The following is a 72,089-nucleotide window of genomic DNA, read 5'->3' on the forward strand; positions in this document are numbered from 1 at the left end:
CCAAGCATAGGCCTACGCTCGTACAGGAGGCCTATGTGAGACGGTGTCGTAAGATGTATTGGTTCATAGTAGTATGTATAGCGAAGACAACCAGAAAGCTTAGTACAAACCCCACTTATGATGACGTAATCAGCTCACAATTTCTTTCAAATTACAGATTGCATGGCTTACCTTCATCAGATGCCTTACACTCTGTACTAGGGACTAAGTGAAGGTATGGAAACTGTAACAGAAAACGCCCTGGAGTGAACCAAGAAGGTGTCTTTTCATGCTCTCTAGGGTCACTTCATGAGTGACTGCTTACTCTAGGTGGAATACTCATTTGGGCCTAATTAACTTTTTTTAAGGACCCCAGTGTTCCAGTTACCATTCTAACTTCTGCCAGGCTAGCAGGAAAATGCCTCCAGAGGACCATCAGCTCTTCATACTGGGTAGTTCAGTCAAAGGGCAAAAGACAGAAGAATCCAATAAGTCTACTGTGATAGACTTAGAGTCAAGTGTAGGTTGAGACAATTTTTTTAGGATCCAGTACAAACTCCACTCATGGGGAAATTGTCAGATGGCTATTTCCTATAAAATTTGTTCTTTCTTGATTTTGTCTGAGTGACACAGGTTCATGGAAATGCGGTAAAAACTATTGAGAAAGTTTTATAAGACATGGCGCTAAACCAGGACTCACATTACAAAGCATCATTAGAGCCCACGATACATCAAGGTTTAGAAGGTTTTTAAACATATGTTTGTGCCACAAATCAAATACTATGGATGTAATTTAGTCCAAGTTGACTCTGACACTGACACATGGATAAGAATTTAAGCACAAAATGGAATTAAAAAAACAGGGCAGATGAGCATAATCATGATAATTAAAACTTTTTATTAGTGTATTTATGAAGTCTGCATATGCAACACGCCTGAAAAGCTTATCGCCTGAAGTTCACGTCCTACCAATACATCTTTCTAATGGTAAAACAAGCTCACCAACTGTTAAATGCTTTGCCAAAATTGAAAAAAAAAAAAAAGTAAAATAAAATTATATATATATTATATATATACACACATACCCACATATTGTATATATATGTGTGTGCGTGCATACATATATCTGGTCCACTTACAGATCTATTTGGTATCCTTTCCACACCCAGTCAGATGACAAGCAAAATGACCCCAGTGTCAATACGGCCACTGCACTAGATTTCATATCGGCCATTTCATCTTTGTTAATTCCACACTAGTTGCACTTAAAGTACAATCGCAAGTGTAATAAGATCAACAAAGGAAAAAAAAGACAAGGTGGGAGGAGGGGAATGGATATTTAAAAAGTCTTGCCACTGCCACAACAAGTAAAGAATGACAGACAGCTAGATCACAGTCATTAGTAAGTTGTACAACAAGCACACACACTAAAGTTGCACAATTCTCCCCTTATAAGCAATCTCTTTTTGCCTTCTGTCCAATTGCAAGCGAATAGAACACTGTTTCTGTAACATTTGACATAAGGTTGTTTTTTTCCCCATGGGTTAACCAAAGGCTTTGGAGAAAAGTCATTTGTGAAGCAAGGTGTCATTTGTTCTAAAGGAAGGTACAGGTTTACTTCAAAGGGTTTCTGGAAACATGGGACAAAACAACCAAAACAGGAAGTCAGAGGCATTATCAATTGATTGGTAATTCTGTATCAGGGCAACATGTCAACTGGGACAACAGCTTGGACTTGAAACACTGAAGAGGAGAATATAAATGTGTCTGCATTTGTGAAAGTTCTGCTAAATAATTTTTTGTATGATAGGACATTTAATTATGAAGCCATGTTCCTTTAAAAAGAGGGCATGATCTAAAAAAATATTCAATTCTAATAAAAAGGAAGAGAGCTTTAAAGATTTTAAATATATTTATATATAAAAATACATGAAAATACAAAAAGTAGCTAAAAGAAAAAAGATAAAAGAAATTTCGTAATTGTGTAGGATAACCTTGTTTATTAACACTTAAAGCTTAAATACTTGAATTTTGAAAGATTTGGACTGTGAGACCACTTTGAATCACCTTTAAGTTTTGTTCATCCTCAAAATAAACAAATTTATAGAAGACTCCCAAACCACTTCATAGTGAACTTTGTCTCATGAACAAAACATCTCCAAGATACAGAGAGAAAACCTCTCTTAAAAATGGGGATCAAAACATCACCATGTTAGAGAGACAGACCCTGCTTAAGAAATGCGGGTTCAAATCTAATAGGGGTCAGTGTCTTTTTTTTTTTTCTTTTTTTTTTTTGCTTGGTTTCCTTTTTGATTAACATTCCTGTCTGTTCATTTTAGATTAAAAAAGAAGCATGTCTTATAACAGCATACCTCAAATCAAAGGCAACATTCTCTTACAGTGAGGGGGGGGGGGCAGGGGGGACAGTAATTGTGAAGCTTAAATGAAAAAGGTGTCTTTTGGCATTCCTTGAAAATATTGAGGTTGGGAAAGTAACAAAGCCTGAAAACTTTGCTCCTGTCAATCTTACAGGGGTTCAGATGTGAGGAGTTCAATACTTTTTCCCCAGAAAAACTAGCCTTTTGTTGAGTGGGGGGAAAAAAGAAAAATTGAAGCACAAAGCCAGAAGTATTTACTATTACCATTAACTTCATCAAGGGGAAGAAGCTTTACCTCAACACTTGTGCCAAGTATCAACTGCCTTCTGGTAATTCCCCACAACATACACACCTTTTCTGGTCCTCTAAAAATCAACATACATTTTGATTCTACCACTAAAACATTTAATATTGAGGGTTTAGGAGAAAAAGAATTAAAGGTGCATGAAGCTGATGTGACAGCAAGTGCCATGTTCTGTTCCGAACAGTGAAAACATCAGTGTTGGGAGAAAGGGGGTCACAAGTACTATGAAAGAGGGGTTATAGCAAGTCTGTTGTTCTTCTAGTTGTCGTCGTTGTGATTGTAGACTCTGTCGTTTCAGGGGGGAACCATTGCCATAGCATTAGGACATACTGGAGCAGCGGACCGAAGGGGAACCCATTTGGGTCAGGACCTTGTCCAGCCACTGCAGTGGGCCGTTCAGGTGCAGCTCAATCCAACATGGAGTGCTCGTCACTGTCTGTCGTCTACAACACAAAATCAACAATTTAAAAAAAAAATCCAATCAGAAAATGACATTTTATTTTAAATCTGATTTGCAAAGCATTGTCCTGATAAGAAAGTTCCTTCTTTGTCTTAGTCCCTTTGCTGTGTGTGTGTGTGTGTGTGTGTGAGAGAGAGAGAGAGAGAGAGAAAAGAAATGGGGAGTGTGTGTGATGGGAAATGCCCCAATAATGTAACATTACAAAAAATAAAACAACTTATCTTTCAGGACTAGGATTTCACAATTTGTTTAACAGGTACAAAGTGTGCAACGCAATTAACTATTTCAAAGGCATTTTGTGCAGGCGAGTCTCAGTCAGGGTAACATCACAATGAGCCATTCACTGACAGGCCAATGTGATCTGCTCTGCCTTACATACCTGTACTCTGCCCCCCAGCCTTTCACAAAGCTCATGCGAATGGTACACATCCGAGTAAGCTGGTACACTGCCTCGAAGCCCTGGTTCACAGACTGGGCCAGTAGTGCAGCAAACTCCTGGTTGTTGAAGATCTTAAGGTTACATCCTAAGGAGAGTGGAGGAACAGCCGTTCAGAAATAATCCAAACTGTGGGCGTACTTTCACGCGCACTCGCAGATGAAATCTGCACACTTTGAGCCGGACTGCACGGTATATTTTGCCTGTACTGTTGACCAGACATTTGCACAAAACACCATCACTAAAAGAAAAAGAAATCTTCAGAATATAATGACCAGTTCCTGATTTTCATCTTTTTTTTTTTTTTCCTGAACAACCCATACACATTCAGGTTAGGTGGTCCACTGCTTCAAAGCTGTGTGTAATGACCTTTTAGTCATTTTCATTTTCTATGAATAACTCCATTTGTTTCTCTACATTCGTTTCGCTGCAGGATCAAAGCATATGGGCGTATTATATAGAGGCTGAAACTGATGAAATGGCAGTGGGACCACACATCCCCTCAGGTGAAACGGAGTGGATTCAGCTCTCTTACCTGGGGGGATCTTGCAGACTGTTGCTGGGTGCCACCCATACCTCTGGTTACAATTGGGGCTTTGAACAAAGATGGCACTGTCACTGAGACACTCAGCAAAGACCTCCCCACCAATGTAGTACAGTCTGACACCTCGGCCTGTTCATACAAACACATGGCACAGGGTTACGCTTGATACGACTTGGTCACTACAAATACTCTTAAAATGGAGTGCTTTAATCAGAACATTTTGTTTCAAACAGTACTTTATTGAAAACAGTTTATTTCAAAGCAATGAAAGCCCTGTACACCGAACGGCTTGGCTATTGACTTAATAGTCTACCTATATGTCTCCGGGTCATCTCCACAGTGGCGTTGCGGTTGACGTTGGACAACAGGCCCAGGCAAAAGCGCTCAGAGTTGGAGGGGTCTGTGAAGCCATCCACGGTCAGGGAAGGCTGTGAAGCGTGGAAGGTCTCGCCCACACGCTGGTTGAGTTCGTAATAGGCTATGGAGCACCAGAAGGCGGGCTCCGAATAAGTGACCGGCTGTAGGTCTAAACACAGACGCAACAGACAGGCAAGCATACATTATCACTGAGTATGTCTGAAGGGCTCCTCTTCAGACCAAAATGATTTTTTTGAAAAATGGCTTAATATTTCATGGGTAACAAGTATTTATGTCTGCACTTGAAGCAGCCTACTCCTTGTCAGACGATGGTCTTTAAACAATTAATAAAGGGAGTATTTGTCACTTCTGAGAACAGATCTACTGGCCATTGTGATTCAAGGGAACAGACACCGATCTACACGTACAATCTGCAGCAAATGTGAGAGAACATTTTTAATTGAAACATGAAGAGTGAGCTAATCTGGCATGTTGCCCTTACCCATGCCATGATTGACAGGTGAAAGTGTGCTTGGTGACAGTTCTGCTGGAGAGCCTAGCAAGGAAAAGGAAAGTTATTTTTAAACAGCAAGCACTCACAAAAATAAACCTAGTGTCATCCCACCGACAAATAATGGGACTAAAATAGATCTACTCCTCCTATAAGGAAATCAGTACCTGTGTTACCTTGTCATTTTAACAGAGTTTCATGTGAACAATGAGTTGCATTCTAGTTGTAGACAAAGTAGTTGAAATTCACTGCGTTCTACTGATGACTAGTGCATGGCAAGACCACCAAGAGTATAATGAGCGTAGGCAGCAAGCACACAAACAACTGTCTAATATCATTCCCAAGTAGTGACTGTCCCAATGGATCTGCACATTTGGGAATGTACCTGTATCCATACTTTGATTCATTTGCTGGTCACTAGTTTCCCCATCCTCACTGATGTATCCTGGTGGAGGAGTATCTGCAGTTGGAGAACACACACACGATTAGCAGATTATTCAATATAGAAATGCATTTCTACACTTGCTCAGCAATGAATGAGAAACACTTTTTTAAAAAAAAATGCTGCGCTGTGAAATTACAGGGCTAAGTCCTCACAGTTGTGGCGCTCTAAATTTGAGATTAGGTTGTGATAACTGTCAAGGATATGAAACACTTCGTTCTCAATGTCAACCATAGCAACAGATTATACACATAAGCAATACTGTTAAAAAGCAGCTTGAGACAGGCCATTGTAGAAACAAGCCATTGTGTGTGGTTTGTGTGAACTCGCCTGGTATGTAGTTATTGGGGGGCTCAATCCCAGCTGGGAAGTTGGTGTTTTCGGGTATGGAATGGGTATAGTCATCCAGAGGAGGCAGCTCGGTCAGGATCTCTGTGTGCCTTGGCACAAGGACAGGAGGAAGGACTACAGAAAGAAAGAAACACAAACACAACTTGCAGGTCAGCATACACAGACAATTAGCCAGGTCAAATCCATCAGTGCTGGAGGTACTGAACTAACAAATCAGTTTTACAAGGGACAGGGGGTTCAGAAAGGGATTGCACATATGCTACGACTCAATGCTGGGGAGTTGGAACGAGTGTGTTCTCCCCTCTCCCTCTTTTAGAGGTGGTCTGAAACATGACTGTTGATTGATACAACCTGGATGGTGGACTGTTTAAGAAGCCATTGGCAGTGGCTCAAAAGCTAAGATCACCATCTCGTCCCCCAGCATGCTGTTCTCCTTTGCACTGTTTCTTTATTCTCCTATCCATTTATAACTTAACTTATATTTTCTTTGACAAACTTGTGGCTTCAATCAGAAACAGTGAGGTGCTACTATTGATATGCTGCCTGAGGCCGACACTTTGGCTAAGCACTAGTGACCCAGTCACCTCCCATATCCAGAGTAATGGATCGGTTTATTTTCTGTTCACATTCCTTATGCAGGCTCATCAATTTACTTCCTTTTTCCCCTATTGTTTGAATAAGCTCTTTTTTGCTCAAGACTTTGAACACAGCTTGTACTGAAGGGAAATTACAGTTCTACAGTTGTGTTTTTCAGACAGTAGTTCTTTACCTAAATTCTCTATGTTTAAAACTGCAGTTAAGTTCAAGTCTAGTTTTAATCCATGTTTGGGACTCCAAAAATTAAGCATATTCAAATTAGTAGAATGCTAATCACAAGAGGAGGTGATATCTGGAGTATGTGATAAAGGTATAGTCAGACCTGGTGTCTCCACTCGCTGGTAGTGGTAAGGGTTGACGCACACCTCATCCTTTTTCAGATTGAAGGCGTACTCGCAGGTGTCGATGGCACGCAACTCATGGTGGCTGTGCAGGTCAGGCCATCGCCATAGGCGACAGTAGATGACGTGAGGGAGACCCTTACGGTGGGAAACCTGCAGACGGCCATCCAGAGATCTGACCCAGGCACACAGGGAAGGGCAGGGAGAGAGAGAGAGAGAGAAGAGAAAGAAAGACAGAGAGAGACACAGAGAGAGAGAGAGAGGTGGCGGTGTGGCACAGAGGACGTGGGGAGTGCCAAATGGTCAGAGAGAGAAGGGTACAGAAGGAAAGAGGGGGGACATCAGCTTTAGACTTAACATGGCAGGTTTTGAAAATGCAGGGTTGAGAAAGCGCATTAAACTCACTGAAATGTTATAAAAGGCCATTATACTTCAGAGACAAGATTTTATTATTTATTACTGGACCAACTAAGTCCTCCAGCACAGAGTAGTTTTTGCTCCTCAACCAATGAATGAATGTATGAATGAAAATATTCTGAACAATTAAGTAATATTCTAGCAAATCTAACTTTAAGTCATTTTTAAAAGTAATTAATGATCCCTAAAAGGATTTAAACCAATTCAGAATAATGCCCTGAGACAAGAAAAAACATGTAAAGTTAAAATATTAACTTCACAGCCCTGTGGTCTGATGAGTAGAATAAGAAGCCTTCCAATGTGCTCTCTGGACCCCCCACATAGAGTTCGTCCCCAATTTTGGCTTGCTGGGGTGAGTGAAGCACATAAAAGGAGAGGATATTCACCTGGTTTGGTCAGGGTAGCTGTATAGGGCTGAGGTATCCCACTGTTCTATCGTATTTGGTGTACTCAGTCCCCAAATTTCAGAGCAATTGCTGTGCACAGAAAGTAAAATAAAAAACAAAACACAAAGAAACAAAAAATGATAAACATGGGGCATGATTCATTCAAAAATACCAAGATGAAGTACCATGGGGGGGGGGGGGGGGGGGACGGCAATACTTCTTTTATTGGAGATGATTTGTGCTGATTCAAGGGTCTGCAATCACCCTCACTGCACAGCCCACCTCAAATAAAAGAAGCCACTGAATGGAAGAACCACACAGGACAAAGTGAGATGGAGAACTAAAGACAAACGGGCAATGCAGTAATCAATCTGCAGTCAGTATAATGCCCCGGCTTTGTCCCAGTAATTGTGGAGAAGAGTCATTACTGGTGCTCTAGGGAACGGATTGGATTCACATCAATTATCAACATTTAAAACATGCAGCACAGGACATAAGGTTTGGAGACAATACAATCCATTTCTTTAAACGATACTTTTTCCAAGTGTACCACATCCAAGTAGTTAAAAATAGCCAGTAAAATTGACACACGCAGACCCCACGAGCAATCTGAAAGAAACATGAAATGAAAAACACCACACGTGACGGAGCATGACTCATACAGACATTATGAGTGATGAATGAAGTTCTACCCTCCCCCCTCCCTCCCTGTGGTTTAAAGATCTCTGAAACAGGACTGAATGGATGGTGACCCATGAAATATGTGCCAGCCTCCTCTGGGAATTTAAAGAGGGCTCCTCATCAACTCTATATTACTTGTCTTCAATAAGGCAGTGAACAGAGGTATGGGTTGAATGGAGGTAAAAGCCAGTTGTGGTATTTTATCTACATATGTATGACATTGATATGTTGCCCTTGAATATGGGCAACAATCACTTCAGGAACAATCTGGAAAATCTTAACATTGTTCTGAGCATTTTTAGGAGCTTCATGCCTTGAAAAGTTATGATCTAATCACACAGGATCTCTTACGAGCTTTCACTACTGAATGCTCAGCAGGTAATTAAGTTCATTTTATTTCTTTTTCAGTCACCTTTATTCACATTTTGCCTTAATTCAAATAAATACATTTCAAATTCAAATACATTTTCTTTAACAACAAAAAAAGAAAATCCTTGATAAATGACTTGTTTAGATTCTGGTATGTTTGAAAATGAACGTTAGCCTGACAATGGTAATTCAGACAGTAGCTGACAAATAATGGAAGCAAGTACAGGAGAACAAAATGAGGCACTATTGCCATTTCCCTGAATGTATAATAATTACATATCTATATTTTCCACAGAAATATTTCTTTTTTTCAAAGTGCATACTAGCTACCATGAAAAATTCTGATCTTTTTTCCCCCCTTTTGAACCTACCATCTGAGAGTACACCATTTGATTTCAACACTTCTGCACCAAAAATGAGCCATTAAGTAAATAATATGAGTTATGAAATCTAAATGCAGGTTTATTCACAAGTGTGTGGCTTTCAAGTGCGTGTTAAACAGTTGGCTAGTTCTAAGAGTGACAGTTCTGTCTGATTTCAACGACCCACCTGTATTGAAGCTCAGGATATGAAGATTACAGGGATTACCTCCCCAACTGAAAAGAGTGAGTTTGCATTTGACTGTTCAGGTTCAAACTAAAAGGTGAATCAAAGATTAAAATTTTTGGACTGAACTGATATGCAACATACCAGTGGATCCTGATGGAACGTCCTGACTAAACAAAGAACTGCTAGCTCACAAACTTTCTGCCTACGACACAACGTTTACAGCACAACTACTACAGGGCTCTGTAGTCGTATGGCCTGTTACTGTTATCTCAGTTAAAACGTAACCAAACCTGGACCATGTCTTTGGTAGGAACAAGGTGTTTTTGTTAGATTCAAGTGGAGAGAGGGGGAAAAACACTAGAATAAGCACTTTTTACACATATTTGTGTCCCTGTGTTTAGCTTAACCAACTTTAACGATAAATGACCACGTACTTTCTCTGCTAATTTTATTTTGAAGACTAAAAAGTTAGTAATAAACAAAAAAACTTAAACTCTGCCTTTAAAACAAAGTAGGATTCAAGAACAATCTCCGTAATGGACACTGCATATTAAGAAGTCAATAAGCATTACCAACACAGGCCCTGCAAACTAGTGCATTCAAAGGTTAATGATCCCGACCATGACTGTAATGAGGCACCTCCGAGACTGAGCAAAGGATGTTTTGGGTATAATATGACCTTCTCTCTCAAGAAATTAACATTTTATAATGCTCTAGATAAAATGGGTCCCTCGTCCAATTATACACAGGTTTTATTACAGAAATGCATATAAAGACAGGATAAAGAGACCATATAAAGAGGAGCAATATACATAAAAAAAAACCTCATTTTGAAGATATCTATTTGGACATGAACAAGCGAACAAAGTCAAATCTAACACAAACTGTTCAGAGGAAGACTGAGAATGCCAAAGGGAAGCATGGCAGGAACGGTCAGAGAAAAAGACCACATAACAAATTAAAAATACATGCCAGTAAAGAAGTGAAACTAGAATTCACATTGACCAGTATGACCTTCATTTGGGGGGAGGGGATTTGATTACAACACTCAGGAAGAGGGAAGGTTGCCCAACACTGCTCAAATACAAACACAAAGACACATTCCGGGATGCACAGTCACACCTAAGCTTGGCCAGATGTCATGTCTTTAGTATGGACTGCAGTGAAATCCAGCATGATGCTCATTCTATACTGCCAGCCTACATTAATAAACTGTAGTAATCACAAACAATGGCCACTCTTCTCTCTCACTCAAACAACAGCTATTTCAAAGACAAACATACTAAACAACTCCACACACACAACCTGTGTACTTTATACACAGATATACTTCACTCTCTAATTTTTGCTCCAGTGTGCAATATACACATATTACGCTGATTCCAAAATAAAGTTTTCCCCTAGGAGCACTGCCTTGACATAACTCCCGTTAAGACAGTCATTTAGAGGATGCAGTATTGCCATATCCGTTCTTAAGGCCCAAACCCAGCTTCAAAGTCTGTGTCAGTGTAGAGCATCTGTGGTCCAGAGTTCAGACTGGTGACACACTTTTGGGGGGAATTAACCCCTCTTCCCTGGTGTGCCCCTGTCCCCTACTCAGCAGCTAAGCTTCCATCTGCTATCAGCCTATTGTCCCCAGAGGCAAAAGCTTGCCTAAAAAATCTTTCCCATCCACTTATCTGGCAGAGGATAGACCAGAGGCCGAAGCAGTGGCATATCATGCAGTTAATCTCTGTGTGCTCAAACATACAGTCCTTCTTTGCATGTTCAAAAATAAAGGCATGTGTTTAACACCTTCCACGTCGCCTTTACATGATTAAAGGTAAACATTCTGTAAATCCATGACAATAGTAGAAACTTGTACACAGAGCCCCAGATTAAAGAGCAGCTGACTGCTGCATCACAAAAACAACCATATGTGTCCAGTCAATAACACTGTACGTATAGTGGGGGTGATGGATTAAAGTGAATAGTACATCCAGTGAGGCCTTGTGTTCAGTTTGGTCTCTGTGAACCTTTGCCAGCTTTTTAATCCCAAGAGCAGTTGGACAACACCCATAGTTTTTGAGGGGGTTTCTATAGCACAAGGTTCTCTAAACCACATAATAAAAGGTTTAGGTACTCCATGAAAATACTGCCTCTGTGGCTTATTAACAGCTCAAGGAACACTGGACACAAAAATATATAAATGCCTTTCATTCAAAGGATATAACCTTCCCCAGTGATGCACTGAGTAACACGCTTTAAAAAAAGAGGGTATTTCCTTTTGTAAAAGTTTAGCTGAGGTAAAGATAAAATGTTCCAACTGGCTATCATAAGTGGAATAATAGATTATCACAACAAGACATGCCACAAAGACAGCCAGTGATTACTAAAGTGCAGAGCAGCCAGCTTTTGTGGAATAATGGTTATGGCTCATCTAATACCATGACAATTCACTAGGGAGTTTCATTTAGGCCCAAAAAGATTTACCATGAATGTACATACTGCAAGCTGAGTCAAACAAAAGCGAGCTGTTTAAAATGCCTTGCAAAGAATCCTGAGGCAGCTACTGCAAACCATCAACACATCAGTATGTCCTGGCTAGTCTCTGACTGATACTGTCCGATATCAGACAGATGTCAAAATGAGTATCCTGGATTTAGTCACCTTTACGAGACCTTCCTCTCCGTCTGATACTTTGTGCTATACTGACATCCTTACAGGATAATGGTGTATGTTCAATGACAAAGTCTGACAATTTCTAACAATGTAAATCAAAGGTTCTTCACAGCATTATTAGATCAGCAAAGTAAGTCCTAAAGCAGGTACAGAAGGTACTGCAAAACCTGGGGTTGGTTTCCCAGACAGACGTAAAGAGCAGTAGGGGGCTGAATTGCATTTTAAATGGATAATCTCCATTCACATCCCACCTTAGTCCAGGTTTGAGAAACAAGCCCAGGATGAACAATTCAATACATTTTCTTAAGTTTCATATTTAATGGTCAGAATTTTCAAAACTCGAAAATCTCTCTCTGCCTTCAGGAGTATGGTGGGATAAGCACCTAACAAATTAGCGGAAAATGGACCAAGCAGTGATCCTTCTTGCAAAAGTGTTAATGAACTATACCGTTCATCATGACCACATTTTGACTGCAGGTCCATAACAACATTTCAAGCATCCAAATATGATCTCCTCCTGCGTCTTCAAGTCTGCTCCACAACTTGGGTACAATATGGAGATGACAGTACATGACAATATTTGGAATAAGGGACAGCTGAGTTTAAACCAGTACAAAAATGATCAATACCACCTCTAAGGATGAGGAAACCACAGAATTATACTCAGTACCCTTTAAGAGCCAAAGCCAAAGGTCAGCCCCTTCTTGGCATTACTTCTTTAAAATCAATGAGCTTTAGAAACATCACCACTACCCTAGCTAGGTGGACTACTCGAGGAAACACCCTCTTCACATCCTTGCTCTTACTGGAAGAGTGCCACAAATAGATCACACACACAAAAGCCTCACTGGAGATGGTGGGGGGTAGTTTCCACAAACTAGAACCGGAAGTTACATCAATACATAAGTTATTTGTTTTGTGCAACGAAACAAAAAAAGATGCAAAAAATAAACGATGAAACACAGCATGGCATGCAAATGTAACCTAGAGTTCATTTAACTGAGGGATAGATGTGTTCGCAGAGGAGCCCTTTGACTCTCTCAATTTTAAACAGAAAGCATAGGAATCAACTAAATCTGTCATCAGATGTATAGATCAGGTTAGCCAAGTGTTCACACTGAATGAAGGAAAGACATAGATCAGATTCATATAATGCAAGCTGAATAACAGCCAGCATTAGAGTCCTTGCATCTTGAGGGGGGAAAAAGTAGATCTGGAGAGGGGAAAGCACAGGGCAAAGCTTTCACATTTGCCTATTAGCCCTGTAGCTCATTGATTCCCAGTCTCCATTCATGAGTATCCCGCTGTACTGACGAGCAATTAAAGCGAAGAACCCTGAACATGAAAAATGACCCTGCGACAATACTAATAAGCAAATGGCTTGCTGCAGTATTGAGCCTCTGTTCTGAAGATTCCCTCTACAGGTATGGGTGAGAGAGGATGGATACCACCAGGCCACAAAGTTGGAAGGCATTTGAGGTAGTTGTAACATATCATGAGAAATAGTTGAGAGAACAATTGATTCAACCATTCCCACCAGCTGCCAAGGTTAGCAGACTGATTAGGAGTAGAAAACACATGCTGGCAGCAAAGTTTCCCACCCTCTGGAATCTTCACCAACAGGCTCTCAGCACTGATAAGGGAAAGAGACGAGTTTATGGCACTGAATTAGTTATCTGTCAGAGAGCTAACAAAAAGGAGCGGCCCTTAAAAATTCATTTGTCAAAGAGGATTAAATCAGACATTACGCTGTACAATACTTTTGTGGACTTCAACAGACATACACATTTGCAGGTTACATATCTAGTAAGCCTTTCTAAATAAGCCAAGTTGTATCCATTTTGAAAATTCCCTTTTCTGTCATAGCTGTTTTAAGGGATAGAGATTACAAAATCCATTTCAGTTTATTAATCTGAAAATTTCATTCTAAAAAAAAATAGATATAGATAATAGATAAAAAAGTATAGACAAAACTTGGAATCAACAGATGTATTGTTTCATGGAGGGCAAACTCACACGTTTAGGTCGGAATTAAGCAAGAGATCATAAATGTTGGTGTTGAACCTCAAATTGAAGGCAATAAATGAACTACTGGGTGAACTGAACTTGGCTCCAAATTAGTCTCCCGTGGTAAACGCACTCTCATTGTCTTTCTTACTTATTGCCCTGCATTTACTATGAAAGAGTTCCTCAAGGAGTGTTTCAGTTCTGCAGCCGTTTCTGTCCTTATGACAAAGGTAACGGAAACAGGCTTAAGCTAAATATCCTCCCCATACTACAGAAAGGAGACTCCAACTTTTAGAGAATTCAGTTTCGGATAAAAAAAAAAAAAAAGTCCGATAGTTTGCTCACAATATGAGAAAAGCATACAAGTGACTGAGTGTTGCTTATGTCTGGGGATGGAACGAATTATGGCAAGCCAGGGTACATATTCTTTTTCCACTAAAGGCATTACACATATCAATTGCTGTACTAAGTCTATAAGGATACAGCACTACTATGAAAACGAGTAAGGATTTTACATCAGTATGTTGCCAGTATTTTAAACGCAACAGAACCTTTTGAAGTCCTAAGGGGAGAAGTAAACATTGCATGAACATCTGAAGCAATAAGCATGTGATGCACTCATGAGGTTTTTTTTTTATATTGTTTTTTGTTTTTTTAGGGTTTGCACTACTCAGTGACAGTGTATTGTGCAGTTTCTGCACTTGAAAGATAACGAGAGGACTATCGTCACTGGTGCTGTCATACCTAGGAATGGTGACACACTTGGTGTTGCAGTTCTGTGTGGTGATGGCCTTCTCCAGTTCATCCAGCTGGCCTGTCTTCTTCAGCTTTTTGACCAGGCTCTTCACAGCCTTCTCACACCATTTCTCTTCCTGTCCGTTCTGCTCTCCACCACCTGCCCCACCCGAGCCGCTGGCCGACTTCTTCCAGCCCAGCAGGCGCTTCACTACCGGTGGAGTGAAAGGCAAGATGGAGGACATTGTTGGGGTGTCGGGTGGGTTGCTGGCCCCCTCGTGAGGTTGGGCAGTTGGTGAAACAAACAGGGAAGTTCAGATACTGGCCGAGGGAGAGAGTTGCCTGTCAGTGGTCTTCAGTGAGGGGATATCAGGGAGTGCTTAAGAGGACAGAGGAAGGGTGGGAGTTACGTACAGGTGGCAAGAAGTGGAGGGGGCCAATAGATTACCTGAGAGAAGGGAGAAAAAACATATCAAGGTGTGATGATGGACCTTCCAAAAAAAACAAGCTCAAAGGATTAGAGCATGCCCTCTTCTACTCAGACAGCAGACTAACCCACAACTGGTATAGCTGAATTGGCCTCCATGGTGCAAGCCAAAAAATTGTTCAAAAAAACAAGATCAAAATATAAAATGTAAAAAAAGACATGGTGAACTAATTTGGAAACAAATAACAAAAGTAAAAGTTCAAGCCATAAATTACAACTATAAAATCAGGCCCACTCCAACTATACCAGCAGGAGTGCAATTTGTAAATTTGGGAATTCTACATCACTCATCAAAAAAAATAAGTCAATATATACAGTGTCAAGCAAAAGTGAAACCCCACCTCCCCCAAGCAGCAGGACAGTTTCACTGGTTACGCAAATTCTTATGGCCAAAAAACAAAAACAAACCTAACAAACAAAAAACTGCAGTCAGAGCTGAGTGGTGTCTTGGGCACAAGATTTCTAAACTGGCATATTGCCTACATTTTTTTTTTTTTTTTTTTTTACAAAAACAAGGACTTCTCCTCTCCCTCTTGATAGATATCTGTGTGTTCTGTTGCTTTGTTCTAGCTAAAACAATTCATTACACAAAGGCCACCGTTTGCGAGTCAATGCATGAACAGATCCGCACCCATGAAAATGCCATTAACGATGATAGCTGACTTTGTATTAATTGTAACAAAAGCTGAAAACGTCACGGTGTTGCCATTTCTCAAATCGGAAACGACAATGAAATACTTTTCTCTGTTGACCGGTTAGGTGAACTCATAGGATTCTGGAAAAGCTGAATAAAAATCATTACTAAGATGACACTCTACACCGACTTAAATAAATTTACAGCAAAACAGTGCACACATTACAGAGAATGTCAGTGAAATGTATAAGGCAAAGAAATGTTAAAGTCTGGACTAAACAATACTACAGAAAAAATGCTAAAAGGCTCTACTTAGCAATAATTATACAATCTTAAGTGTTACTTAAGTGAAAGATCTTACGATACCTATTCGGTCAAGACATCGTAACTTTCATAAAGACTTCTCATTACAAATGTTCACGATTGAGGACTATGGAGCTGCACTAGCGTCTAAGAGAGCTTGCTAATTAATCTCTTTATGCTGTTAATTCGGAGAGTGCAGTGTTTGAGAGGGTTGTTCTGTGTAGCTATTTAATTACTACAAGGGTTCACGTTTTTTCCTTAGCCTCTTATTAGCTTAAAAAGCCTGATATTTTAAGTATTATTACTTCCTATTCTCAGGCTGTAATATAGAATACACACATCCAAAGTCCGTGACCCACATTGAAAACGCATGTTCAAAGAAAACACAGATAAACCAAAAACCGAGTAACTTTATCTAGCCACATAGCTAGCCAACTGCTATACTGAGAATGTAGCCCTGCATACAAATAGGCCAGGCCGTTACTAAAAAGCAGTAAACTCGAAACAACATGCTACTATCAAAGCAGTGCTCGCAATTTACATGGCGTTCTGTAGCCATATAAAAACAGTACTAGTAACACTACTTACCTCGGACAAACAGAATGGAGGAATAGAGATATGTAGTTGATAGGGCTACTGTTTGCACGGGACGCCGTCCAACTGTATCCCACGATCCTGTAGCACAACGACTCTGCAGATACTTCTAACGCTAGTGGCTACAATGAAACAAACCCGGGATAAGGATGTATTAGCAAGCCAGCTACCGGTAATGATTGAACGTTTAAAAAGACTTTATGATCTACTGTGCAAGGACTTGCAGTGGCTACCTATCGATACAACTGCCGAAACCACGTTTACATACAAGCTCCTCTACCACATTGAACATTAACAATTGATTTCAGGCAAAAAAAAAACCGCTAGCAGGCTTGCTACTTTGTTTGACAGAAAAATAAACAGGTTTAAAACATGTTTGCAGCGAGCGCTTTTTTGTATTTTGTTTTACTCACCCCAACAATGTACTCCCGTGTCTATGTCAAGTACAAATTGTGTGGTCCACAGCAATGTCTGCTTTTTTTCACTGAAGATGTAAAAATCGATTTTAAAGACTATTTTCCTTTCCGTCGCCGAATAACACCAACAGACGACGGCCTCACATACAACACCCAACCTAACCTTATTGTAAGCAACGCGACACTTTCCCGCTCTTAGCCCCGCCTTATAAATTTCAATTGGATAGAAAGAATGATACAGTCCACGATCCTATTCCAATACTTTGCGTGAATTGGTTCATGGGGATGTCAATCGCTCTATTTCTTACGTCTGTTAAAGATCCGTGATATCTATTGGATGTTAGGATTTGTCTTTGATCAGTAGAGTTTAGATTCCAATGGAAAAATTGTGGTTTGCCAATAAGGCTGTCCATCTACTGACTTCACAATAGATCCAATCTTAACAGGGGTGGGGTTAGCTCCATCTCAAAACAACGGTACAACAAACGTGTGTCCCTCCGCCATACAAAAAAAGAGTGAAGAGTACTGCTACGTTTGTGTAATTATCTTTACTGTGTTTAATGCAAAGATGACGTTATTTCATTTTGGGCAAATTCCATTTTGTCCGAAATATGAGTATTGTGGTTAATAAGTAAAAAATGAAATGACCGTTAAGTGAAGAAGAAACCATTGCTATTTGCATTTGAACTGATCAGAACAGCAGAACAATCAGAAACAAATAATTGATATATAAAGGCTTTTAACATGAGGTCACGAGTATGCAACATCTCTTGGATTAAGGTTACAGCCTACTTAGAAATCCGTAAGCGATTTTGCACTTAATAGAAAATGTCCTCCAGTAGGGCTATCAGTCCTGTTCGGAGAGAATTAGTGACAATTCAGCGGGTAAAGTGTAATTTAAACGTGGGCGGCATCTAGTGGACATGGCTAGACCTGAGTTGTGGCGCTGCCCAGTGTAAAGACTCAAAGTTTTGTGTTGCGGCCGTCGAAAGTACCGTTTAGCTGCAGTCAAACCCCTGTTTTAAGTGATAACGTGCTGCTGTTCATCCCAATTGCTTTGAAACAAAAGCCTTAGTAGGTTGCCCGGTGTGCAATATGACGTTTTGCTCATGAAACACAAGGATAAAGTTTGCAGTGGCAATTCTGACACTGTCAATAAGTCTCACTCGCTCCAAAATCTGGTACCAATGCTCATTTTTATCGTATGCATTTAATGTGATCTGAGGTAGAGCAACAAACAAGCTTATATCTGCTAGTATAAACGCAACTGTAAAATACATTGGTTAAACAAATCAGTCGGAAACATTTATTTTTAGCTCTTTACAACAGAGAGTGGCAGAGTAATTTATCATCCCAAAACAACATTGACAGGTAGGCCAAGGGAGGAGATACTGAAGAGGCAAGCACAATATTTGCAAAACCTTGCTGTTGGTCTAGATTGAAAAATTCCAAAGATGTGAGGAGAACATGCCTGGGAAGAGCAATAATTTGAATGAAATTCATGTGGATTGTGAAGAATGATGCTAAAGACAAGAGAGCAACAGAGCAATCAAGGTTCTCAGTAAAAGACAGAAAAACACTATCATGCAGAACCGTACTGAGATTGTTCCTGTCATCTTTATTGCAAGTTTCACAATGCTAATTCTAATCATCTTGGCCCAGGGCAGTTAATATGATGATTAAGTTGATTGATAACATTGGGACTAAAGTTAAATGAGGCTTTTTGTTAACACCCACAAGTAACTTTCAGTCAATGGCACAAACTAATCTCAAGATGCAGGAGCCTCCAAAGCCAAGGACATATTTCAGCTGGAGAGAATTCTGTTTTTTTTTTTTTTTTTTCTTTGAAAGCGCAAGAGCAAAGGAACTCTGTTCGCCTTGAGCCTCTAGTACTGCAACTGTAATATATTTAAATGATTCTAGAACCAGTTAATATTCAAGAAAGAAATGAGAAAGTGAAACGCTCATGTGCCCGGTGCATGAAGATGAGATGTTTTCTACTTAGACCAAGTAATTCATTTTAGAAATCAGTGATTAATTTAGCAGGTAAATGCACTAATAATCACTCAATTACTGCAAGGGTTCTTAAGAATAATTTTTCATACAAGTATTGTAAATGGCCTCCTCAAATCAGCTGACGCCTAACTTTCATACCACATCATAATCATTTGGAGTAGGGACTATCCTAGTACTACGACAGACGCTAAATCAATGCATTTCAATGTTCTCCTGCCTTCCTATGTATGTTCCAATCAAATCTTTTGCCGCCAAAGAGTGGATATCAATGCTATTATCATGGTATGCCATCTGTAACCCTTCAGTCGAGTCCAGCGTGTGAGCCACTTTCCCATATACTATGCACCCATGATCAGGAGTAAATCTTAGCACAGACGTATCTCAAAAATTAATATTTTTTAAATTTCGAGTTAGTATGAGCCACATGAGTACCCCAGGGGCAAAAAACACAACATTGTCTCTCAACGTTCAAATTTCCAATTAAACAACTTTGGACAGTCGTTATAGGTAAATGAGTTTTGTTTTCCCTCTCTTCCAAATTGCGCCATCATTAACATACAACGAGTTACTTAAATCTCACAGTTAAAAAATATCGTTGAATATTGCATGAAATAATAGTAAAGTAACGGCGCTGCCTTGTGGCACTACATTTCCATACAAAAATCTGATAAATCAGATCCAACTTTAACCCTAAAGCAGTCTACCACCAGATCAGCGTACCATCAGATTAGAAGTCAAACGAAGTTTGCTGATTGACGAAATCACAGCTCTAGGGGGAAAAAAAAACAAACCAAAAAAAAAAACCCCAAAAAACAATTGGCCACGTGACGAGGGCACCCTCAAGAAACGATAAAAAGGCTCTTCTCGATTCGTTTATCGTTTGAGTCAAAGAGGCTGCATGGGAAGTCATGGAACTGTGGTACTTCCCATGTTTGACTGCAGTTTTCAGTCTGAGCTACTTTACAGGTAAAAAAAAATAATGCGACTAATTTCCCCAAAATATGCAATTAAGTTACATTTAAGTAAACTCTTGCATACAAGTAGAATTCAACATTTCTGTCAAGTTAGTTCCAAGTGGATGTTGTGGTCAAGGGCACCGTTTGAATCAAAGGCCTTTTTCGAGACTATCTCACACGTTTCGCAGGTTTCGTTCAAACATGTGAGACTGACAACTGGCAGTGCGATGACGACGCGTGCATTCCGCGTTTGTGGCGCTGTGATGGCGCTGGAGATTGTTTGGACGGCTCTGATGAGATGGGTTGTTGTATGTTATTTACCATGCCATGTCCTGCACAATAACTAACTAGTCTGGTTTTATCACTCTTTTTTTGGAGGGGGGAGTCCAAGAGTAGTTTCCACTCCCCCCCCCCCCCCCCCCCCTCTCTCTCTCTCTCTCTCTCTCTCTCTCTCTCTCTCTCTCTCTCTCTCTCTCTCTCTCTCTCTCTCTCTCTGTATATATACGTATGTATGACATGATATTAGTTATAAAATTGTTTAGTTTGCTTATTTCTGTTCATTTCTTTAGTATGTTCACCTGGAGAATTTGAGTGTGCAGATCTGTCCACATGTGTGATAAAGGCTGCTGTGTGTGATGGTCAGCCCCACTGTAAAGATGGTTCGGATGAGATGAATTGCACCCAGATTTCAGGGTGTCTCAAGAGAGACTGGATGTGTAAGAACCAAATATGTGTCCCACAAGAACTTTTTTGCAATGGAGCCAATGACTGTGCTGACAACTCTGATGAGGAGGGCTGTGGTGAGCTGAAATCAATACTCCATTATACATGATACTCCATCAATACTCAATGTGCTTTTACTGACCTGTATTCTAGATTCCAGCTTGATTCAATAGATTATATGGAAATAATCAAAGAAATGTGTTGGTTATGGCTCCTGTCTCAGGATTTTGTGCTGAAATGAATGTCCGTTGTCCAAATGGATTGTGTCTGAGCCAGAGAGAGATGTGTGATGGTCAGCGTCAGTGCTCAGATGGAAGGGATGAACCTGTCACTTGTGGTATGTCAAGGGCCAGTTTGGAAATCTGAACCGTCCTGAAGGTCCAATCAAAGCTTGTAGGGGAAGCTTTGTGTTTAAATATATTTCCTAAAGTAAAATCTAGCTTGGTACAATGCATTACAGACTTCTGGAATCCCAAAATACCGACTAGGCTCTGTGCCATATATTCAGAGAAACAGTATGTTGGAAAATAGTGTTTCTGTTTTATCTCTGCTTCTTCATAGGTAGGAGTTGTAACAAGGCAAATGGTGGTTGTAGTCACATTTGTACAGACCAGCTTTGGGGAGCCCAGTGCTCTTGTCCCAGTGGCCTGACACTGTCTGTAAATGGAGCAGATTGCATAGGTAGGGGGAACTGTGGAATTTATATAGCTAGAATATTTGTTGTTGACTTTGTCTTGTGACATTAACTAATTGTAAGCGAGATGCATTATTGATGCTAATCAGTTTGCGGCATGATATTGTGGTTGACTTTGTAAAAAATTAAGAGATGTGTGTGTGTGTGTGTGTGTGTGTGTGTGTGTGTGTATATAATTTTTTTTTTTTTTACCTGTTGTGCAGACATGGATGAATGCTCTCAGCCTTATGGTCCCTGCATGCACATTTGTGTCAATACACCAGGTTCATACCAGTGTCGATGTCGCAATGGTTTCCAAATTCAACGAAATGGGGCATGCCAAGCTCAAGGTAAACATAAGTGCAGTAATACCCATAAACAATTTTCCAAGATTATATCACAGTATTGTGTGTTGGATGAACTTTCCATTTTCAATTAGGCAATGTGACAAAAATTTTGACCACAAAGAAAGGTGTCATTGGATTGGTGAATTTGAAGAGCAACACATATGAGAGCCTTTATGTAAGTGACAGTGATCCTGTTGCAATGGCTTTTGACATCATGAGGAACTCTGTCTACTGGGCTGACGAACGAGGGAACATTTTTAGAGCAGAAGGCCAAAAGAGAAGCACCCTCTACACAGGTTCTGCTTTGCTGTAAAATCTATAAGAATTTTTCTCCATATTTTCTGATTAAGAGCCCAAGTTGACTTTGAACCTAATATTCTTAATCTGATCTCTCAGTTCCTCCTCTTATTGTCAGACCATACATGTGTGGCATCTGAGTGTGATGTATATTTGTTTCTTCCCTCCTGGTAGGCCATGTTGGAGTTAGGAGTCTAGCTGTTGATTGGATCAATGGACCTGTGTTCTGGACAAATGTGGTACAAAAAGCAATCTATGTTGGAACACCTGATGGTAGTGCAGTTGCCATGGTCATGGACAAAGATATTTATCCATTAGATTTAGTTCTCCTGCCCACTAACAGGTATGCTGTCTAGGTGTAGCTGTTGCACTTTTAAGTGAAAGTATAAAAAAATTAACTGCTGCTTCCTCTTGTATTTGTAGCACTCTGTTTTGGATAAACAATGGAACAGGTGGTCAAATGACCCTCGACCGAGCTGGAATGGATGGCTCAAGACGCACTACGCTGGTCGTAGTCACTGCACAGTCTCCAAGAAGCCTAACTATGGATGTTGCAGCTCAGCGGTTGTACTGGATCAGCGATGTCAAGCTGGTATGCATGGAAGCAATCATCTTGCATGTATTTAATTTTGTCCTGATCTCAAAGTACATCTGTCATGAATCCATCATCTATGATCAGATCCTGCAATTCATAGTAAGTTATCATATTGTGACTTCTCCCAGGGGAGTCGTAATGTAACATTCAATCTTATGATCCATATAAATAAGGTTTTCACTGATAACACATCTAGAGGCAGTTTAAACAAAGGGCTACGTACAGCTAAATTACTGTTCACCTAATGTCTATGCAGCAAAAATTGTGGAATGTCAGTGGAAATGGAACATGACCACAGACTTTAAACAATCATTTCAGTCTATTGAGACGGTGAAGATTGATGGGACAGGACGATATACATTTTGGGACTTCTTCAGAGGAAGCCCTGCTCAGAATCTGGCGGTGTTCAGTGGCTGGTTCTTTTGGACTGATTCAAAGCGTGTATGGCAAGCCCCTCAAGACCAGCCCAAACAAAAGGCATTTATTCTGAAAGCCTCATTACCCATACTCACAATTTATCATGAACTCCAGCAACCTAAAGGTATACCATCAGTCTGCCTGCCTTGCAAAACAGAATTTGTGCTTTTATCTGTTACTAGAATGGAATGGTATAGATATGTTATGCATACTTCTTTGTTAGCAGGTAACACCTCTCCATGTTCAAAGTCTCGTTGCCAGCTCTGCTTGCCTTCCCTTGAAAAGCCAGGTGGATTCACCTGTGTGTGCTCTAAAGAAAGTCTGCCGATGCCTCAAGGAACATGTGAATGTAAGTGATCTTGTAAGGGTAAGTCATTTTTTTTAAATGCTTTGTGTAACTTGGTCACAAAGTTATTTTCACTGTCTCTTAGATTTCAAACTTGTCTATGCTACATCAAAAACTCTGTACACCCTCGAGTTTAAACCAGACGGCCCTCAGAAAATGCTGCTCTTCACTGCGGATGAGGACATCGGGTCTTTTGACATGGACTGGAGAAGAGAATGGGTGGTGTGGGTGAATGGCACAGGCCATGTCAAGGCTAGAGGCGTTTCGCAGAAACAGACTGTGTATATTCCAACTGCTAAGCCTGGTAAGTCATTTTAGAATTGTTGTAAATGTAATTTTGTTTCTGTGAAAGGTTTTATATCTTAATTAAATTGGTTGTTTAAATATTTTTAAATACAGTAATGTGCAGAGGAGCAGAAAATGGCCAAAATATGGTTATTTCTTTTTCACATTGGACTAAAATGACTAATTTTTTTTCTTTTCCCTACTCTGTGTTCTTCATCTTTCCTGTTAGCATGTATTGTGAGAGTTGACCAGAAGACTGGGAACCTGTACTGGTTGGCCTGTGATGGAATGTCCATTGGCGTCACTTTTGTTGGCTTCCCAGATCAAAGTTTCTCCAAACTGCTTTACCAAGGTGGAGGTGAAGTCAGTGACATCTATGTGGATTGGCAGAGGGGTCAGCTTTACTGGGTTGATGGAGATCAGATCATCAGGATGAGACTAGGTCTAACTGGAGGCAATGCAAAAGCCATCCAAACCCTTGAAGAGAACACTGTTAGCCAAATCACTCTGGACAGGAAATCCAACAGTTTCCTCTGGAACTCTGAAAAGTCTGGTCAGTACTGCTCTCTTTGGATTATGCCTTATTACTGATGTCACAGTTTGGTGGGCTGATAATCTTAGACAGGCGTGTCAGTAAGTTAAAGGGGATATCAGTGTATATGGTCTAGTGAGTGAACCAATTTTTCTGATTTTTCAGGTTTGCAGGTTATGAGCCTGCTGAAGATGAGGAAGTACTCAGCTGGTCAGAGCTGGAATGTGCCAGGCTCTATAGTTGCTGCCTACGAGCCCTACATGGTGTCCATGCTTAATAATGTAATCACTCTGTGGAAACGCACCAATGGAGAACGGGTGAGGGGGGTGGCTGTGGAGGATGACGTTGTTGATATAGCTGTAGCCCTCAAAGAAGTTATGCAAGGTCAGTAATGTACTCATTTTTTTTTTCTCAAAACAGTTATCGAAACTTTGGCAGAGCACTTTTTAGTGTCTTACCTCTGTCTTTCAGATGAGGGTGTAGAGCATAGCGATGTGTCCACCACACAGGCCACTTGTAAGAGTCCGTCTGTGATGTGTGATGGGACGTCAGTGTGCATCTCCCGGAGTCAGGTGTGTGATGGAAAGAGAGACTGTCCTGATGGATCCGACGAAGCATCCTGTATAGATATGTGTGCAACACCAGGTAATATAGGAAGTTCAGAAGAGATCAATCCTTGTTTCACCCCTTTTCTGCTTTGTTTACTAATAGATGTGATGTTTGCTCAGGTGACTTCTTGTGTAAGGACAGAAGGGTATGCATTAAAGGGAGTCTGGTTTGCGATGGACGCAGTCATTGTCTTGATGGCTCGGATGAGGTGGGCTGTCCCACTTTAGCTTCAGAGACTTTAACCTCAGCACCCTTGAAGTGTTACATGGGCTCTAAAGCATGTAAGGATGGGAAAGAGTGTGTTCTGTACAGTCATGTGTGTGATGGAGAGACTGACTGTAAGGATGGCTCTGATGAAGAGGACTGTGAATTTCAGTGCAAAATAGGTTAGAGACTTTTTAAATCAAACAGCCTGTCAATATGCAAAAATATATGTAAAGAATGAAATGAAATATCTTCTCTCTGCAGGCCAGTTCCAGTGTGCTCATGGGAGAAAATGTATAGATGTGAAACAGCTGTGTGATGGAACCCCTCAGTGTCAGGACCGATCTGATGAACTGGACTGCTTTACTCGCACTAAGGGCTGCAGCCATCGCTGTGACAACAAAACCCGCTGTGTACCACAAACCTTTGTCTGTGATGGAGAGATGGACTGTGTGGATGGCACAGATGAAGCCAACTGTCGTGAGTGTCATAAACTGAGGTCACCATAGTGATGTTCTTTTCATTATTTATGATTGCACTAAAAGATGCAGCAGGAATTAAATACTGTTTACCGCAGAGGTGTTGAACTGTAACCATCCAAGTCGGATACAGTCCTGGTTTTTCTGATCACTGGTTCAGTCACAATCAGTGATGCAATGGACTTGTCACGGAGTCATTATACCTGACGTCCGGGTTTATTGTGAACACTATGCATCATTTGGCTTTATATGGCTGTGGGTTGAATATGTTTGGTTTATTCAAACATTTGATGACATTTTAAGAGTGCTGCACCAAATCCTGCAATAATCCTGTACCATTGGTCTTTTGATGAATTTAATCTGTGAGATATTTGTTTCAGCATCTCCATAAATTCACATTCTGGTTAACAAGGCAAGTTGTATGTATTTGTCCTTAAGGTAAAATGCTATAAATCACAAGTAATGCCTATTTTTGCAGTTTCAAACAACGGGAGAGTGATTAATTATGGAGCACGCAACAAAGTTCTGTCGACAGTGTTAACAGCTCAAAGTCTAAACTGCAAGAGTCCGTCTGTGATGTGTGATGGGACATCAGTGTGCATCTCCCCGACTCAGGTGTGTGATGGAAAGAGAGACTGTCCCGATGGGTCTGATGAGGCATCCTGTATAGATATGTGTGCGACACCAGGTAAGACTATTCAAGATTCTACAGGAAAAGTAAATTTTTGTGAAAGCATATAAATCTATAAATCTCACATTACTGTGATATCTCCTTCCTTTGTCTTCAAGGTGACTTCCTTTGTAAGGACAGGAGACTGTGTATAAAGAGAAACCTGGTTTGTGATGGTCGTTTTCACTGCACTGATGGCTCAGATGAAGTGGGTTGTCCTACTATATCTCCCAGGAGCTTAGAGACTTCTGGAACAGCACCTCTGAAGTGTCAGGTGGGCTTTAAAGCATGTAGGGATGGAAAAGCGTGTGTCCTGTACAGTCACATGTGTGATGGAGAGATTGACTGTAAAGATGGATCTGATGAAGAAGACTGTATTCCGCAATGCAAAACGGGTAAGTGCTCCCGAGTATCAATTCGTTTTATCTTAGTTTGGGCGACCTTGTTGTCTAGTTAACTTATACACTTTTTCTCATGATGACGTCTGACCCCATATTGCAGGTATATTGACCACCATTTCTCAGTATTGTGATAATCCTTTAGGGCAGTTTCAGTGTGCTACTGGAAGAAGATGCATTGATGTGAAGCAGGTGTGTGATGGAACACCTCAGTGTTTGGACCAGTCTGATGAGAGGGACTGCCAGAAACTTGCCAGAAGCTGTGTACTCCGCTGTGACAGAGACAAGCACTGTGTCCCAGCAGTTTCTATCTGCAATGGGATTAGGGACTGTTGGGATGGCTCAGATGAGGCCCATTGTGGTGAGGCAAACTTTGCCGATCAGGCTGAATTTACCTCACTTGTTCAAGGGAGTCTAATAACCAAGTTCATTGGTTATCATATCAAAATGAACTCTCTCTTAGTTAACCTTATTAGCTCCAAATTGTTAGAAAACATGGCTAATATAAATTGTGTTTCAAAACACCGCTCTCAGATTTTAAGGAGATCAGGAACTCTCCGGCACTTTAGTTTGCTGTATTGTGAAGATTTAGCCAGGGACTGTTTGACATTGGATGATCTGTCATTTTAGTTTTGATGAACTTAAATCTGTCATCCTGATGTACCTTGCTGTGTTTCTGCAGTCATCCTCACTCCACTGCCACAGTGTAACAGTCCCTCCATTTTGTGCCGTGGGAAGTCAGTTTGTATCTCTCAGGCTCAGGTCTGTGATGGAACAAAGGACTGTCCTGATGGGTCTGATGAGGCTTTTTGTGTTGACATTTGTGCAAAAAAAGGTACGAATATTGAGTATTGAAGTCTCCACAGGAGGGTAATTACTCAGTACTCTTTCTTGGCCATCCATTGTATAGTTTTTCCCTGATCTGTTTTGTTTATCTAGATGACTTCCTATGTAAGGACCGAAGGAAGTGTATTGAGGGAAGTCTTGTTTGTGATGGACGCTTTCACTGCAATGACGGTTCAGATGAATTGGGCTGTCCCACTGTGGCTCCAAAGGCCCCAAAACTGGCACCCCTGAAGTGCCGTATGGGTTCTAAAGCATGTAGGGATGGGAGTGAGTGTGTCTTATACACTCATGTGTGTGATGGAGAGAAGGACTGTAAAGATGGATCTGACGAAGAGGACTGTGGCCTTCAGTGCAGTCCAGGTGAGATGAGAAAATGGACAGTGGTGACATTACGAGGCAAGCTATTGCATACTCAAAAAGCTTCATACTCTTATGAATGAAATGAATATTGAAAAGATGTGAACCAAGAGCAGCTTTTAAAATGACTTTCTTCCATATGTGTTTTCACACACACATGCAGTTGCTTGTCTTCATCTTAAGATTCGGTACAATTTGGTAAACAGACTTGTATGTCACTCTGCTTTCAATTATCAGGCCAGTTCCAGTGTACTCGTGGGAAAAAATGCATTGACAAGAAGCAGGTGTGTGATGGAACGCCTCAGTGTTTGGACCAGTCTGATGAGAGGGACTGCTGGAAGCCTAGCAGGAGCTGCGCTCTGCGCTGCGACAGGGACAACCACTGTATCCCAGAAGTCTTCATCTGCAATGGGATGAGGGATTGCTTGGATGGGTCAGACGAGGCTGGATGTGGTGAGCTTAACAACATGCATCTCTGAAATCACGTTACCAATTCTGTAAGCCCCCCCCCAAACAATGGTATTAAACAATGTGTTGCAATCCCAACACTAGCACCAGGTTGCAAAAGTCCTTCTGTGGCGTGTCAGGGGACAGCGTTGTGTATCTCACAGGCTCACCTGTGTGATGGAAAGAAGGACTGCCCTGATGGATCGGATGAGAGACCGTGTCTTCGTAATTGTCCATATCGAAGTAAATACTCAAAGCAGTTTCACTGAAGCATATGTGTGAAAGTCCTATAGAGTCAAGGTACATGAGAGCTATATATATAATTTATTTATTTTTTTTTTTTACAGGTGACTTCCTCTGCAAGGACAGGAGGATTTGCATAAAGGGGAGTCTGGTTTGTGATGGATACGCTCATTGTATCGATGGTTCAGATGAAATGGGCTGTCCCACCATGGTTCCTCAGAGCTCTGGTGCAGCACCTCTGAAATGTCGCATGGGCTCTAAAGCCTGTAAGGATGGAAAGGAGTGTGTCCTGTATAATCATGTGTGTGATGGAGAGATTGACTGTAAGGATGGATCTGATGAGGAGGACTGTGATCTTCAGTGTAAAGCAGGTAGGACATTGGTAAAGAAGAATGGTCTGGCTTTTCACTGTGGTTTTGTGAGACACAAAATATGTCTCTTCAGGCCAGTTCCAGTGTGCTCACGGGAAGAAGTGTATTGATGTGAAACAAGTGTGTGATGGTAAACCTCAGTGTCAGGACCGCTCTGATGAACTGGACTGCTTTACTCGCACTAAGAGCTGCAGCCATCGCTGTGACAACAAAACCCGCTGTATCCCAGAAAACTTCCTCTGCGATGGAGAGAGAGACTGTGTGGATGGCACCGATGAGGCTGACTGTGGTAAGTCTCTGCAATGAGAAAGTAATTCCAAATACCAACCAAAAGCAGAAGAACTTTATCAATTGGCACCCATTTTGTTTTTCATCACTGCATTGCCTGTTAATTTTGTCCTCAATAGGTTACCCATCTCAGATAGTAAAGTGTAAAAGTCCCTCTGTGCTGTGTCGAAGTGGATCAGTGTGCATCTCCCAGACACAGCTGTGTGATGGAAAGAGAGACTGTCCTGATGGCATTGATGAAGAACACTGTCGAGATACATGTCCAAATCCAGGTGCTACAAGTGGTGCTATGCATGAAACATGTATTATTTTATAGGATGCCTTGATACAACATGGTTTTCATAAGTGATTGATTAAAAGCTTCAGTCATTGTAGTGTTTTTTTTTTATTTTCGCTTGCCTACTACATGCACCTTGAGTTGTGATGTAACCATTTGCTTCATCCCATTTAATGGTAATGTTGAGAGGCTCCTTGACTGAAGTCATTTAAAGAGTCTAAATGTATTTTTCATATGGCTGTGGGATCAGGTCAGCTGTGCTGTGGGCTACGGCCCATCAGAGTGCAGGTCCTACTCTTATTAGTTCCAGACCTTACAGCCACAAGACCGATTTAGCACGTGTTCACAAGGATGACATTTCATTATGTTCTCATATGAAGTGCACCTTTCACATAACTCTTGTCAAACATTTTGTCAGATGTTTGGCTTTTATTATGTTTTGTAATGCAGGTGACTTCCTGTGTAAGGACAGGAGAATATGTGTTAAAGGGGATCTGGTCTGTGATGGACGCTACCATTGTCTTGATGGTTCAGATGAAGTGGACTGTACCACTGCGGCTACTACAATACCAAAGACTTCTGGACCTCCACCTCTGAAGTGTCGCCTGGGCTCCAAAGCTTGCAGGGATGGGAGTATGTGTGTGTTGTACAGTCATTTGTGTGATGGAGAGACTGATTGTAAGGATGGATCTGATGAAGAAGACTGTGAATTTCAATGCAAAATAGGTTAGAGACTTTTTAAATTGAATGAGTAAATAAGCCTTTTAATATGCAAAAATGTATGTAAAGAATGAAGTAAGAGATTTTGTCTCTGTAGGGCAGTTCCAGTGTGCTGATGGGAAGAAATGTATTGATGTGAAAGAAGTGTGTGATGGTAAACCTCAGTGTCAGGACCGATCTGATGAACTGGACTGCTTTACTCGCACTAAGGGCTGCAGCCATCGCTGTGACAACAAAACTCGCTGTATCCCAGAAAACCTCCTCTGTGATGGAGAAAGAGACTGTGCCGATGGCACAGATGAAGCCAACTGTCGTGAGCGTTATTAATGAAACCGTTCAAATAATATGTCCAAAATAAGTGACTTGTCTCATCATAGAGAAACTCAATCTACTTTAACTTGTAGAGCTTTTCCCTGTAACCCATTTTGACTTTGCTGGTGTGTGTTGCAAAAGGATGAGAAAAAGCAGCGTACTCTGATGAAACGATCGTTTATTTCTCCCGTTTACCTCTTGGAACAGTTTTTTAAAACTCTTGTTAAAAGCTGTTTCACTGCATTCCACTAAATTCTACCCCATGTAAACCATTTTGACTCTTTCCTCCCTAGCGCTCAGAACTACTGCCAGCTTAGATGTTTCCACATCTCCGCCAAGCTGCTACAGTCCCTCTGTGATGTGTCAAGGAACGTCTATATGCATCACTCAGTCACAGCTATGTAACGGGCAGAAAGATTGTCCTGATGGGTCAGATGAGGCGTCCTGTATAGATGCCTGCTCAGATCCTGGTGATGGTTTACTCTCTGTTTACTAGCCTGTTCTGAACGTCTGATGACGCCCAAGTGCTGACTGTTTGTCTTGTTTAGGCCACTTCTTGTGTAAAGATCGGCGTAAGTGTATCGAACGTGCCCTTGTGTGTGATGGGCGTGTCCATTGCCCTGACGGCTCTGATGAGAAACAGTGTTCGTGCGCACTGCTCTGTGATGGCGGGACCACCTGTCTAATTGACCAGCAGCTCTGTGACAGAAAAGCAGACTGCAAGGATGGCTCTGACGAGAGGAACTGCTGTGAGTCCTATATTCCACCTTACAGAGATGCAGGGATTTAGTATGAAATGGAAGACTTTGAATCATTTTTTAAAGTCACAATATTTGAGTACTCACTTGACACATTTGGTTCTTCTCTAGATAATAAGAATGTGTTGGTCACAAGACCCTCATCACCCGTGAAATGCCGCCTGGGCACAAAACCTTGTACGGATGGGAGTGAGTGTGTGCTGTACAGTCATGTGTGTGATGGTGAGAGAGACTGCAGGGATGGCTCTGATGAAGCGGACTGTGATCATACCTGTAAATCAGGTAGGAGATGCTCTAAACATTATACCTACATGTGGTCTGTGCTCCACAACACATCTAGAACCCTGTCTTGTCTCCTGAACATCCTGCATTCTTCAGAGCATAAATTATACTTGGTGTTGAATACCCACAGGGACGCTGTCCCATCCTAATGTGGCTGTATCATGCAGTTGCTGTAGATTTGAGCAGTGCTACCCTCAAGCTGCAAACAACTCTCTGCTTAAATGCAGTCTTGGGTTTAGGTCGTGGCTCTCTGAAGGGTACTCAAGAAAAGTCTTTCATTTCTCAAACCAGTCTGAGAAAGTTCGTGCATTGTGACATGGCACATTGACCTGCTGAAAATATTGCCACATATATAGTTAGGAAAGGATGTGCCAGTTCAGCAGAAATGTTCGGATAAAACGTCTCTCAGTTGGCATTGAGGGACTTCACATGCGCCAAGAAAGCATTTCCCAACACATTACACCACTGTCACCAGTCTGTGCCATTGACACCAGGCAGGAGAGGTCCTTGGCCTCATGTTGCTTACACTAAATCCTGATTCTAGCAATAACATGATGCAACAGTTGTCAGGATTCTTTGGACCAGGCAGTGTTTTCCACTCTTCAATTGTCCAGTGCTGATTGTGTGCCCTGGTTGTTTCTTGTTTTTATTAGGCAGGAGTAAAATCAGGTAATGTTGTCTGCTGCTATGCCCCATGTGTGGCAAATTCTGATGAATTGCGCATTCTGATATGCTATGTATCCACCCCCGTACTGTGCCGCTACCAGTCACTCATTCTGCCCATTCTAAAGTTTAGTGGAACAGTAATTGGATCCCTTGATACCTGTTTGCCAGATTTATATAGTAAGCAATGGTCACTTGCCTCAGTCCCTGTAAAAGTGACCCATTTTTGAGAATGTGGTGGTGTAAACTGACTACTGAGTGTATAAAATGCCAATGAAGTTGCTTTAATACAATGTGTGATGAATGTTTAAGTTGGCCATTAACGATGACCTCTGGTATTGGAATCTCTAGGGCAGTTCCAGTGTTTCCATGGGAAGATGTGCATAGACATGGCACAAGTATGTGATGGGACACCTCAATGTCAGGATCTCTCGGATGAAATGGCCTGTTTTACACTAACAGACACTTGTAGCCATCGATGTGACAACAAGACTCGTTGTGTCCCTGAAACCTTCCTCTGTGATGGAGAACGTGACTGTGTGGATGGTACCGATGAAACAAATTGTGGTGAGTTCATTTCGCATTGACAGTTAATTTGGTGGTCAAGAGATTAAAGCCACCTTTAGTGGACCTTTGGGCTTCAGCAGCTAAGGAAAGTATGTGACTGTGTTGTTTGTTCTAGGAGAGAAAGAAAAATAAAAAGGAAAAAACTGAGAAAAAGATGCTCAGTTGTCAGTCATTCATGATTAGCCACTGCTTTAACTAAACGCTTTCGGTGAGATTATAATGATGATTTTGAAAATGCTTTGTCCCCCCTTTTTAGCGGCTGAGAAGTGTGTGAGTGACCAGTTCCAGTGTGACAGCGGCCAGTGTGTGTCTCTTGCTCTACGTTGTGATGAACATGCAGACTGCCGAGACCACTCTGATGAGAAAGGATGTCCTCAACCCCCAAAGTGTGACACTCAGTACCGCTGTCCCCACAGTCATGAGTGCCTGCAGGAGGACTGGCTCTGTGATGGAGACGAGGACTGCAGCGATGGCTCTGATGAGAGGGTGAGCTCTGCACCTGAATTCATCTAAAGGATTTGGACTTTCACAAATGCTGAATGCAAATAAGTTCATTAAAGATAATACTACTGTGTTGTTTATCCATATTGGTTTAAGACATGTTACAACGTATGAAACTAAGTTCAGATCTAGCTCAGGGAGTTTGAGACTCTCTGGACTCGCCTCTTATTTTGTCTCCGACAATGTGAATTAAATACGGACCTGTCTATCTGAATCTGATTCAGAACTGCAAGGCCTCCCCATTGGAGTGTGGCGAATTCCAGTGGTCGTGTGCATCTAAAACTCAGTGTGTGGCCAAGTCATGGAGATGTGATGGCATGAGGGACTGTGAAGATGGGAGCGATGAAGCTGGATGTAAGTGTACTGTCAAAACCGTCTGACTGCGCGCACACTGCCAGGTGATCTCAGTCATTTGAACTAGACAACTATGAGGATAAATTTGTGTGTCTAGGTAAGGAGAAACGGTGCCCGTCCCACATGTTTCAGTGTGGGAGTGGTGAGTGTTTGGACCTAGCACTGGCATGTAACAGGATAACAAACTGTCTGGATGGCTCAGATGAGGGTGCAGGATGCCTCAAGGGGAACTGTTCCAGCCCCAGCAGCCCTAAGTGTGCCCACTACTGTATCAGTACCCCCCGTGGAGCGGTTTGTACATGCCATACAACATACCATTACACAGATATCATTCTCTTTCTATAGATGGATACATTTGGTGTCTGCGCCTAATGTTCAATGACAATATTGCATTTAATACAGAGTAATCTCTGCTACGTTTCTTCCAAAACACTGTCATATTCACAAATTCTCATGTGTCTGTACTCTCACAGAGATGCGGCTGCAAAGCAGGTTTCAGTCTACAGAAAGATGGGCTCTCCTGCACAGATGTGGATGAGTGCTTGGAGATCCGCCCGGCTTTGTGCTCTCATAGCTGCCACAACAGTCATGGTTCTTATTCATGCCAGTGTTACCCTGGGTTTCTCCTGGAGCCTGATGGTCGCAGCTGCAAGACCACCGGTTTGGTGGTTTTAATCCAGAAACATGAGTTTAAGCTGATTTCATATACTTGTTAGGGGGGGCTTGACATGCTGACTTTTTTTTTTTTTTTTTCCCCTCCCGTGTCTGATGCAGAGGTGCCTTCCCTTCTGGTCTCTGTACAACATGAGCTGCTGCTCTTGGGCTTGCAAAACTCCAACATCAAGATGCTCATTCCTCCAGGGAAGAAGCCCATTTTTTCACTGGACTATGACCTGAGGGAGGAGAGGGTGTTCTGGGTTAGTCTGGATGATGACAGCATCAAATGGGCTGTCCATGGCGACAAGGACATCATTGGTACCATTGTTAAAGGTCAGAGCAAAAGGAATTGGAATATGATTTTTTTTTTTTTTGTCTGTGCAAGGGCGTTGTTGATTTGGTTCTTGCCGGCACGTATAAAGTTAAACAAAGTCAAAGTCTTGCAATGCAATGTCTTGCAATCAGTTCTATACAGGACACGTCTTCGCTGAGTATGAATAAATAAGTATTAATATGAATATCTTTTCTTTTCTTTCTCAGGGATTAAGTCTGACTCCATTGCGATAGACTGGCTTGCGAGGAATCTTTACTGGGTGGATGGAGTGGCTGGTCAGATTCTGGCTGTGAGACTGAGCAGCAGTGTGGTGAGGTCACGGAACTATGTTGTGGTGTTAGATGAAGACCTTGAGCAGCCTCAGTCTCTGGTGCTACTGCCCCACAAAGGGTAAGATTGCATGGAGGCATAAAAACAGTCTCATAGTCACATGTTTTGCTTCCATACATTTTTATGCTGTGATTTGTTGCTGTTTAACCTGTGAGCTGTGATGTGGTTGTCAGGGTGATGTTTTGGTCAGAGATTGGCAGTGAGCCACAGATTGAGCGATCTGGTATGGATGGATCAGATAGGAAAGTGGTGGTCAGACACAGTCTCAGCTGGCCTGCGAGTGTGACAGTGGACATCTTAACAGAAAGGCTCTACTGGACAGATGAGAAACTCAAGTGTATTGGATCAGCCACTCTAGATGGAGAAGACCTCAGGGTAAATGCACAAACTTGCACAGAAGTTCATTTTACACGGTTATCATAGAATTTAGTTGTGGTGATTTCCAGTGTTAAATGTTAAGCTTCACTGAGTTGGTTTCCAATTTTTTTTTACACACCATTTAAGACCTATTGTTGCACTTACTTCACAGAGGAAACTGTTAATTCACAACTGTGGTTACTCCAGCAAATGCTAAATTATCAGCAATGTGCCCCAGTTATAATTATATACAAATTATTTAGCGTTTTTACAATTTCCAGAGTGCAAAGTTGCTACATCATTAATATCAGTATCGTGCATTCCCCCCAACCTCACATTAACCCTCTCAACACCATCGCTGCTTCGTAAAGCTGCTGCAGTTAACCCAAACCCCCAGTCCTTTCTCTGTGGCTGTTTTCAACGACATGATGTTCTGGTCTGACACCAAAAGAAGAACCATTCAAAGTGCTCACAAAACCAGTGGCAAGAACCGCAAGGTTCTCCTCAAAAGACCTGGCCAGCCATTTGGCCTTAAGGTAAGTGTTGCTCTTGACATCATTTAACTCTTGCTTTAAACTCAGTTGGTCTGGACATTCCTTTCTCCATTAGTATTGTGCAGCGTACAATAATATGATGGTGTGCTGACTATTGTTTTCTTGTTTCATCTTCCAGGTCGTCCATCCTCTCATCCAGCCCAATATCTCAAGCCCCTGTGAAAAGCTGCAGTGTTCCCACCTGTGTCTGCTTGCTCCAGGGTCTAAGGCAGTGTGCCGCTGCCCAGCTGGGTTGTTACTGGCCGGGAACAGATCCATCTGCACCCCTCCTGTGGATGACTACTCTTCTTTCGTCCTGCTGCTGTCTCCTACCATGCTCACTCAAGTAAACTGTCCAACATGATTCATCAGGAATCCATAACTAGATTTTATTGTTCTTGAGAGGATTGGTTTGTTACACAAGGATTACAACTTATCTTGGATTTAACAGTATTTTCAGTAAATATTCTCAATTGAAGTCTAAGACCTAAATACCCATGTTTAATTTTCTTACCAAGGTCTTGAACTATCCATCACACAACTTGGAGTAATAGTACTAGGTGGTAAATAGTGCTGTAAAATATTGTGCTTTTTTTTTTTTTTTTTTTTAAATGTCAACCATATTTTCTCCTGTTAACCTTGGGCTAGGACTACTTTGGTCCTACTAAGAATGAAGGATCAAGAGAATCCAAAACAACAAAAACACATCCCAGCCTCTCTACTGCCCGATGTTAACATTTACCGTGTCACAGAATAATAACATTATTGTTGTAGCCAAATGTTTTGTAGGCTTCATCCTCTGAATTTAAGCATGGCTTCATAGTGCAGTTTGTCCACTAGATGGTGCTTTTAGATATATTCCTTGATTAGGGAGTTTTGTGTCTCATCTCTCACTGTACATCATTTCAGATGTGGAGTCTTGTTTAAACACGTGTTAAACACATGTTTCCACTTTGAAGTCGGATGCTTATAGATGGTCATAATTTCCACAAAACAATGCTGAAATACAATTTTTACATCACAATTTGACATCTAATCCTTTGACTATAAGTAGTGTCATAAGTGGTGGGCAACAATGGGACGCTTGTCTAGCCATCTTGCTATCCAGTAACATCAAAGTAAATAACAGCGGTGCCTCATTTATGTTTGAATTAGGGATGCTCTTTTTTTCCCTGACTTATAACCGACCATTAACCGTTGACCGACACGATTAAAATGTACTATTTAGAATGGACGATTGTCTGTGTCCCGATAAAAAACACCAATACAACAAATGTTCATAAGAAGGGGTTTATTTTTACATGTGAAGAACCGGCATAATAGCCTAGATTTCCCGTGCAGGCAAATACTTTATCACTTAAAATAAATAGCAAATAATTGCCAGACTTTCTAAAGCATAAACAGTTTAACAAACGAAAATACACGTTGAATTCGAGAGCGCTGTAACGAAAACCTCCTCTTCAAACCTTGGCTAATTAATGATGAAAAACAACCGACAGGTTAACGAAACGGAGAGTGGTAGTTGCATCTTCAGACCTCAAAATAAAATAAATAGACCTGGCCTGCCTCAGTCCTAAGCATAGCGTGCAGCTTATCTACTAGTTCTAATTCAGAAATAGCAATATGTCGACATGCTATGTGGTTAGTCTGGTGCGCACTCTGTTAACTGTGAAACCCGCGGCGGAGAATATCCGCTACGATTTTACCGATGTCCCAGGAACGTAGAGAGAGCGGCTTGCTATCACAATTATGAGTTGATAGGTATATCCTTTTTCTCTTTTACCATGCAACTATTTAAATTACTTTAAATACATAGCGAGAGATTTAACTTATTAACTGACAGTATTCATCAGTCAAAATTCTTATGTTCGGTTAATGGTTAAACGGTGAATTATTAACATCCCTGGTTTGAATCTGTGATATTGAGCTATCTAACTGTGAAATTTTCACACATGGATGCAGTTTCAGTTGAAATAGTTGCATGCTCTGCAGCATTTCGTCTGCTTGTTCCTTTTTACGTAGATTTTCATGAGGAACCTGAAGGGGGCGATCAGGCTGAAGAAGTGGCCCGACCACCGGGCTTTGCCTCTCCCAGGAGTGAATGAAGCCACAGGCCTAGACCTGGTGCTTGGAGACCGTATGCTCTACCTGTCTGATGCTGGACAAGGCTCAGTTGGCCAGCTGAAGTTGAGCAGTTGGAGTCTGACCGCTGTTGGCCGTGTGCTACAGCTGCAGGGGGATGTGGTGACTGCTCTGGCTGTGGACTGGCTTACCCGTAACCTGTACTGGAGCAGTAGCAACAAACCCCAGCTACAAGTGACTTCTGCAAATGGCAGGCACACCGCTCTGGTGCTGGAAGCAGACCTCCTGGGCACCACATCCATTGCTTTGCACCCGCCTGCTGGTTGGCTCTGCTTCACTGCCTTGGGAAAGGTAGGGGGCAAGAATCTTCCTCAGGTGGATTGTGCTTACATGGATGGGCGGAACCGTACGCTGCTCTGGAGGGGAGCGACAGAAATGCCAATATCTCTGACCTTCTCCAGCAAAGGCACAGAACTTTACTGGGCTGATATAGGTAAAGGGCCGTATGTACTTTTTTCATTATAATCCATGTAATTCATGTGATCATTTCTAATTAAGTAAACTAAATGTGAACAATATTGTATCATCATGGAACGTTGTTATGGAGCTCTAATTGGAGATGGTTTGTACAATAAGGACAGGGTTCAAAGATGATTCATTCCCTCTCCAGTGACTCACACCCAGAACTGAAGTGGAAAAAAAAAAACCTTTTTGTTTATATCTGTGTATGATGTAATGTTTGTCAGCCTGTGTTTTGTTTTCTTGTTCAGGTGCTGGAGTAATTGCTTCAGTGGACATTGATGGATCTAACTACAGAGAGTATCAAACAGGCCCTGCTTTTATCATATCGTTTGCCCGCATTGACAACCTCCTCCTCTGGGTTACACTGGATAATGGTACTGACTGCAACTAAAGCACCAGTCTTCACTCATGCTGTGTCATTCTCCACTTGAGTCTGTAGAAGCTGTGGTGGGAGTAATTCCAAGCTTTCTTTTTTATATAGGTTTATTTTGTTGTAACGATGTACTCGTAATCACGGCATAAATACAACATTTAGATGAAACAAAAAGTCTTAATGTGAAATTAAGCCTTTTTAGTTAGGGCATAATTGGTTCTTCAAATGTGTTTGCAGTTTGCTATCTGGCATTAGATAACTTAAGTCTGACTCAATCTAATAAACTATTTCCTCATCCCTTTTTCAGATTTTTTTTTTTGATGGTGTCACTGCTGATGCTTTCAGTTTTGGTGATTTTGTTTTTATTCACATTCATTTTCAGGTACCACAAAAATGTGGTACAGTGATGGCTTTCAACCAAAACAATTATGGTTTGAAGTTCAAACCAACATTGTGGAGCTGAAAGCTTATACTAAAACCTCCCAGAAAGGTATGCCTATTAAATCAGCCTCTGCTCTCTCTCTCTCTCTCTCTCTCTCCTCTCTCTTCTGTCTCTTTTTTTTTTTTTTTTTTTTTTTTTTTTTTTTTTGCCTGATTTTGTTTTGGGTTGTTTTTTTTTTTTTTTCATTCAGTCTGTCCCTCTCCCATCCTCTGTTCCCCTGAGAGGTTTGAAAATGGAGCTAGAGATCTTATCACGGTTGAGAATCAGCGTTTGGCATGCTGAGAAGTCTCTGCATTGTGAAACATAGACTCGTTTAAGGCTCTCCTTTCACTGTCCCTCTCTCTTTGTCTCTTTCGCTCACACACAGCTCACTTGAACTGCTTAGATAACTTGCTTGACAACTCAGATTTGCATGTGACTTGTACACTTATCTGTGCCATGGGCATAATTAGAACGAGGCAGTTGTCATAGCACATTAGTTCTTGTCCAATCATATGGATTCTACTTGTTTACTTTCTGCCTTCGTTTTGAACCAGGAACCAACCTGTGTGCAGAAAAAAACGGAGGCTGCAGTCACCTCTGTCTGGCCTACCCTGGGGGACGAACCTGCAGGTGTGGCTTAGACTACCGCTCTGTGAATGGCACCCAGTGTGTTTCTGACCTCCAATGCCCAGCTGGCAGCAAACCATGCAGGGCAGGAGATAAGTGCCTTCTGAGCGCGAAGTTCTGCGATCAACTGTCTGATTGCGAGGATGGTTCGGATGAAGAGAACTGTGAGTCATGGAACATAGCAGAAATTACAATAAAAATAAACAAACTCACACAGATACACACATTTAATCACATCTCTTATCGGCATGCCTTTTATAGCTTTGTTTTATCACCCCCTTGTTTCACTTTGTTTTTTCCTCATTCTCTGCACCGTGAGTAAAGACTGAAGAATTCTTTATCTGGCATGAACCGGCCCAGGTCATAGGTTTCTAATCTGTCAAAAACATGGGCCATTAAATATTATGAGCTGGGTCTTATATTAGGAAAAAAAAAATGTATTGATTTGCTGATCATTTTTTTTTTCTCATAACGTTAGGCATTTTTGGTGACCCCAATCTTGGACTACCCTTCAGCCCAACTCCACTGGGCTCTGAAAATGTGACCATCCTGGCTTCTGCCACACAGGGAGATGGAATCTCAGTGCGTAAACTGGACAGTCAGTCCTGTGATACTAAACGGTGCAACGACCATGGAAAGTGTGTCATGCGCGGGGGAAAGCCTGTCTGTGAGTGTGTGCAGGGATACAGTGGGGAGTTCTGCCAAAACGGAGGGTCAAGCAGCACCGCTTTCATTCTGGGACTTGTCCTTGTCGCTGGAGTTGTGGTTGTCGCAGCTTTATTCCTCAGGAATAGGTATATAAGCATGTTCTTTGATATCTGTTACAGCAACAAAAAAAAAATAGATGTTTGTTTATAGTTTTACAGGGGCCAGGGCTGCATACAAGGGTCTGTCAATGGTCTGTAGTATTGTTTTGGGGTTGATACTTATGTCTATTGCTCCATCCATATAGTGTCATTTATTATTTTATCCTTCATTCAGTAAGAGTGAAAGTGTTTTGGACCAGTATTAACAATTAGTGTTCAAATTGTTTTCCTGGTCTTGTCTGTTTAGATCTCATTAAGAAATTGTCATTGACATTTAAAAGATTTTAACTATTTAGTTAATGCCATGCAGGTGCCAAGGCCAGTGACTCAGCATCTGTTTTTTTGGGGGGGTTTTTTGTCTTTGTCTTTTGTCTTTCTTTATTGTCATCTGTTTCTTTGTGTCTTTCAGACACTGGACTGTCTGGTTTTTAGCTTTTCTGTTTGCCCTTTCTTACACTCATTTGCATATGTCCTGGTACGGCACTTCTTATATTTACAGAAGAGCAAAAGCTGTGAGAAGTCGCACCACTGAGAAGGAGACTCTCATGACTGACATAGAGGAACGCCTGACTAACATTCAGAGCTTCGACAATGAGCTGTACAACCCAGAGGAGGTCAAGTCCCCTGTTGCTGTCCATTCCCTGTTTTAGTTCTTATTTATCTACCATAGAAAACATTTTTACTAAATCTCTTAGTTTGATACATGATAACCATTGAGTGTTGTGTTGAAGGTTTATCACTGGTTCCCTTGTTGTGGGTTTTTTTTTTGTTTGTTTTTGTTTTGTTTTTTTTAAGTGAACTAGATTGGCTTTGAGATTTAGGATGTGAAATTGTGCTAAAATGACACATGTCATCTGAAGTTGGTTTCCTCTTTTCTTATTTAGGAACAAGTGACTTCTGCCAACTGACTCTCCGTTGTGTCTGAATTGCCTTTTGATGAAATAAAACACATGAAGCTGCCCACATCATTGTTCATTGACTTGTGAGAACCTAACAAACATGTCTTTCAGCTTTGTCAATTTAACAACATATTCATCTGTACTGCTAATACACGTCATGATGGCATTTGAAGTGATCACTCATTACAATGTCTACTCAATCAGTACTTTGAGATGCAAACAAAAGGAATTAAGCAAGAAGTAGTGAGTATTTGCAGAGCAGCAATAAAGAGTAGGCTTCTGTTGAATAACTGCACAGATTTCATAGTGTAGCGTTTACCACATGTTTTCCCATTTGGGTTATCTACTGCGAAAAGCAGCAACTCTAATAGCTCGGTAAACATATTTGCTCAAGTGCTGATAAAGGACACCAGGCAAGGTATACACATGGAGTGAACCACAGGCTTAGGAGTGCCAGTACTATACCTCCTGTCTCTACCACCGAGCATGTAAAAGAAACAAGAGTCTGTCAAAACTAGTTTGAAATGTCCTGTCTGTGACCTTATGTTTATCTTCATGTCATTTTCACATTAGGTCTGATTCTCTGAAGGTAATCCACAGTGGAAGAGTGGCATATGGAAAACTCAAGTGAACAACAGAGACATACTTATTAGAAGTGAAAATTTGACAGAAATCCTTTCTGTCTGCCATGCCTATGGTTCATATTTTGCATTTTTATACACGGTATTACTTAAAGAACTTTGACAGGAGTTTCAGTATATCTCAAATTTTGTAATTAAAAAAAAATAGTGTACGATTTAAACAATCTGCATTGATAAAGGATTTTTAGCTAGTTTTTGTTGTTTTTTTTTTCACTAAAGTACACACTTTTAATGGCATCACATTCCCACCCAAACACATTTATATCATGATGGATTTAGATCTGGAGTATTTGGTTTCTCTTTTAAACAGTTAACCGTTCTGTTGTACACTCTCAGTGAAAACACCAGCCCTCATAGCAGTAACATTCAACTATTTAAATACTTCCTCATGGCTGATGCTCTGTGTCAGCTATCTAACCATCTCTGAAAGCACCCACACTCAAAACAAGTCTTGCCTAGTCTTGCAGACACCAGGACCAGGTTACATAGTTAGACACTCTTAGTCACCACACCCTCGCTATGCAAACACATGAACCAGTATTTGAGTAGAAGGGTTTTGAACAATAGTTTTTCAACTCAAAAAAGTTGTGATTTTGGTTTTATGCAGTTCTGTGTCAGCAAATTTTAGATGCTCTAGATAGTTCAAAGGAATAACTCATTGTCTATATTCTCTAATAGCAAGAACTGCCTTGAAGTGCCCTCTCTTAAACTACAAACTAGACTGTCTTTTAGACATTCACACCATTGTGTACAGCTTTGTGGTATAGGAGAGAAGAGTTGTAGGAAAAGTACTTCCTCTCTGGTTTCACGCGTCACGTATTTCACTGGAATCTTGTTTCGGTGAGAGCTCTGTTTGTAACTGGCTTATGGGCAGGTCCTATCACAGGTTTACAGCGGAGGGGAGTGTACATACTGATGTGTGGAGGTATTCAAGAGGCGAGGCTTGGCTTGGTTCAGACTGGATCCTCTCCCTTTGTTCTAGAATTTCTTTTTCTCAGAGGTCTTATATTTTCCCCCACCCCTTCCCTCAGTATATCTAAGCAGCAGTCAACATTTGACCACAAACTTCAACATTCCGAACATAACTTTACATCTACTATACATATCTGCCCTTGGCTTTGAAGACCGGTAAGTACAAATTTGTTTGTTTGTGGGTTTGTTTATGCTGGTTTGTGTGTCTGTGAGCCTGAGGCTGGCATTTTTTGTTGATTGGTACGGACAGTTTCAAACAAACTTCATTCTTCTCGTAGAACCTGACTGACCAGTTAATAAAAGAACTTAACTCAAACAGCTCAGAACCTTCCCAGCATAGATTTACCCTTTTGTTTTCAGAACTCTGTCTCACTCAAAACTTTGCCTTATTTTGGTTTGTGTCTATAATCTTCACGGTGCTCCTTGAAATTTTGCTGATTTCGGTGAGGATATTGTATGTTTTCATATTGCCATATTACCCTGATTGTGAACTGGTTATTTAGGTTAACCAGCATGTAACTAGTAGGCTGCCATTTTTACAAGGTTAAAAAAAATTATGAGGCTTTTTACATACGACACAATTCAGATCATGTTTCAGATCATATTTTCAGTGATTAAATGTGTTTAGAACACAGTTTACTGCTTCAGTTGTTTCAAATTTCAATGCAAACCTTGACCAGAATTTTCCCTCTTGGTTTTTGAGACCATCGTACCCCTGAAAAATTAATTAAGTTAAGAAGCAACCAGATTTGAAGTCAAGTGACTTTTAAACAAAACTGCTGTTTTGACAATGAATGAACATGGTCTCACACTTTGAGCTTTTATTTCTTGTTGTGTGCTTATTCTGTTATTCTGCAGTTGGGAACATGCCAGCATCCACTGAAGAAAAAAATTTAGTGATGTTACCACAACGTGGCGAGTGTCACACAGTCAACAATAAGACCATTTGTGAATGTCGACTGGGCTACACTGGGGATTTGTGCAATGAAACGGTGAACGAGGCCCTCTCCACCCCACTCACCTTAGGTGTTCTGGGCTTCATCGTTGCTTTCATCATCTTGGCCTTCGTCTTGGCTTTCATCAGACAGAGGAAAAAGAAACAAATAAGGTAAAACTGAAGTTCTCTCATCTCAGTGTACTTGCAGCTGTACACTCCCAAGTTAATCCAGGGATTTGGTACAATGACACTTTGAGTCTTGTGTGTCTGGACAGGGCTTCAAAATAATGGCCAAATACCAGATTTGATTTTTTTTTTTCTTACTTCTTGAAACTTGCAACATCACACAAAGCGCTTCAGCAGTGTGACTGCCACCTTCTATCCTCACACTAGTGAATCTGAATTCAAGTTTTAGATTTTTTTTTTCTGTATTTTTGCTTTTGTGTCATGGCTACTAATCACTTGTTTTCTGTCTGCAGGAAGGAGACTGCCGAAGCACAAGAAGCCCTGAAGAAGAATGGTGAATATCTGTAATATGTCCTGCCACAAAAATAGCATGTTAACAAGTGCAGATTTGCAAAATGATACTACTATGAAAAAGTACTCATAAGTTTATGGTACAAAAAAAACTGAGTATAGGTTTTAACTGGAAGCATTAGACGTTTTATGGCAATGCATGCACAGAATATCCCTGCAGTTCATGTCAGTGTACTATTATGTCAGAAGGATATTTGTTTGCATTCAAATGCCAGAAATGATATAGAGATGATAGCCCTTTTGAATTTTGGCATGCTGTAAGAGGAAGAGTGTTTATTTTATGCTTTCTTTGACTGAAACGTGTTTACTTTACTACTTAAGAATAACAAGATTCCCACATGTAGACATCAAAATATAAGAGGTGATTCACAGGGCTATATTTTAGACAATACTACCAAAGGAGTTGTCCTGAGTGTCACTTCACAATGAACACTAATGCTGAGAAATGAAATTATCTGGGGCAGCAGATCATGGATGAAAATAGATTCTCTCAGAAAATGTAAGGAATTTCATTTAGCTGTTTGGCTTATCTTATCGCTCCACCCTAACTGGTTTTGTCTTGTGAATCACTAACTGGTTCAGTGAATACATAAGTCTGACTTTGTGATGTTTGATGTCTGGACGAATTTATTTTTCTCGTTTTGAATATTAACATGAATTATGTGCCCATATAGTTCCACTGTATTTCAAAGGTTTCATAGTAGGTTTCATACTACCTGTCTTAAGATGTAAATCCTAATTTATTCTATGATTAAAATGGCTGAAATTAACACCTGTTTTTATATACACAAAGAATATGTTTATATGCTTTTTTATGTTTACTTTTCACCTTTTCAACCTGTTTTTTTTTTCAATAAAAGGCTTTTTTATTGTATTTTTGCATTATTCGTGGTTAAATTCACTAAACTTGTAAATTGAATCCTACTGGTATTTTTTGTGTGCTATGTGGCCTATACTTCCTTGATGATTATCTTATTATCAAAACATTCCAAAACATTGTTAGCTGAAAACTCCCAATCACCTGAAGAAGAAGAATGAGGCTAGTTTCAGCCATATGATGACGGATAGCTTTACGGAAAGCTGTAAAAATTGCTAACGAGCACCTCTTCCTCATGTGTAAGCCGTGTCTCCACTGATTATGGCAGCTAGGGCTTGAAAGAACCATTAGGTTGGGAATCTGCGCAACCAAGGAATCCATCGTGGGTATGAGTGTGCCTTTTGGTACAAAAATATGCATTATTATTTTATTTGTCAATACGGGTGAAAAGGGTTATGAGGCATTTTAGCTGCAATATATGAATGACGTTTGGAACCATGGTACCCAGGAGTCCTCATATTCGAAACAGAAACAAAATTCCACATCAAGGACAACTGGAAGGTGCATATTTATTTTAAACCTTATAAAAATATTCACAGTTTTATGGGATGATTTCTCCAGTGCTCTCAGGCAGCAAAGATCTTAAAAATAGAAAATAAAAAAATTGAAGCATCTTCACTAAACAGTTTTACCACGCCATCAAACATTCCCATTAAAACTATGCTTTACAGTTCATGGAGGTACAACAGTTCTGCCGTTTGGTTTACAGAAAATTAAAAGAAGAAAACGAAATAAAATGCAAAGATGAACCAAAGATGACTGGAACTGGTTTTGATATTTGCTCAGTATCACATCGGAAGACACGAATAATGACCCGATCAAGTTGTTACAGTGCTGTACTTCATAACATTCCTTCATATGTCCGTCTTACCTTAAATATCGCTAAATTGTACAAAGTAACAAAAGGAACACTAGTAATTGTGACTGCGAATTCAAATATTTTCTCTTGTTTACATTACACTAAAAAGAAACCATTAGAGGAGAAACGATCAAATATTGGTATAGTTTAACCAAAGATGTGCTCTCAGCACTGAGCTGCAGATCATACTTATGTATCTCACATGAATATTTATCCGCTTTAATAGATATGCCTGTTGTGGCGCTGTAGCCTATCACAATTCACAATTCTACCAACACGGGAGTAAAAGTGTGCCGTGTACTTATTCAAGAAGATAACGTAAATATCGAAGGAGGAACCTTTGGTTTGATTTTAGTGGCTAAAGTCGTGTCCATGTTTTCTCCACATGTCCTCTCACAGATCGGCGTCATAGGGTCTGCCGCTGTAGGATGAGTTGACAGATCTGTTGCCTTGACTCTTCGCTCGTGGAAAGTCGATTTCGTCGTCCAGTGAATCTTTGGAGTAGGGCACGCTGCTCGCCCTGCTCACGCTCCTAGTGACGCTCGGCACAGTGATCCTCCGGAGCGGAGACCGGTTACGCGTCGTCTTTGCGGCGTTCTTTTGAGGCTTCTCGCCGCGGTTACGTCCGCCACAGCACCGGCATATCCCGATGAACATAACAAATCCGCCGAGGACCTCCAGGATGCCGCCAATATATCCTAGAATGATGCAGTAACCCACACGAATATCTGTCCCTTGCGCGCCGGTTATGTTGGTCAAGATATGCGTGTACCATGCTATGGGAATAATTGTCAGCACACCCGAGCAGAAAATTAACAGACCACCCAGTCCGGCGATTGTCCAGTTGGGTCTATCGGTCCAGCACCTGACTCCTGGGGTTGCCACAGCTATGCCAATCAGGGTCACAATCAAAGATGCCACCATCATTCCTTGTGCAACCGTGATGATTTGCTCCTCCAGGTATCCGTTGCTCGGCTGATTACACAGGACCTCCCGTGAGGTTGTCGAGGTTCGACAAATGTCCCAGATTCCTTGATTCAGTATCACATCAGGCGATGCACCGTCTACGCTGTTGATGGTCCTCCAGTTGGGTGCCACTGTACTGGTTAAGTCAAGCACCCATCCACAAGGGGCAAGAACCATTCCAAATATCAAAATGCCAGGGGTTCGCATTGTGGAATGTCGGACTGTAACAGTTTTCCAACGCTGGTTTCTCGATTGTGCAAAATGAAGCTTAAGACGTCCGGTTACATGGTTTTAAAAAGTTGCAGGACAGAAACTCGATGGGGGAGGGACTTGGTGATCGATGCTCAACTGGGTGTGGTATCGCATGTCAACGGAGCGCGGTTTCGGGACTGTCAACATTGTTTTGGGATTGTAAATTCATTCAGTTGAAGTTATTCATAACCATGTCAAGGGCCAGGGTTGTCTGCACCCAATATTTTGTTTATTGCTCTTTATTTCATGTGTAGGCTAATTCTGTGTAATAGACTTTTTGTAAGTTCAGCTTTGGAATCGTTCATAGTTTTGTTTCAGTGTTAATTTTCTATCACGATCAGCGTGGGTGTTGGTATTGCAATTCTTTTTATAATGAACAAATGCTAGCACAACATTTGCACCTTTTAAAATATGTCTTGAAACGCACGTGACATAATTGTCACTTCAGAACATCTGTTCATTGCTTTGCAATGATCAGAATGCAGCTTTTCTGGTCTTGCTATGCCTTAAATGAATACTGTGTCCAAGTAAACCTGTGTTGAACGTTTTCTGAATATGCTGTGATTGTTAGGAAATCGCACGTTCGACAGCTCATTTGTTCCATAACAGGCTCAGTAGGTGTGTTTACATCGAGCCTAATATTCTGTTTTCGGATTCAAGTTCAGTCGGAATGAAGAAGCCTCGTGTAGACACCTCGATTAGTCTAGATGGGTGCAAACCCCTCAACAACGAGCTGTTTCTACAAGCTTTGAAGAATATTCCACGCAGAGATGATGTAATTATTAATAAAATTATAATTAAATTTACAAATGCCTTAAGTTGGCCTAATTAACTGATCAGATCGCTGACCTGAGGTAAAGCTATCGTTGCCCTGCCTCTACTTGAATGTTAGCGTTCTTTTGACCACTCTAACATTATTTATTTCTGTGTATAACAGGCTTAGAGTTTTTTTTATAAGCGTTCGACTACATCGTACAGGTCAGCGCAAGGTAATTTCTTCGCAGTTGCAATGAATTCCGATTGTTCGCTTGTGACCTGCAAATGCGCAAACCTATCCGATCGCTTTGTGGCCGGGTTGTTATACAGCACAGGTGTTCACACTCACCCATGGGTGTGGTTTTGGTTAACTGATGTCCAGCTTCCTCTCGGTGGAACAAAGGTGCTCCCCAAATTGTTTGGCGTGCTAATAATTGCCCGTCGCTCGTAGAACAAAACTGGCAGGCTTGAATTTTATTCTTAATCGTGAATAATTGTAGCACGCATGGCATTGCTCTACTTGTGATTTTATTTTAAATTGAACTATTAATGGTTATGGCGATCTTTGGTGTTGGTGCTACACTAGTAAAAGTTCTCTGTGACCCGATTCCGTGGTATTGGTATGTACTGTGTGTTAAGATAATTATACAGCTTTACTGTTGGCGGCTGCCGATGTTGCGAGCAATTTGTATGGTTTAGATGTAGTGCTTCTCTTAGAATTTCCTTCTTCAGTATCAAAATGGATGGCAATCGTATGTATTGTATGTATTCGTGTGTACTCCGTATTAGTGAGTGGACGGGTCCGAGTCATCCAGTTAAAGCGTGCAGCCTCACGGTGCGCACTCACAGTTTGGCCACCACCTCAGAACAGCGTTATGTCTAATGCTCGTATATTTCAAGCAAGTTCTCCTCTGTCTATGCTGTAGTCTTTGATGTTTTATCGTCCTTGCATTGTCCTAATCACGGCCCTCTTACTGTTTCAGTGTACAAAGCGTAAATGACAATGCGTAAGGAATCAGGCTGTTAAGCGGCGCCGGCTTTAAGGTTGCTCCCGAAACCCCCATTTTCTGCCGTAGTGTGATGCGGAGATTTCCCCTCTCCACCCTTGTTCTCCTTCGTTGCCGGCTTGTAGTTCGTAAATGCTGAGAGAGTAATTGGTTAATTCTTTATTTTTTAATTAAATTTAAGAATGTGTGCTTAGCCCCCTACTGTTCTCCCTGTTCACCCACGACTGCACGGCCTCACAAAGCTCCAACACTGTCATCAAGTTCGCAGATGACACCACCATCATCGGCTGCATCACTGACGGTGATGAGTGTGCTTACAGAGCTGAGGTGAGAGCACTGACATCGTGGTGTCAGGACAACAACCTCCTGCTCAATGTCAGCAAGACCAGGGAGCTGATCGTGGACTACTGGAGACTGCAGGGAGAGGGACACACCTCCATCCACATCGGGGGTACAGCAGTGGAGAGGGTCAGCAGCTTCAGATTCCTGGGGATCAGCGAGGATCTAAGCTGGTCACACCACACAGGAGTGGTCGTGAAAGCAGCAAGACAGCGGCTCTTCTTCCTCCAACAAGTGAAGGTTCGGGATGGACCCCAGGATACTCACCAACTTCTACAGGTGCACCATAGAGAGTATCCTGACTGGCAGCATCACGGCCTGGTATGGCAGCTGCACCGCTCACGACCGCAAAGCTCTGCAGAGGGCGGTCAGATCAGCGCAGCGCATCACCAGGACTGAGCTGCCAGCCATCCAGGACCTCTACAGCCAGCGCTGCAGGAGGAAGGCACAGCGGATCATCATTGACCCCAGCCATCCCAGCCACAGACCGTTCACGCTCCTGCCATCCGGCAAACTGTACACGAGCATCCGGACCCGTACCAGCAGGTTCAGAGACAGCTTTTTCCCCCAAGCAGTCAGACTACTGAATCACTGACACTACACTTGCAGACACTGCTTGGACCCTCAGACCCTTAGTCTGATAACTGTCTACATACATTGCACTAATGACTCAATATTGCACTGTTCATCTACCCAAGACAATACTGTGTACACCACAACTATGCTGCTGCACATGCTGTTGCACATGCACTTTAAGACTGTTCCACTCAGGACTGTTCACCCACTACACACTCCATACACGTACTCTATGTCTCTTATATTTATATTCTTGGTTCTGTACATTCTATTTATGCTCATGTACATATATATTCCCTTATAAATCTCCCTATAGTACCCCTATATTTACCTTACCTTTATTGTTATTTAACTGTTACACTTTGCAAGTTGAGCTGGCCCCAAGCCCAAGAATTTCATTGCTGGTAATGATGTCTACATTGTTATCTAGTAAGTGACAATAAAACTTAAACTTCCTTAAATTGGTGCATTATTATTTTTCAAATTGTCTGTTTTAAAGCGGAATTATTAAAGCATTGTAATTCTAGTATTTATTAAGACTTGTACTATGACTGAGGAAATGGAATACTAAAATCTTTGTAGAGTGCAACTAGTTGTTTTTCCCATGATTGTCTTTATCAGAGCTGCTAATCTTTTGTATTTGTCTTGAGTGTTTATTAGATATGATTTGTATGTTTGTTTCCCTTGTTGTGGGTTGGTTTTTTTTGGCACTCTAGTGTGCGCTCCCCTGTGACGCGTGTGGCCTGCTTGTCATACTGCGCTTCTGTATTAGTAGATTTGAGGCTACAGCCCCCTAGTTTGCAGTGTAAACGCTATTTGGCTGGTTTAGGATTGAAAACATCTCTTGGTTCACTTTGACCTTGAGGGTTTGACTATTACAATTGCATGCATATACCATCACTGGTTGGTTGATCAGCTGGAATTTACCTTACACTTGTGGTGTTCCAGGTCCTACATTGTACTGGGTGTAGGTGATTGTCAGTGCCCTTATTATCTTTGGTTATGGTTTGTGTATTGTGATTTTTTTTTTTTTTTTTTTTTGCATTGTAACTTTTTCTTCTTGAAGCAGCCCCTGCTATGTTGAGCTACCCTACCCATCATTTTCTACCAATAACAAGAGTGTTGCAATAAAATTGCTATTGCTTTTAATACAGCCTCTGTCTGCATTCATTTAGTTGCATAACCGGAGCGCACAGTCCATACTGGCATCAGGCACCAACAAATGTCTCCACTTTCATAATGTGTGGTCAGCTGAATGTACGCACACACAAATACAGTAAAGGATGAAACGGTAATTTCCCACAGCTAAACATGATTTAAGGAACCAAAATAACAGCCCAAATCTTTTTTGCTTTGTTTCTTTTATGTTTGCTACTACACTGAAGCTTCACGATGGAGTACATGAAATGAAGTGTTCTAATTAGCTTAGGATGTGTGGGGACGGACTGCACAGTCAAATCGAGCTGGGAATTGAGAATGTTAAGACAAGCACAAATGTTTTTACATGTAACTCTTGTAGTCTAACCAGTTACTATAGCAATGAATCAAAGTCTGCTGAGTCCAAGGTGACACTTGTTCTGGTCTTTCTGTTGGGAATTATTTTATCACTTTACCTTTTTTTTCCATACATTTTTATAAGCACAGGAACTGCGATCATATCAACAACCTGACTACACCAGTGGTTCAGCTCCAGTCCTGAGGGACCCCTGTCCTGCATGTCTTTGTTTTAACTCCTCTGAGCCCAGAACTGACACACCTGATTCCATTGATCAATTACTCATCAAGCCCTCGATTAGCTAAATTAACTGTGATAATGAGGAGTTAAGAGAAAGATGTGCAGGACATGGGGTCCTCAGGACTGGAGTTGCGAACCACTAGACTACACCATCAAACACTGGAGAGACAGTGATACAATAGTCATCAACATCGTATGACCTGCCTGGGCTACAATCACAAAAGGAACATGTCTGTGACCAATGGTAATATATTTTCAACTCCACATACCAAAATACAAATCTGGCAACACTAACTCCACTTAACACGTTCAGGTGTAAATGCTTAATCTTCATTGGCTGAAAATAAATCATCTACATTTGCTCTTAAGTCCTACAATGCCAAAACTATTCTATACTAGTACACAGGTACCAGAGACCTCTGCATTCACTTCAGATAATGAATATACATCAAAATGCAACTGTGCAAAAACACAATCCTATTTGATGAACACAAACTCCCCAGTACTGAAAATGAATTTTAAACTTTTAACACATTGTGTGAATGTGTGTGTGATGGCCAATGATCACTTGTTTTCTGTCCACAGGAAGGAGACAGCTCAAGCATGGGAAGCCCTGAAGAGGATTGAAGAGTAACTGTAACATGCCACAAAAATAGTCTGATAACAAATATGGATTTGCTGTATAATAACACAAGACCGTATCCATAAGGTTGTGATGGTGCAAAATATATTCCAAATTAGTTTAAACTAGAAGAGTTTTGGATTTTCTGATAGTACACACGGGGCATATTTCAGGACTATGTTGTAACTGTAGTTTTGATATGCTGCAGGAGAGAAGGGATGAATCTTACCCTTGCATTAACTGAAATGTTTGTACTTTGCTACTGATGAAATAGGAAGACCTTAAAATTTAAAGACTTCAAAATACTTTTTGATGTGTGTCTACATGTCTATGTATAGTAGACCACAGGCTAACCTGTAATATTTTTTGATTTGTCCTTTTTAAATGAAAGTCTCAAGTTTTTAAATCTTATGGACCAAGAATCTAAATTTAATGGACTGAGAAAGTCAAGCTGTGACGTATTTTCCCCCTCCATATCACAATCACTGTTTTTCTCTTTCCATTTTAAGTACCCTTTTTCATAATCTTATGTTGTGATTCACCCTGCGCTATAGATTCATGCTAGAACCCTAACTCTTTCCTCAGCTTTGCTATTCGGAATTATACTCTAAAAGTTTGCAATATACATCCGAGAAGCGAATGTAATCATAACTGTAACTCTGTTTATTTACGTTTTTTTTGTGAACACTGGCTTTAGTTTCAAGGCAATATTGCAACCACTTCAGAAACAGGCGCAAACACCCTGGTATTTGGTTGTTCTCATTGCTTGCACATAAAAAAAGAACCTGTAATGTTTGCAACTATTTTACTCAGATCTCCATATTCAAAACAGAAATGAAATTAAACATCAAGGACAACTAAGGTGCACATTTATTTCAAGCTTCATGCAAATATTCGGTTTATGGTACGAGTTCTCCAGTTCCCCCAGCAAAGATCTAACACATACAAAAGGAAAAATTTAAAGAATCTTAACCGTCCTACCACATCAAACATTCCCATTGAAACCATGCTCTGTACTTCATCGAGTTACAACAGCTCTGCTGCTTGGGATTATGGACAATAAGTGCCAAAAACGTTGTATTAAAAAGAAACCATTAGAGGAGAAACGATCAAATATTGGTATAGCTTAACCAAAGATGCGCTCTCAGCACTGAGCTGCAGATCATACTTATGTATCTCACATGAATATTTATCCGCTTTAACAGATGTACTGTTGTGGCGCTTTTCACAATTCACAATTCTACCAACACGGGAGTAAAAGTGTGCCGTGTACTTAGTCAAGAAGATAACGTAAATATCGAAGGAGGAACCTTGGTTTGATTTTAGTGGCTAAAGTCGTGCCCATGTTTTCTCCACATGTCCTCTCACAGATCGGCGTCATAGGGTCTGCCGCTGTAGGATGAGTTGACAGATCTGTTGCCTTGACTCTTCGCTCGTGGAAAGTCGATTTCGTCGTCCAGTGAATCTTTGGAGTAGGGCACGCTGCTCGCCCTGCTCACGCTCCTAGTGACGCTCGGCACAGTGATCCTCCGGAGCGGAGACCGGTTACGCGTCGTCTTTGCGGCGTTCTTTTGAGGCTTCTCGCCGCGGTTACGTCCGCCACAGCACCGGCATATCCCGATGAACATAACAAATCCGCCGAGGACCTCCAGGATGCCGCCAATATATCCTAGAATGATGCAGTAACCCACACGAATATCTGTCCCTTGCGCGCCGGTTATGTTGGTCAAGATATGCGTGTACCATGCTATGGGAATAATTGTCAGCACACCCGAGCAGAAAATTAACAGACCACCCAGTCCGGCGATTGTCCAGTTGGGTCTATCGGTCCAGCACCTGACTCCTGGGGTTGCCACAGCTATGCCAATCAGGGTCACAATCAAAGATGCCACCATCATTCCTTGTGCAACCGTGATGATTTGCTCCTCCAGGTATCCGTTGCTCGGCTGATTACACAGGACCTCCCGTGAGGTTGTCGAGGTTCGACAAATGTCCCAGATTCCTTGATTCAGTATCACATCAGGCGATGCACCGTCTACGCTGTTGATGGTCCTCCAGTTGGGTGCCACTGTACTGGTTAAGTCAAGCACCCATCCACAAGGGGCAAGAACCATTCCAAATATCAAAATGCCAGGGGTTCGCATTGTGGAATGTCGGACTGTAACAGTTTTCCAACGCTGGTTTCTCGATTGTACAAAATGAAGCTTAAGACGTCCGGTTACATGGTTTTAAAAAGTTGCAGGACAGCATCTCGATGGGAGGGACTTGGCGATTTAATGTTCATTGAGGTGTGGAATGGCATGTCAACGGAGCGCGGTTTCGGGACCGTCAACATTGTTTTGGGAGTGTGAATTAATTCAACTGAAGTTATTCATAAGCCTGGCGAGTGCCGAAGTTGCTCAACTCCCTGTGATCGTCTATCTATCTATCTATCTATCTATCTATCTATCTATCTATCTATCTATCTATCTATCTATCTATCAATCTATCAATCTATCATGACACTCCTAAGCATGTCGAAAAATCAGTTCGCATTTTTCTCCAATATGAAGTTCAGAGAAAGGAAACAAACGTGCTTACGAATGTAGTCATTCAACTGTGATCTAGTTTTGCGAGCCAAAGGGCATAGAGTGTGGAATGAAGATAAACCAGGCAAGCGTCACGGTGTTTTTACAATGGTGTGAAGGGCTACAAGAGCACCCTTTAGTCACATCACTCCAGATATCTGTGTGTTTTGAGTCATGGACTTTTCTTTTCTAGGATCTTAAGATTTTGTATTGTGACTCCCGGAATGTGTAGAGATATATTAATCAAATCTGTGTGCAGAGTAGGAGAGAGCGGGGCACATTGTAACACTGGTCGTTTCTAAGGTTTTAAATACAGTGACGATACTTCCTGTTTATTTTTTGGTTTATCATCAGTGAACAGGCCAAAATTAGCGTGAAGATTTTAAACAGCCAGGGCAATATAAAATATAAAAATTCGTCAGAAGTTCATTAAAATTAGCGTAAGCAATACTTCACACCAAAATTCATTTTTGAGTAGTGTTTTTTTCGTGTGTGTCAACTATAAACGAGACAATCGATCACCTATTTGTTCTTTAATACGTTGGTAAACATTTTGTATAGTGTTGTAATGTTTTGCTAGCAAGAAGAGATGACTAGGTTTCAGTCCCAGTTGCGCTGAGGGGACACACAGTAATGCTGCGTGACAACTTGCCCCGCTTTGAAATATAATAGGCCTTTTTTAAAAAGGGGTGGAGGGGGAGGGGGCTGTGTTGAGGTTGTTCCTCAGATTTATGTAATTTTTAGTAATTTAGAATAGAATATTTTATTAGGCTAATATAACATTTATATGAAATCAATACATTGGATGAAATTACTCGACATTTTCAATTATTCTTATTTTTGGACATAGTTCTCTTCTTCTTTTTTTTTTTTAACTCTTCTGGTCATGTTACAATGTGCCCTACCTCCCTGTCTCACTTTGCACGGAAATAACGAAAAACTTAATATGTTGCATCTGCGAAACAAGAGCACTTTACAGTAGCATACACATGTAGCATTACTGTGAAAAAAGAAATGTAATTTCAACCGTAAGTGTATTTACAAAAATGCAAGAAAAACAAAAAGTGTTCATGTGTGCCCCGTTCTCCCCTACTGGAATGCTGAGTGTGTGTTAATCACCCTGGTTTGGGACTATCAAACATGCTAAAGTAATGTCGTCCTAATTGCTCTTCCAATTTACGACAGGCATACATAAGCAAGTTGCAACAATATTACATTTTCCTGAGTCGCTCAGATTCTCCCCCTCTCGCCTGCTGTATCCCGGTTCAGAACAAAATCAACCAATACTTTAAGATTGAAATTGTTGTGGTGTTGATCTTTCGGACACGAGGAAAAAGCTGAATGTGCCTTAATCTACTAATACAATGAGGAAGGAAAATCACATTTCTCACATCTCGCTTGTCATTAACACTATATAGGCTACTGCGAAAAGAACAAAACCGTAATCCAAAGACAAAACAATATATTTTTTACGTTAAGCACTTCTTTCTTCATTGAAACCCATTATACTGAATGAAACGAAACGCAAAAGACAAGGCAGTAAGTTGTACGTTAAATGCTTAAAGTAGGCCTACATTAAATCACATTTGGCTGTCACGTTATGGAGAGAACGTGGACATAAGTATTGTTTTTTTTTGGATTACGATTTGAGCCTTTTGGCAGTGGATTGTGCTTTTGACAGCAGACATGTGAGAGGAATTCGGTTTTCCCAAGCCGTTGTTTTGGTCGCCTTTTCCTTGGGCGTCTTAGAATATCCCCAGAGAGACCATCCACCATCCATCGCTTCGACCCTGAAATGATTTGAAGTGACTTCCATCTAGTGGTGGACTTCAGTATGACTTCAAACTTCCTCCTCCCCCGAGTATAGTACCGTAGCCTATTCACGGAAACACATTACGAAGAAATGATCATTTAAATAGCAGAATCAAGAGGTCGTTGATGTCGATCTGACCAAAAACATTCCAAAATATTATCTTTTTTTGGTCACGCCAGAGTTTCAGACAATTTCCGTCACTGACAGCCTGTAAAATTATCCTGTGAAGTGTTAATCAGACTGCCTGTTGATAATTTATGAAAGGGGCGAGTCAGAGGGCTGGACCTCTTTGGTCCTCCTTGGACCTTTGAGGGCGTGACGTAAAGATTTTCCTCTATTGATAAAGCCCATTAAAACCTTGACAAGTCCGTAGATACTTTGTGCCCGAGAACAAATACCCTAGTCCGTTACGCAGAACACCTGCCCTTTCAAGTAGAGTAAGATAGGCTACACGAAGATCGACGCATTTTGTGTGTTGCCATCATGAAATTTAACTCACTTCTGGTTTTAGCGGGTGAGTAAACTACTTTACTCCTTAATCACTTTGCTAAATTTAAGCGAAATTAATAGGACAGGAAAAGCCATTCTGTTTCAAATCAGGTCAGCTGGTGTCTCAGTTATTCTATCAAACCACGCGATGTAATAGGACAGCAATTGCAACTGGTGGTGTGTCTGTGATAGTCACTCAATATGTGCTTTACTGGTGGCTGCTGTCACTGCCAGCAGACTAATTCTTGTAGTCTGACCAGTTCCTATAGTGAAGGATCTGTAGTATTGACACCATAGTGACTTTTCTCGGTTGTGAAACCATTGCCTTTGCTCTTCTATCATCATTTATTTTATTTTATTTTATTTTTTTTATTTATTTATTTATTTATTTATTTATTAATTTATTTATTCATTCATTCATTCATTCATAATTTGATTTGTCAGGGTATGTGGAACATTGAGCAGGTGCTGAGACTGAGTGGTGATATTTGTTGTTTTACCCAAAATGACTGGAACTATATGGAATCATAATAAAATCAGATAATATGCCATGGTTGTGCAGACAGGTGATTTTACCTGTTTGTTTTCTCACTTCATCTGTTTCTTCATAAAGGATGGTTTTTCATCAGCACAGGAAGTATATTCAGTGCAGCAGGTACAGGAGCACCACAATCATCATCACCAGCAACAACATCATCAGAGTCATCAACATCATCATCATCATTATCACCATCGTCAACATCATCTAATGGGACAACTGGAACATTTACAACCTCTCTCCCAGTGACCACTAGTCAATACACAGACAACTCCACAAACCAAAATACAAATCTGACCACACCAATCTATCATTCATCAACTACAGGTGCAAACTCTTCATCTCCATCGCCTGAAATGAATTCCACTGCTGCCTCCAATAATATTTCATCAACTTTTGCTCCAACACCAGCCTCCACTAGTCCACTGTTTAATTCTAGTACACAGGCACCGGTGAATACCTCTCCATTTACTTCAGACAGTAGGTCTACCACCTATGGAGCAAATGATACAACTCAAAATGCAACTGTAACAAACATGCTGAATTCTACTTCAACAAGAGCAAATTCCCCAGCAGCTGTTTCCAGGTCGACTGCAAAAGTGTTGACTTCCTCATTGAAACCACAGGCCTCTAGCCCTGCTGCTACAGTAAAAACATCGACCTCAAAACCGTTATCAACGACTGGGGAGCACAAGACCTCACAAATTGTACAGCGTCAGCCGAAGGCACTGAGCTCAGGTACAAGTACAAATAATATAAAAGTAATATTATAAATGACAATGAAAATAATTTGTTTATAATTTGAGGCATTGAAAGTTATTAAAAACTGTTCAAAGGCAAATGGAACATTTCATGACTGTAAGTTAAGAACAAAGACGACACAAGAGTTTGCAATACTCTCAAAGGTCACTTTTTACTATGGTGTAAACATTATAACATAGAGATATTAACACAGGCTATCCAGTATGCTACTGGGGATCAAATGTAAAGCTACACCTAACCAAACTTAAAAAAACAACTTTGTATAATATGACATTTGAAAAATCTATACAGATTATTACAACAACCTTCAAATGGATCTGTTTGGCAGTTGAAACCAGTCACCAAAAGATTCTTGTCCAAGAGGATATTTTGCCATTTGTTTCCTCATTTCAGTTTGACCTTAAACTAGCCAAATGTCTGTCAAGTTTAGTAAATACAGAAAAAAATTAAAACGTATACCATAACAGTTCAGTGCACAGCTTTCAGAACAACTCCTCCTTGAATGACATTATATAACAACTTAAAATAGTATCACATGGCCATCCTTTTAGTCATGACTTTGTTTGTTACTGAAAGACAAAGGTATGGTTGGGAATGTTTTGGGTACTGCTACCTCAGAAAGTTTAAGCAAAGATTTATGTCTACAAATGCTTTAAATTTTCACCCCAGGAGTTAATCCTTGCTGCTTTTGGTTACTGGTTGATTAGCATGAACCATTCAGTGAAGGCTGGCAATAATTAAATTGGCTTTCACACTTTGACCTCGACATCAGTGTTTATCCTTGGAGTCTTTCAGTCTTTGTTTCTTTTGAAAAAACAACTTTCTTGAATTATCTATTCATTGACACATGGATGCAGTGGCAGTAAAACAAATGAGTTAAGTGTCATAATGTTTCAGAATTAAGGTAAGTCAACATAGCCATGGAGATGATTGAATGGCCAAATAATTGTAATGTTAAAAAAAAAAAAAAGATCTGGGCTTTTTGCACCACGATCCACATAAAACTGTCGTGAAACAAAGCATAGGTGTGTTTATTGTTCTGCTGTCCTCTGTGTTTGACATTTTCGTAGCCCTGGAGCTCAGCTTCTTATGCAAGGGCATAAATTGATACATCCTGAACTTACGTCTTACTCTCCCTGTCATCTGTCCTCAGGTAGTGTTGCAGGCATTGTTATCGCATTCATTGCTATTGTGCTAGTGCTGTTAGGGGGAGCCTACTATTTCAAAATGAGGTGAGTCTGATATTTCAAATCATGCAAACTGGTATTTACAACAAAACAAAAAAAAGTCATCTAATTGAGCTGTCTGCTGATTAGAAATGAATGTTTGTATGTGGAATGTGGACATGGTGAACATCCCAGGGTGCAAGTTATGAAAATGTGTTATATGTGTCTGTGTTGCAATCAGTAGTTTGCCTAATCATTTGCTTGAAGTCACATTAAAGAGATATCCCATCTGTATTAATGTTTTATGTAATCATACATGTATAAACATAAAATTGTGTCATCCTATAAGATGTACATTTGGTGTAGCCAGGAACAATCTTTACTGTTCTTTCCTCTGTGTGTGTGTGTGTGTGTTGTAGGCGTTCTTCATATGGTCGTCTACTGGATGATAGTGACTATGGCTCAGTGGGGAACTTCCTCAATCCTATGTATGAACAGTAATTACCAGAACTGCAACTCTGACCTCAATTATGACAAAGAGGAAACAAAGCATGAACCAAGTCATATTTCCTTCTCTGTTCACAAGAATCAAATGGTGAATACAGGACTTTTTTGATAAGGATTCCTGCTTAGACTTTGGCTGTACATTGATATTCTTTGGGAAGTTGTTTTGTTCATTTGGTGAAGCACTGCTCAATGTACATTATGTAATAGCATCTCGGATCCAAGTGATTTTTACTATTGTTTTTCAGTCAAGCTTTTATAAGCACTGATGTTGTCCCTATGAATGTTGTAAATAAATGAAAACCTGTGATCTTAAATGAACCTGAAGTGCAGTATGGATGCCACTGTATAATTTCATGTTTCTCTGTCAGATGCCATTGTCAGTAAAATATGAATTGTTGCTTCACCAGACACGGCTTGAGTTGTCATTGCATTTCCTTCAGTATAAACCAAGCTTGTTAAACAGGAGCTCTTGGTAATCACTGTTCAGCTCTCAGAATGGATCTTTTATGATCTTGTAATCATCGCTCTTCCCTTTTTGTTTGGCCCACCCACCATCCAGAATTTTTTTTTTTTTTTTTAAGTGCAGTAAGGTTTTTAGCTTTTTTCGAGGTTCATTTTTAGCTTACAGAATAGCACAAAGATCTGGGTTTTATTTTCCTTGTCATTATAATGCCAGGGATGCACAGCAGGATGCAGTTCAGCATTTGAATGGCCAGGGCTGTTATTACAGACTTATAAATAAATCCAAGCAACGCAAATAAATCTGAACACACATTCACAACATCTGGTATTCACAGCCTCTCAGTGGGGTAGTTCAGCTGTGTGAGGAAAGAGCAATGATTTAGAGTCTGATAACTGAAGAAATGCAGGATGGAAAATGTTCTGTGCCTCTCTCACCAAACTAGTAACCTATTTAACTATGTGTTTGTCTGTGGCCACTGCTTCCTGTTTTCATGCACATGTTTCAGTTTTACCAGAGTTAGAAACCGCATACACAAATCATCATTCAGGTATCAGCAGGTGCTTAGAATCTACACTCCTACCCACCTCGGAGTAGGTTAGATTGGTACAGCTGTAAATCTTCGTAATAACGCTATAAACTTCACCGTCTCTTAGAATTCCATAAAACTGTCCTAACAAATGACTACTGCAGAGTCAACATACTGACAGACAGGGGAGTTACTGTATTCCTGTAAAATGCATTCATGGTTCTCTCTTGGGCATTAGTGCACAGAAAAGAGAACCGCTGTGCTTTAATTGTGTCGGCCTTCCAGATACACTGGATTTTATGCTGGATATTTCATCAAAACACAAAAACTCCTTTCATTGAACTTTGTCCTCTCTCTTGATTAATATGACTAATAAAGCAGTTTGTCCTGTGACCCTGATTAGGATAAGCGGCTTAGATAGTGAGTGAGTGAGTGAGTGAGTGAAAACAGTTTGTTCATCAGGGCACTTTCCCTGCCCATAATCAAAGTGCAGTAAATGCTACTTTGCCACAATAATATGGTGCTACACTTCAGTAGCCAGTAATGGGGCCACTGTCCCTTTTGTTCAGAGCCATGTGATGCAAGCATGCTCAGGTGTCTTTGTGCTCTGAGGCAATTCACAGCGCTTAATAAATGGGTTTGCCTTCGACACAGGCAACAGTGGGTAATTATCATGATGATAATGCATGAGACTTAGCTTGTTCTGTCACTGCCATCTTCCTGCCAACTCCATCCACCCACCCAGTCATGCACACACACGCACACAATCACACACAGGAAGAGAAGGGGGGTACAGAGAGAGAGAGAGACAGAGAGAGAGAGAAAGAGAGAGAGAGTGATCAATGATTTATGAATTAACTTACCCTCTCTGTGTCGGTTTCAACCTCTCAATCTCACACACACACACACACACACACAGGGAGAGAGAGAGAGAGAGAGAGAGAGAGACTGATCAATGATTTATGAATTAATTTACCCTGTCTGTGTCAGTTTCGACCTCTCAATCACACACAAACACACACAGAGAGAGAGAGAGAGTGAGTGAGAGAGAGAGAGAGAGAGAGAGAGAGGGAGAGAGAGAGACTGATCAATGATTTATGAATTAATTTACCCTGTCTGGATCAGTTTCACCTCTTAAGCACTAGATGTCAGCACCTTCCTTTAAGAGAATTCTTCTCTTTGAGTACACACTATGTGCTCTCTGCCACACATGCACGACTCATTCTTTTATTGGTTTAATGATGACTGTTATATAAAGATTATACAGAAAAGTCTTAAGTTAACAAAAGAGCATGGTCTTCATTGGAATTCAATGGACAGTTCATTAGACTTTTACAGCGCTTCCTAAACAGACTTCCTCCAAAGAATTAAAATCACCACTCCAATACATCATTGAACAAGAATTGCCACAAATGCTGAGCACCCTTACTGCCACAGTTGATTTAACTCATAGCAGCTGTGAGGAGGGTGGCCTTATCTGGTCTGACGGGGGAGGCTAATGACAATAGGGGGCAATGTGTAAGCCCCCTGGGGTCCATAGGTGTATGGGTAAGGGTAATAAGGATAGAAAGGGGAATGCAATGAAGGAAATGCAGTCTCTGGTCTTGGTACTGGGTAGTAGATGGTTCTGATGGCTCCGTCCATTTGAGCCAATGGAGGATAAACAAGCATCTGGATAAGAAGAAAGAAAATCTGTCTTTACTCACACTTGCATAATCTCATTTACAGTTATATCTACATGCAGACTACAGATGGAGTATTTTGCAATACTCCAGTCTTCCAAAAGTCTTACAAATAAACCCTACAGAACTCTCTTAAATTCTTTCAATACTGTGCACAATTAATTCCATGGAACAATTTTTTATTATGTGTGTAATACACACATCAACTCTGTGCGTGTGTGTGTGTGTGTGTGTGTTTGTGTGTGTGTGTGCATGCCTATGTGCGTGCATGTGTGTGTGTGTGTGTGTGTGTGTTTGTGCATACATGTTTAGCTATATACTTTTTGATCTTACCATCTAATATTTTAGGAAAACAGCCTTATTAAGAAATAGTTGGATTAGTGGTACATGACAGCTGTGTGATTTGTCTGCAGTTATGAGAGCAGGACTCACCGGAGCACCAGAGCAGGCGGTTAGGACAGACAGGATAAGAATAATTGTCCACATCGTTCAGATTAATCTCGTTAGAAGCACGACTGTCACATTCATCATGGCACCAAATATAAAATAAATAACAACAAGACAAAAAAAATACTTTTAATGACCAAGTTATGCCGACATTGTTAAGACACAGTAGGTTGATGGGTTCTTTAAGTGTTATCATAATACATAAATACAACATAGTACATAAATTCATATGACATAAAGATGTCAACCATGAGTGGAAGTAACAAAAACATAGAACACAGCAGAGTAAGAAAGAATGAAAGTGTCAAACTTACTATTCAGTGGCGATCCTTAATGAACATGTAGTGTACCATCACTGAAAACTAGTCAGCTACCAGATATAAACAATTTAAGTGCAGTTGTCTGACCAATCAGATTCGGTTTCAACCACAGGAATGATCTGAGCATATGACACAACAGACTGTTTTGAAACCCCATCTCATCAAGATAAACCCTGTTAATGAAAAACCATATAAAACATTACACAAATATTACGTTCCGCAATTATATCATCATGGTTAATGACAACCTCACCCTTAATTACACCTCTGTTGCTTTGATGAATTTGGCTTGAAGTCACACAAACTGTGAACAATGAAGGCACGCAAATTGTGAACTACTATGTTAAAATATATTTCGAAAATTCTCCTCTCAAGTTGTCTAACCTGGGTCCACTACTGATGTATTTCCTTAATCAAATCATGCAGGAGGATAGAGCAGGGAAGATGCTATGGCGGGTCATTTGTAACATTAGCGTTTAGTAGAGATCAACAAAAGTTATAATAATAATGCACAGTATTTATGGTAGCATATGTACAGTCACGTCATCTGTCCTTCCTGTGAATAGCTCTCTATTATAAAAAATCACTTATGAAAAACGTATGTGTCAGCATCACTTCAGTACTCAGCATTTTGTATTGAAAGTGCTGTGTAATGATTTTAAGTCAAAAACTTACATTTCATTTTCTTCAAGTTGTAGTGAATAACACATGGCATTGTTTCTAAATACTGTGATTCTTCAAGGTAGCTGTAAGAGAGGCCTGTGTTGTCTGTCTATTGTTTGCAATTTGATGTAAAACTGTGTTACATCTGAATTTAAATTTTGTTTAAATTACAGAGAAGTGGTTGGGGACATGTGTTGGTTTAGACCATATTCAGGAACTATGAAGTATGAACAGCATATACAGTATAACATAAAATTGTACTCAGCGTGTTTGATAGGGCAATGTGCATGTTTGTTGCATAAAATGTGATAAGTCTAAATCAGATAATGTTTTTAATTTAGCAAAAATGAAAAACTGTTTTGCCCCTTTCTACACTAACAGAAGCACCAGTGGTTTCATCTTAAGACCTGGACCACAAAGCCACATCTACAGCTGCACCCAAAGTCTGATCCTGTCTAGACATATCTATGACCACAAACCATGCCTTGCCTGGGATAACTTCGCTTTCCTCTCATGTTTCCCTTCATTATCTCTGCAATAGTTACAAACATAGCCAGTTCACACTTTAAAGTAGAACTTCATTATTACAATTTAGATAATACTTCTATAGAAGTTTTAAGTCTGTACTGAAGTTTTTGTCTTTGATCTTACAGCTTATATAGAATTTTTACATTCACAGCACTCAGAATGTGTGTTAAATAGAACAGTTCGCTTGTTTGTGCAAAAATATGTAAATCATTTCAAAACATTAAATGAATTTGGATTGCAACTTTAAAATAATAGTACTTGCAGGAACAAAGTGCTCAGTTTGGTCCAGGGTGATCTAGTTCAGGTATGAAAATACACTTACATGCTTTGTGCAATGTGTGCCTTGTGCAATATGTGATTAGTGGCAAATCAAGTAATTATACGACCACCACAGAGAGAATCGACCCTCATTGGCTGATCACAAGCAGACCAAACATTTATATGTAGCCTCAGATGTCTATGTGATATAGCTGTGCTAAGACTGCAGGCTTGTGATTTGTTTGTTCATAGTAAGGTAAGTTTCATGCATTCCTCTGAAATCGCTCAAAGTAGTTACAGTGCTGTGTTTTAGGTCCTTCTGTCCTGTTTTGCCATACACTGTAGGTGGTGTTGTATGGGTGACAGTTTTTTGTTTTTGAATAAAATGTCTTTGCTTGAATAGTTCTGAGAGGTTTTTTTTTCATGGTAGGTGTGCACTGATGATGAAGACCCTGATTCTTATGATGAGTTTAGTATGCTGTGGTCTCTGTGCGCCGGTATGTGACTGCAGATTAATTACTGTCAGATTTGTCTATGTGAAATTAAAAAGTGCCCTTTAAAAATGTTTTCCCTTTAACTAATTTAGCTGAACCAAGCGGCAGAGACACAGGATGAATACGTGAATGTTTCAGTGAGTATTAACGTCTGCCTTTTTGTAATGTGGGTGGCTATAACTATCTGTTTTAATGGTATCTGTAGTGCATAACATATGGTAATACAATTACAAACCACACATACTGAAAATGATAATTATATTTTTGGTATATTTACATCACACAAGTCCAGTGATTTTTTTTTTATTTCTGTTGAACTTTTTTCATCTGACAATGTCAAACAAATAACTGTGATTTTACTAGATTATATCTGATTTGTTTTTAGAGTCTGAAATTCATTCGAAGACCACTGGCTCAGACATCAAACATGAGAACCATTTCAAGCACCTATTATTACCCTTCACCAAGGCTGGAGTACAACCCTCTGGGCCTCTACAACACCAACCTCTACCCCTATTTTAATCCATATTACAACCCTTATCGCACAGTGTCACCTTATGTGTACACACACTACCCTTACTTGAGTGGAAACCAGTTGGCTCCGCTCGTCATTAACCTCCGAAACATGTGATCAATGGTCCATTGACCAAATCAAAGTGCCAGAATTTCACATAATTATGAATTCTATAATGTCCAGCATGACTGAAAATAAAAAGCGCTAAAAACAAAGAGGTCTAAGGGTTCTTTTTGTGGAATCATCGTTTCAGTGTTTTCTTAACATTATATCAGATTGAATATATTTCATGTAGGGGTGAGAATGGAAAATATTCCCACATTTTAGTCATATAGATATATGTGTAGTCAAGCGTTGCGAAAATGGAAAGCAAAGCTGATTTGAGGTGAAATAGAATGAGGCATTAAGTGTCCCAAATGCATTCATGAAAAAATATCTTTTATATATATATACATATATATATATATATATATATATATATATATATTTAAATATTTTCATATTCATATAGTTTAAAATGAAGAAAAACATTGTGTGAATGTTTAAATGAAACAGAGCACTAATTTACGCCTTTAGCATTTCATCAAATTAAGGAAATATTTAAGCATTAAGCAATTACTTTTAAGTCCTGGAATTGCACTCAAAAAAGAAAACTGTCCTGTTCTGAAATCAGTGTTTGTATCCATTGGCTGTACCCCACCATAGTCTCTTTACAAGTAAAATTTCCGTCATAATGGGGATTAACTGGGATTAATCCTAATCATAATAAATCCATTTTTAATGATGAATGACATATTGCTAATGATTTTGATCAATAAAAAAACTATCAAAAGATATATCCCATTATTGATCCAGTGACCTGTACAGTTAATCTGCATTTTTTTAATTAACTTTTTGCATCAAAATTCTCAGGCAACAAAGAACTTGTTCTTAGCACTTGTGATGTAAAGTCAGCATTACTCAATAGCATTATGAATCGCAAAGAAAATGTTAAAATGTTTCAGGAAATGTTTATAGGAACATGTGTCTGATAAATCTGGTCTGAGTGATGTGTGAATAAATCAGCTGAGTTTAAATATTTCATATACATATTTCAATATTTCACTGTTTGAATAAATCATTTATAACACATTTTGTTTGTGTGATGGGACTGCCAGGAAAAACAATTGACCACAGGTACGTTTCACAACAACATTGTGTTTGTTTCAGAAGAAGGTCCCTTCAGTTACATCACAACCAGTTCCCATCAACACAGCCCTCAACAATTCACCCAGTTCCCTCCCTCAGTGGCTTTTTTCCTGTCACCATCATCATTCGGACTTCTCCCAGTATGGTCAGTCCTGATGATTCCATCAGTTCAAGCCTTTAGATACGCATGACCCAGGTGCCTTAATACAATCAGCAGAAAATCTGCAACAACAGGGTAGGCTCTCCACTATTGCTCCTCAGTGACTCCAAGTGGCAGTGTGGTGCCTCTGCAGCTGTACTCAAATCCGCAGAAATGGCATGGGCCTCCACATGTATAGTGTTCCCATAGAGATGCCTCTAAACTGGAGGGTGAAAAGAAGTGGTGTCTGGGACCTTTATTTGTAAAAAAAAAAAAAAAAAGAAAGAAAAAGAAAGAAAGAAAAAAATATTGAGCCTTCTTGCACTTTGATGCACTCACACTTTCATCAAGAGACATACATCTCATCCTCTTTTGACTGAGGACAGCACAATCCCCATCATAATTTTTAAGGAAGCAAACCTTTCCCATCAACACTAAACATAAGTTACCCAAACAGAATCCTAAAGACACATACAGCACTAAAAGTACTTATACTATTCCCATGTCAAGCTCTGGTGTTGTTTAAAAGAATAGGCTGGCTGCCTCTTCACAAATACAAAGATAAACGGTATTGGTAACGGTAACGGATATTTCATTTCAAAGGTAATGAAATATCCACAAGCATGGATATCCGTCTCAGTGCAGTACATAGACATGGTCCTTTTTCCTTGTCACATACCAGTAGCTGTGGTGTTCTATGAGATACCCAGAGGACATAGAGAAGGCATTTCTCCAAATTTGAGGGTAAAACATGAGGACGTGTTTTGTGATTTATAGATCTGCAGCTCACTTGCCAATTTTGAATTACTCTGCAAAGCAACACTAGTCTGAATCTGTCTGCAGGCACCCAAGGCTATACATTGATTTAACTCCAATTTAAATATTCCATTGCAGTTTTACCCTTCACCTGAAGCACTGCTCTGTTCCAAAGAACAGATTGCAAAATACGAAGAAGTTTGCTCATCTCTTTAGTACAGAGGAAGAAGATTGCCTCAGTTCTTTTGATGGTCAAAATGTGTGGTGAACTTGTGACTATTGTTTTTATAACTTTCATGTTGAGAAGAATATCCTTTTTTTTTGAAAAAGAAGAAATGTACATGCAGAAAAGTAATCATTTTAATACATATAAATACTGACGCATAGTGTAACAATAACATTCTTCACAATTACAGATAGTGATATCTTTGATATGAAATATATCGAGATTAGTTATTCTGATTTTGAGACTGAGTAAACAAATACCTCTGTTTACATGGAAAAAGTACCTAAGAATGTAATTTATACAACATAACCAATCTTTTTTTGTGTGTAAATTGCCTATTGTTGTAAAACACTATATTACATATGATATGTTTTGTACTATGTATTATTTATAAGTAATGGGACTCTCCAGTTTTTCTTTAAGGTCTGGTATTTGAATACAGGCCCAGAGGAAAGTACCGTCTGGTAAGGATGACAACATCAATGAGTCACTATCAAGCCTTGCCTTTCTCAGGCACTGTATTCTCACGCTCCCCCACTCCCATAAAGTGCATCCCCCAGCTGGTCTGAAGATGGAACACAAAATATTCCACATCTCTTTGTGATGGAAACCATTAAAAATCAATTAATCTTCTCCCTCTGCAAGTGCAACCAATGAGCAGTGAACCACGGACATTTAAACAATCTATGACAACAATCTATTTACTCTTACGTTATTACTCTTGACATCATTCTCCTTAGTGGTTGAATTCCCACAGACAGTGACACAGACAGTGACACAAACACATGCAGATACACAAGCACGCGCGCACACACACACAGAAACACACTCACACACACACAGCCATATAAAAACAGTAGCACATTTCAAACTTTGTCACTAAAAAAGGTTGTTTTATTAACCAATGATATGTGTAACAATATGTTGTTTTTGTAATTGTTTACTATCACCAACTGTATTGTCTACATTAAGGAGTGCTCCCAGAAGTGCAACTTGGCTATCTCATGATATATTTGTACACAAATAAGCTTTATTTTATCCACACTGGTGGTTTAAATAATCTGATTTTGAAAGAAAAGATTACTCTTTCAGATTACACTTCAGCTGTTTTGCTTTCATTCAACAAGTTAGTTGCACTCAGTTACCACTGTACACTTTGTCCAAAACAGCACAGTGGCACATAGTGATTTAAATGTTTGTTTGGATTGCTACACACTAATTACAGCATGCAGTCTGTGACAAATTTCTGTGATATTGCTCAGCTAAAGAAGAAGCGGATGTTGCTCAAAGTTGCAAATTAACGAAGGACACGCATAGTCGTCTGTTGATTTGATCACCCAACCCTTGGTTTACTCATCATCACTTACTATATTAACCCCATTGCCAGAGATGGTGAGTGTATTTTTGAAAGGCAGTGCTCTGCTGAATGAGAACCATCAAGCAAACAAGGTAAGTTTGTGTTACACTGGATTGTTTTGAGTTCATATTTAACACAGCACTGTGTATTAAATGTCAGAATACCTTAATATGAATGGCTGGGCCTCTGTTAATATACAATACTGTGGATAAAAATTCAACTAGTGTAAATGCATATCAATTTGCATTCAGTTTTCTGAACAGGAAGGAAGAAACATATGACACATGGAGACTTTCAGGGCTTTGCTCCTAATGCTGTTTGTGGCCTCTGTTCTTTCCAGACCAGTAAGAAATCAGTCTTCACACTTACATTGTTTTCTCTATTTTTATTTGATGACTTTTCTGTTATCATGAGGTTTTCAAATGATTTTTGCTATTTCCTGAAATTAAAATGAAATGAAAACATGTATGCATCATAAGGTGCTCAAATCTGCTTCACAGTTTCACGGAAGAGTTCATCACTCTCGTCATGTGAAACAAAGAGGATCATCTGATTCTGATCAGTGGATTTATTTCTCTGAAGACAGCAACTCTTCTCCGTTCGCATCAAGCGAGGAAGGCAGCAGGTCACGATCATCAGAATCATCCTCATCAAGTGAGTCCGATGAATCATCGGAGGAACGAGTAACACCAGTCACAGAGACTACAACACAGCAAATCAGCACTGATGTAGTCACAAAGGTTACAACACAGCAAATCAGCACTGATGTAGTCACAAAGGTTACAACACAGCAAATCAGCACTGATGTAGTCACAGAGCCTACAACACAGCACATCGGCACTGCTGTAACAACACGCCCGTCAGTCACCTCCACAGGTGACGTCACTAAATGTTTCACTGTGGATATAACCAGTCCCGAACCAACCACAGAACGCAGAGGGGATAATTAGATATTCGATTGTTGTTTAAATAAAATTAACCGATGTTCACTTGTGAATCTTCATATTAAACTAAACTAAACAAAAGCACAACTTAGATGTGAACTGAAGGGGAAAAGTTCAGAAGTGTTTAGTGGTTGGCCATAAATGTGGATTCTAATCATTTCAAACTTTTACTGCAGTATAGTCTGCTTTTGCTTTGTTTTCAATCATAGTGTCTTGATGTTTTACATTTTTAAATTTTAACTGTGCTGCTCTTTGGTTTCACAATAATAAAATGAAGATAATTCATTTCAAACAGAACTGAGTGTACTTGTTTTGGAAATCAAATTTGTGTAAAATCCATTCCTGCCCAGAGTTCTACAGAAACCTGTGAATTAATGAGCTAAAAGATAATCTGTCCTTGGTCCTCATGTCTACAAATACAGTCAAAACTGTTGCGCATTTGACCATTTTGTCACTTCCACAAATACATTTCTGATGTAGATGATGATGAACATCTGGCCATATACAGATATTTTTCTCTAGTCACTACCTTTGACTAGAGATACAGTTTGTCTAGACAACACAGAGTATTTACCATGCATGACACAGTCACTCCCTCTAGGGGAGGTTTATCAGATTACATCTGATTTTGTTACAATGCCATGAAACACAGAGAAAGAATGCATTTTACATATCAACAGAGTTGGGCAGTTCCTCATTTTTAGACATAATTAATTTCCTCATTAGGAATTACTAACAAGCTAATGAGAGTCAAGAGGTGGTACCTAAATATATATATATATATATAGTCACACACACACACACACACATATATATATATATGTGTGTGTGTGTGTGTGTGTGTGTGTGTGTGTGTGTGTGTGTGTGTGTGTGAGTGTATATATACACACACACACACACACACACACACACACACACAATACAGTTATATACAGTTACATATGGTTATGTATGTAGGTTTTGTTTCAGTTCTCTTCATCTCATTCAGATTTGGTTTTCTCCTTGGACACCCCTCAGTACACACTGTACTATAAGAGGTATGTAGGTCTCAGTTCTTTTCATTACATTGTTATCTGAGTTAACTAGAGTGTCACTAGTGTTCACTACCTGGTCACTATTAGGCCTTAGCAAAAGTAGCCACTGGTGCAAACGACTCTGGGTTTGACAATAGTCGAAAGGATGTTTCATGAAATGTGTCTGTCCTGGGTGAAAACTAAATGCACAGGGTTTAAGAACTGGATAGTAGATTA

At 40.3% G+C, this 72,089-nt stretch overlaps 4 protein-coding genes across 5 annotated transcripts; 1 reads left to right on the plus strand and 3 right to left on the minus strand.

Annotated features, from left to right (window-relative positions):
• Window positions 1–2,411: 2,411 nt before the first annotated feature.
• smad2 (SMAD family member 2) lies at window positions 2,412–17,048 on the minus strand. 2 transcript variants are annotated; one of them, XM_030768622.1, is made up of 12 exons: window positions 16,937–17,048; window positions 16,518–16,645; window positions 14,515–14,953; window positions 7,504–7,593; window positions 6,682–6,875; window positions 5,742–5,876; window positions 5,367–5,429; window positions 4,961–5,014; window positions 4,415–4,627; window positions 4,093–4,230; window positions 3,501–3,645; window positions 2,412–3,104 (listed from the first exon to the last, which is right to left on the minus strand). In XM_030768622.1, the coding sequence occupies exons 3-12, from the start codon at window positions 14,748–14,750 to the stop codon at window positions 2,981–2,983; spliced, it is 1,392 nt and encodes a 463-aa protein (XP_030624482.1). In that variant the 5' UTR covers window positions 14,751–14,953; window positions 16,518–16,645; window positions 16,937–17,048; the 3' UTR covers window positions 2,412–2,980. The 2 variants fall into 2 exon arrangements, with proteins under 2 accessions (XP_030624482.1, XP_030624481.1); XM_030768621.1 differs by having other exon boundaries at window positions 5,355–5,429.
• Window positions 17,049–21,615: 4,567 nt separating this feature from the next.
• On the plus strand, window positions 21,616–41,167 carry LOC115807010 (low-density lipoprotein receptor-related protein 2). Its single transcript, XM_030767867.1, has 35 exons — window positions 21,616–21,657; window positions 21,776–21,950; window positions 22,126–22,294; window positions 22,404–22,543; window positions 23,395–23,613; window positions 23,824–24,147; window positions 24,292–24,510; window positions 24,598–24,771; window positions 24,855–25,121; window positions 25,204–25,419; window positions 26,208–26,483; window positions 26,590–26,847; window positions 27,169–27,321; window positions 27,426–27,692; window positions 27,927–28,142; window positions 28,568–28,750; window positions 28,824–29,039; window positions 29,172–29,174; window positions 29,805–30,041; window positions 32,402–32,617; window positions 32,874–33,103; window positions 33,343–33,483; window positions 33,578–33,763; window positions 33,946–34,132; window positions 34,247–34,462; window positions 34,670–34,853; window positions 34,967–35,168; window positions 35,522–35,686; window positions 35,823–36,029; window positions 37,706–38,258; window positions 38,536–38,661; window positions 39,043–39,150; window positions 39,639–39,875; window positions 40,190–40,505; window positions 41,017–41,167. The coding sequence occupies exons 1-35, from the start codon at window positions 21,616–21,618 to the stop codon at window positions 41,165–41,167; spliced, it is 7,179 nt and encodes a 2,392-aa protein (XP_030623727.1).
• A 5,465-nt stretch (window positions 41,168–46,632) lies between these two features.
• On the minus strand, window positions 46,633–47,433 carry LOC115806592 (claudin-23-like). Its single transcript, XM_030767402.1, has one exon. The coding sequence runs from the start codon at window positions 47,410–47,412 to the stop codon at window positions 46,633–46,635; it is 780 nt and encodes a 259-aa protein (XP_030623262.1). The 5' UTR covers window positions 47,413–47,433.
• Window positions 47,434–53,856: 6,423 nt separating this feature from the next.
• Window positions 53,857–54,657, minus strand: LOC115806593 (claudin-23-like). The gene has a single exon (XM_030767403.1). The coding sequence runs from the start codon at window positions 54,634–54,636 to the stop codon at window positions 53,857–53,859; it is 780 nt and encodes a 259-aa protein (XP_030623263.1). The 5' UTR covers window positions 54,637–54,657.
• Window positions 54,658–72,089: the final 17,432 nt, after the last annotated feature.

Source organism: Chanos chanos, chromosome 3, assembly GCF_902362185.1.
Source record: "Chanos chanos chromosome 3, fChaCha1.1, whole genome shotgun sequence".
Lineage (NCBI taxonomy): Eukaryota > Metazoa > Chordata > Actinopteri > Gonorynchiformes > Chanidae > Chanos > Chanos chanos.

Excerpts from the sequence above, each read along its gene's own strand:
- smad2 (XM_030768621.1), bottom strand. The coding sequence starts at position 14,750 with ATGTCCTCCATCTTGCCTTTCACTCCACCGGTAGTGAAGCGCCTGCTG. Across the intron at positions 7,594-14,514 it reads AAGTGTGTCACCATTCCTAG|CAATTGCTCTGAAATTTGGG; the intron begins GTATGACAGCAC and ends TTCTGTGCACAG. Across the intron at positions 3,646-4,092 it reads AGTCTGCAAGATCCCCCCAG|GATGTAACCTTAAGATCTTC; the intron begins GTAAGAGAGCTG and ends CACTCTCCTTAG.
- LOC115807010 (XM_030767867.1), top strand. The coding sequence starts at position 21,616 with ATGGTTTCCAAATTCAACGAAATGGGGCATGCCAAGCTCAAG. Across the intron at positions 25,122-25,203 it reads TGAATTTCAGTGCAAAATAG|GCCAGTTCCAGTGTGCTCAT; the intron begins GTTAGAGACTTT and ends TTCTCTCTGCAG. Across the intron at positions 33,104-33,342 it reads GCGATGGCTCTGATGAGAGG|AACTGCAAGGCCTCCCCATT; the intron begins GTGAGCTCTGCA and ends AATCTGATTCAG.
- LOC115806592 (XM_030767402.1), bottom strand. The coding sequence starts at position 47,412 with ATGCGAACCCCTGGCATTTTGATATTTGGAATGGTTCTTGCCCCTTGT.
- LOC115806593 (XM_030767403.1), bottom strand. The coding sequence starts at position 54,636 with ATGCGAACCCCTGGCATTTTGATATTTGGAATGGTTCTTGCCCCTTGT.